The sequence below is a fragment of the Pipistrellus hanaki genome (genome assembly GCF_964339955.1).
Source record: "Pipistrellus hanaki genome assembly, chromosome: 1".
Classification (NCBI taxonomy): domain Eukaryota; kingdom Metazoa; phylum Chordata; class Mammalia; order Chiroptera; family Vespertilionidae; genus Pipistrellus; species Pipistrellus hanaki.
The window spans coordinates 170,554,472-170,626,560 of record NC_140503.1 but is presented as its reverse complement, the minus strand read 5'-3'; the positions used below and the strand labels follow the sequence as shown (position 1 = coordinate 170,626,560).

The following is a 72,089-nucleotide window of genomic DNA, read 5'->3' as shown; positions in this document are numbered from 1 at the left end:
TGATATAGCTTAGCATTTTAAATAAACCATAACATTGAAACTTGTGTTTTTGTTTTTTATATAGAAGATGGAGCACAGCTCATCCAGTGAGGTAAGATACTTTAAACCTATATAATGAGAGGATATGCTAATTATCCATTATATCCTGAGGCTTAATGATCCACTGAATAACAACTGGATCATGGATCAGCAGAAGGTGGGGCAGCTAACTACAAGCAGGGGCAGAGAGCTAAGGAGGGGGCAGGGCAGCAAGCTATGAGGAGTGGAAGGAGGAAAGGGAAAGGGGTGACAGGAGTGTTGCAGCAACCTACAGATTAGTGCTCAGGGCTAAGAGTATAAACATAAAATCCTTTCACTAGTAAAAACATAATGTGCCTGAACTATTAAGTCCTTATAATAGGGTTGTTTTTTTTTAGAGTTTTTCTTCGTATTTTTATCAAGATGTCTAGAGCTACTCAGTCTGAGAAAATTGATGTGCAGCCATTAAACCTTACCTATGGACTAGTAAAAAGAAAAAATGTACACATTGAAATTACCAAGCTTAGATTTATACAATGTGTTATCTAAAGGTCTCTTGATAGTAATGATATAATCGCAGAAGTTATTGTGAACATTCTATATTTTGTGAGTACAGTGACAGGAATCCATTGTATGTTTCTGAGATAAGGAATCACGCTTTTCTGGATTTGTATTAAATGCTAATTTCCAAATGACTTCTTGACCATGGATGTATAACAGATGCCTAAAGACATTTTCAATGTCACCTAAGGATTTTATTGTTTTCCTGTGATGTATTTCATCTCTTTAAACAGTTCAAAAGAAAAAGTAGTAACTAAAAAAAAGAAGGAAATTAGAAATTGTACGGATGAGATAGAAAATTCTTTGTTCTCTGCAGATAATATTTGAGAAAGCTTCTTATTTGGGAAAGCTTTTTATTTATAACCCACAGCACAGTGTGGAATGAGTTTATTATCTGGAATATAATACATTAATTACACATAAACTTTTGGTTTATGTATAATTATACATACTAAACTTTTGGTTAATTTTGTTCTGAAATTTAGTCAAAGACTAAATATGTTTATCTACCCAATGGATAATGGTTGTGGGTTGATAAGTTTATTGCTAGTATGAATGCAATTTATGTAAATAAGTTACTTTGTTTTTCTTTTTCTAAGGAATCTGTCAACATCTCACAGGAAGTAAGTCCTAACTTCTTAAAATGCATATATTTTAACTTATTTTTTAACTAATCGAGGTTAGAAAATTATTTTATTTGTTTTGTAGAAATTTAAGCATGAAAAGAATGTGATCATTCATCCCATTAAGGTAATGTTTAATTATTTTAATCTATTAACCTTTGATGAGATATCTTTTCTCTTGAAACATGGTTCATTTTTCTCTTTCACCTAAAATTAGCATTATTGTTAACTATGATTGTGAACATGGTAACGTTTTCATTGTTTTACCAAAATGCTATAGACTAACATAAAAGGGATCCTAGTGAAGAACTTGTGAGTCATTTGCAAGCCACGTTGTTAAAGCAGATCTTTAAAAGAATTTCTTGTCAATGATCTTTCGCCTTTATTTTTCCTCTCCAACATTATACTGTTTTGCTCAGAAATTTGCATTTTCTTGCTATGACTTTATGATCAACGATATTCTACAGCATTTCAGTACATGTTATATACTTCTTAGTTTTGTGTGTTTTCTTTTAAAGAGCATTTATTCCCCATCCTGTGAGGAATATATTGACTTCACATCTATAGTAAAATATGAAGTAAAAATATTATAGTACTTCAAACTAAATATAGTCCAACTCCATCAAATTTGAAAATCAAGATTATTTTTAAAGAATGAGATTGAAATTATATCCTCTCACTTAATTAGATTGAAGAAAGTAGATTTTTGCATGAATCAGTAAACTTAATTCTTAGATTCCAGGAGGAATGGAGAACTTGTCTTTCAGTGTTTTTTATTTGTAAAAGCTCCAAAGTTAATATTTTCTTCTTTTTAAAAATTACTTTCCTATTTTAATTAATTTTCTTGAAATTGACTAGCAACTTTTAAAAGTAGCTTTAAAGTACTTGATCTGTTTATCATAGAAACAGTGTATATTTCCTTTAAAAACAAGTTTATTGTGTTTTATAATACAAAAGTAAATGATGACTAATAAAACGGAGAAGTTTATCCATACAATGCCTCGATTAATCTTTCATATACATCTATTCATTTGACAAACATTTATTGAATAAGAACTCTGTTCTGAACATCACCTTAGTTTCTAGGGATACAATAATAAATATAATAAATGGTGTAAATACCAGTGGTTATATGTTTATTGCCAAATGAGAAGGTTTAATATTACTTATACAAAACTCATACAATAAATATAAATTCATTCTACTATTTCACTTCATAGTAGAAGGCTTTTCCCTTTTTCCTTTTCCCTTTAAATTTAGGAAAGAATGTTTTATTTAAAATACTGTGGAGATAATAGATCTAATTTTTTTTTTCTTTCTCTTTAAGGAATCTGCAAAGAACACCAAAGAAATGGTGAGAATTTTTTGTTTATTTGAACAATTTTTATTTGTATTACCATTATATAATATAGTATAGTGGCATATGGGAGTATTTGTAAATTTCCTCTTTTAAGAAACTGAATAAAGATTTATAAGTTGCTTTAAAGTGACAGTTTTTCCCCGTTCACTCTGGTAGTATCCACCTAAATTGGCCCATATTCTCTTGAAACACTTTCATTTAATTATAAGGTCATTTTTACCTCTTCCACTTGTTTTCCAAAGGTAATAATAAATTAATTATTTTAATTTATTCTACATTTATTTTAGTCAGTTTATTTATCATACTAATGATCATGTAGGCAATATAAGATATCCCAAATGACCACTAACATCCAAACAGTAAGCCTGGGGATTTCTTCTGATTCCTAGATTTTGATTAAATTTTTTTTTCTTCAAGGATTATTCTAGCATCTCATCAAGTGAGGTAAGTCAGCTTTTCTTTTAACATCAAATAGAAAGTTCATGGAGTACTAGCAGATTTCCAGCAAAGTGTAAATTAATTAGTTGTTAACTTCATAAATAGGGCAAGCAGTGAAGAAATCATTTACTCAAAGTTAATGTAGTTTTGGGAAAATGAAAAGTGACCATCTCCACCAGTTGCTCTTTGACCGAGATATCAGATCTCTGATTCCAGAAGAAAGTGCATTTTAAATCATGCCAGTGCCAAATCAAGAGCCTACCATTTGCCTTCAACATAGTTTTATCCTGAAAAATCTCTCAATATTGTTCAGTTCAGTAGTTCTCAAATTGTTACTCTTCAGCTAGTAGATTCAGCATTTTCTGGGCATTCTGATACAGTTTTAAATGTGAGAACCTCTTGGTTAAAAGAAATGAATGTGGGAATGGGTTAAGATGTGTAGGTCACTGGTACCAGAAACACCTGCTGTAGTAGAAATATCCAAGCAGCAGGCACAATGGAAAAAGCTGTTTGGGGAAGGAGTAAGCATATCTGTGGCTCAGGCACAGCCCGAAGCCTTCCCACTTAGAGTCTAGGAAACAAGCTTTATTGTTTCTCTAGGCTGCAAGTCCATCTCACAAGGAGAGCCAATGGCCACTTCTAAATAAGAATTGTGTCTTCTAGAAAGAGTATGCAGGAATCAGTTTTTTATCTACTTAGTAATATTTTTGGTCACCTGCCTACATTCTGTAGGCATTGGATATTGTGTGAATAATGTAGAATTGATTAAAAAACAAAACAAAATTAAAAAAAAAACTTTCAAATGAAAAACATTTTCAGCCACATGTTATTACTCAGACATGGGTAATGATAAATATTTCCATTAATTGAATTCCTCCTAACTGATATAATTTCTCAGTAGTACCTGCTGGAGCCCTGAGTACTCAATTAATTGGCCCTTTTACTCTCATACAACTGTAAGGCTAAATCATGCAGGTTAAATTAATTCTTTTTTTTCTTTCCCTAAGGAATCTGCTGAAGTCTCCACAGAGGTAATTTTCATTCAAATGAAATAATTAGTACATAAAATCTATTTTCTTCGGGGGTATTTTTTTAATAGCAAGTGCTTTTGTTTTATTAATGGAGAGTTAAGTTCACACTACCCAAAGCAACTGGTACATTTCTAATATAAACTATAATTTCTAGTAAATAATCATATTATGGCTCTTTTCTTCTCTCAAATGGTCAGATAGCTCATTTCATCCCAATGAGATAATTACCCCAACATTTATAGCGATATGTATTTTTCCATTTGTGTTACTTCAATTTCCAGCTATTATCTTGTCCGATATGTGGATTTATACATTAGGAAAAATGATCAGTGAGATAATTGCTCAAGGAGTCGCAAACCTCAGAAAAATTAGTTTCAAGTTTAAATGATGCGGATTAGGTACCAGTGTAGTGGAAGTGTCCCATCACTCCCCACTCAGCTTCTTCCTGTCAATGGCATCATACATGGCTGTTTTGAAAGTAAATGTCCCAAGTCACATAGGCCGTCATGTAGCCTACTCTTTGCAGACTGCGAAGTTTACTGACTGTGCAAGGAAAGAACAGATGCTTTGGAGTCAGCAACCGGCATATCAACCACAAATCCATGAGTTATTATGTAATGTCCCTAAGCTACCGTTTCTCCAACTCAAAGTAGTCAAATTAATTGCCCCTTTTACTCTCATACAACTCTAAGGCTAAATCATGCAAGTTAATTCTTTTTTTCTTTCCTTAAGGAATCTGCTGAAGTCTCCAACGAGGTAATTTCCATTCATAGCTATACTGACCCTGAAGAATTACATTAGATAATATGCATGTAAAGCATGTTTTGTATAAAAATTTGGGCACAGTAGGTAGACGCATCTTAAAAAGTTAATACATTATTATCATACTAGAGGCCTGTCATGCAAAATTCTTGCACTTGGAAGGGAGGTCCCTCAGCCTGGCCTGCGCCCTCTCGCAGTCCAGGAGCCCATGGGGCATGTTCAACTGACAGCTAAGCCGGCAGTCAGACATCCTTAGCACTGTCACGGAGGCAGGAGAGGCTCCTGCCATCACCACTGCACTCGCCAGGCGTGAGCCTAGCTTCTGGCTGAGCAGCACTCCTCCTGTGGGAGCTCACTGACCGCCAGAGGCAGCTCCTGCATTGAGCATTCGCCCCCTGGTGGTCAGTGCATGTCATGGCGACCAGTCGTTCCACCGTTCGGTAGATTTGCATATTAGCCTTTTATTATATAGGATTACTACATGGAGTAGACATTACTTTTAAAATGTTTATAACAAAAACAATCTTTCTTTAATCCTGAAAAATGGGGCTCTCCTAATAAAACCTTTCTCTTTAGGAAATTTTAATTACTATAAAGACCATTCTTATACTTTGTCAAAATGCTTCCAGTAGCATTCTGCCTTTGTGCCACTATTAACCTAACTATGGATTCATTCAACAATTACTCCCAGAAATTCTATAGAGCAATTGACATTTATTACACCCATTTCATTTGTATGAAATAAAAATTATCGTGAGAATGATACTATGTGGTTTCATATTTAATCTCTTTAAAAATGTTTAGAATCAGATCATAGGCTTTGTCATTTACTAGACTATTTATTGAGCCTGGTAGATGATAGCTAAATGACTGAAGTTTATAGATAGAGGATAGATAGATTATAGATAGATAGACATGTTAAATCAGACACTATGCAAATTTATATATATTACAACATACATAATTTTATATAGTACTTATAATGCTTAGAGAGATTAAACAATCTGATCAGGGTCTGCTAAGATTTGCTTTTACCCTTGAAAGAAATTCAATTTGGAGTAAATTTGATAATTTTCTGTCTCTGTAGAACAAAATCAACCAGTTTTATCAGAAGTTGAACTATCTCCAGTACCTCCAGGCTATTCCTCAGCCTCAGATTGTGATGAACCCATGGGATCAGGTTAAAACGAGAGCCTTCTTTTTCCCCACTGTGGTGAGTGCTGAATTTTGTTTTGTTGTTTTGTCTATTGGTCTAAGGGCTTTTTTATTTTATTTTGTAAGAGATGAACTCGGGATAAAGATATGTGAAATAGCTAAAAACAAATGCCCAAATAATTTCTAACTTAGAAAGTACAGTAAAGCAATTGTAAATAAAATCTTGTGATTCAGAAATTAAATTGCAAATAACAGAGTAATAAATAGCAACAATAATAGTGACAAGTGAACAATTTTATTTAAATTTAATAAACGTGTCCTAAGTGTTTGCTCATATAACTTTAGTTTGGGAAAAGATAAAAATCATTATGTTTATGTAACAAGATAGTAATGTAAGAAAATGCAAGGAAGTGAAATAACTTGCAAGTCCAAGTACTTCCTTCCATTTTGCTTCATAACACATAAGTTTTGTGTTTTCTTATATGAGGAATAAATAACAAAATTTCTCTTGGCCTTTTTTGGGGATTACAGAACAGAGAGCAGCTCTCCACCAATGAGGTAAGGCACTTTAATACAAAGACAATATCCCAGTAGCTAGAAAGATTATAATATATATACACATACATATATTTTAGACACTTATCTAGAGATTTTTAAATGTTAAATTAATAAAACTCTGGGGAGGGAGAGTATGTATGGGGGGAGGGGCAATGTTAAAATATGTACACAGATAATAATTTAATAATAAATAAATAAATAAATAAATAAAATTTAAATTACATAATATTAAGAATTTCAGACTTCCAAGAAAAATTTAGGGAGGATAAAACAAAAAATGTACACATCTAAGGATTTGTACCAGTAGAGTTTACAATAAATTTTAATACTACTTTTTAAAAATGTCACCTCTTAATATTGCTGTCACACTAGGAGATATGGTGTACATCTTAAATTTTGTGAGCAGAGTGGGAAGAATGCAGTGTATCATTCTGGAATAACAATTCTAATTCATGCAGATCCATTCAAAGTGCTATTGGCCAAATGTATCCCTGCATTTCACAGACAACTAAAGAAACTTTCACTTCTCCCAAAAAATAGCTTAGTTTTATTCCTACCTATTTAATCTCTGAGAATAAGTAAATGTCCAAAAAAATAAATAAGAAAATAATAATTTCATAAATAATGCTAAATATATAATTTCTTTTTCATTTTTTATTTTTTTAGGAATCTGCCAGCTTCTCTAAGGAAGTAAGTGAACACCATTTATATTAATTATATTTAAGAAGTTACCTTTTATTTTGTTATGGCTATACAATAAATATTATTTTTATTTAGTATAAATATGAGCAAAAAAAAGGATATGGTATGTATACTATCCAGATAAAAGGTGTTTATCAATTGATTGACTGATTAATTCATTAAAAAGATATGTCATTCATTTAAGAAATATATATTTTGAAAGCACTACATGATCTTAGATTTTGAGAACACAAAAAGCAATAAAATAAATTTAATATACTTTATAAAAAAGGGTTTTTATATATAGGGTATCCCCAAAAAATGTATATCTACACTTTGAATAATTATAAAGGCAGTGTTTATTAAAATACATTTCCTTTTCAAAATTGAGCTATAGCTATTAAAGTGTGTATACATTTTTGGGGAACATTCTGCATAGTCAAGAAGAAATTATGCATATCCAATACAGTGAGAATGAAGTCTCTAATTCTTCTTTTACTTCTTTAAGGAAACCCCAAAGACTGTTGAAAAGGTAAGGTATTGTTTCTTTATGATGTTATATTTAATTTATATTTTCAAAAATGAATTTTTAAATATTATTAATTAGGCTACCTGAAATGCTCTTCTTTTAATAAGATAGAGAGTGTGTGTGTGTTTTTGTTACTTAAAAATACAACTTCTTCTTACCTCTTAACTTTGGTTCCTAAATGGTCTTCAATTCTTTTAATTAAATCTTTCCATGTAAGCAAGACCCTTCCACATAACCTTAGTTTTGTATAGTTTCCACTGCTTTTTTTAAAAAATCAGATTTTTACTATTTTTGAACTGGAAAATTTACTAACATTTTTTTCATCTGTCATACTAATATCTTTGAAATGTGAGAAAGATCTTTAATTCCACAAATAATAATGTATTGCTAAGAATTCAATTATTTGGGCCACCAAATTTTTATTATTATTTTTTTTTATTCCTCAAGAGATCTTTTAGCACTTCATCTAGTGAGAAATTATACTTTTAAAATTAAACAACCAACTATTTTATGGATAAATGCTGGCTGATCAGCTCAGTTAGTTAGGGCATCATCTCCGATAAGCCAAGGTTGCAAGTTTTATCCCAGTCAGAACACATATAGGAAACTACCAATCTATATAATGAAACCCTAAGTGGCCTTTATGGCGGAAGGAACAGAAAGACAGGTCACTATGATGTACATTCACCCTGAGAGAGCAGACGCTCAAACAGGCACTGCCCTCTGGTGGTAAGCTGGGCTCATGATTGGCAAGAACAGCCATGGTGACAGGAGCCTCTCCCACCTCCATAGTATAATAGTAGTAAGGAACAGTGAGCAGGCAGGCAGTAAGGAGCTAAGGGTCCTGGACTGCAAGAGAGATGTCTGATAAGCCATTAGGGGGACATCCTCCAAGGGGTACCGTACTGTGAGGGGGCGCAGGCCCAGCTGAGGGACCACCCCTCACCCACCCCTAACCCCTCTCTCCTCCCTCCAGTGCCTGAATTTTGTGCACAGGGCCTCTAATGAATACATAACTAAGTGGAACAACAAATCGATGTTTCTCTTTCGCTCTCTATTTTCTCACCTCTCTCTCTAAATTCAATAAATAAACAAAAAATGAATACTGTGCTTTCCGACTGTTGGTTAACTCTTGGGTATTGTTAATTTTTTAAAATATATTTTGTTACAGAAAGGAAGGGAGAGGGAGAAGGATAAAGAGTTAGAAACATCAATGAGAGGGAAACATCAAGTCAGCTGCCTCTTGCACATTCCCTACTAGGGATGTGCCTGCAACCAAGGTACATGCCCTTGACCAGAATCGAACCGGGGACCCTTCAGTCTGCAGGCCAATGCTCTTTCCATTGAGCCAAACTCCTTAGGGCAGTATTGTTAAGTTTTAAATAGAGCCACTTCAAAGTGTCCAGTGGAAATACAGAAAAATCATTGTAAAAATATACACAGATCAAAGTCATTTTAGAGGTCTGAAATAAGCTATCTACATGGGCAAGAGTGTCTCTCTATCCCATGCTTTTTGATAATGTATAGTTTGACTCTGATTTATTGGAAAAATGCACTTTTTTAAATAAACCAATGTCAAATCAGGATGCTGTCAATTGCCTTAACCAGTTTTACCCTGGATTTACTGACATTGTTTAGAGTAGGGGTGTCGAACTCAATCAGAGAAGGGGCCAAAATCTAAAATCCAGCCTAAATCGCAGGCCGAATGGTTTACTGAACAGTCATAAACTGACAATGTCATAAACTGACAGCGGAGTGCAGTGATGACAGCGCGGTGCGGGCCACATTGCAAGGCCTGGCGGGCTGGATTTGGCCCGCGGGCCTTGTGTTTGACACATGTGGTTTAGAGGCTTGAGTACTAGATTGGGTTATGAGTGTGTAAATACCAGGTGAAAGAACACCTGCTGAGTTAGAAAAAGCCAGGTGGATGAGCACAATAGGAAAAGGCCTCAGGAGAGGATGCAGCATGGATTGCAGCCCAAAGTCTTCTTCAGTGGTGCCTAGGGAATCCTGCTTTTTTAAATCCTTTCTCTCAAACTGAGAGTCAAAGCCCAAAATTAGAACAATGGTCTTCCCAGAAAGGACATGCAGCTTTGCCACATACCTCTCGGGCCTGATTAGTTTCTTATTCTTTTCTCTCTCTCTTTTCTCACTCTTTTTCTATTTTTGGCATCTGTCTATATATACACTCCATCAGACTTTGACATTATATAAGTAACGTAGCTAAAAGGAAATTTTGAAATAAAACAGCTTTGCAGTTAATTACCATTATTTTGACACAGAGAATATTTTATAATGGCTATTTAAATTCATTTTTAAAAATATGTTTTATTGATTTTAGAGAGGAGGGGAGAGGGGATATTTAAATTCATATAAATTAATACTTTATAGCAGTGGCTTATCCCTACATCATTAAAATAATTAGCCTTAGTTCTTCACTCTAATGATATATTATACATAAAAATTACTGGTGTGCCATCCAAATAAAATTGATTATCATTTTCTTTCCCTAAGGAATCAACTGAAATCTTCACTCATGTAAGTCACTATTGTTCAAACAAAATTAATTAAATATTTTCCCATAATATTTTCTTCTATGTTTATCAGTTTATTTTCTTATTAACAGAAAATTAAGCTGGCTAAAGAAAATAAGAATAACCAAAAAGTTCTGGTAAGTTTTCTATTCAAACATTTATAGCATACCTAGACTATGCTTAGATATTGCTAAATTGCAATCCTAATACAGCTGGGATGGCTCAATGGTTGAGCATAGATCTATGACACAGGAGATCACAGTTCGATTCTGTCAAGGCACATGCTCAGGTTGTGGGTTAGCTCCCTAGCGTAGGGTGTGCAGGAAGCTAACGATCAATGATTCTCTCTCATCATTGTTTCTATCTCTTCTTCTCCCTTCTTCCCTGAAATCAATAAAAATATATTTAAACTACAATCCTCTAAAATACAAAACTTTTTATAAAATTATAATTTGTCAAAATTATTACAAAATCATTCTCCTATTGTGCCAGTTATGTATCTACTCAACAATTATTCCTGGCTATTCTAAAAACACATTGATTTTGCATTTTGTAAAATTAGGAAATTATCCTGAAGGCAAATACCAATGTGTGAAATTTCAGTTTTAATTCCTTAATAATAGATAGCCACATGTGTAAATACATCTCAAAATGGAGCATGGAGGAGGAAAAGATATATTAATCATAAAATAGATGACAGGCACTATGCAAAATGCTCTTTCTATACTAATTCATATACTTCTAACAAGGTAAGTGCCATTCTCAGAGATTAACAGCTGGCTCGGTGTTATATTAGATTCTACTAGTCAAAGCAAACCTTCCATGACCCCTAAGAACCAGAAATTTAAAAGAAATTTATCCCGATCAGAACACACATAGGAAACCACCAATCTATATAATAAATACCTAATCGACCTTTATGGTGGAAGGACATGGAAAAGAAAACATAATCTGAGACATTTATTTTAATAAATTAAAATTTTATCTTCTCGCCTCTGACAAACTTTTCTATTTATTTTTCTTACGTATTCTTTGTTTTTTTTTTTTTTGTTTTTTTTTTTGTGTGTGTGTGTGTTTTTGGCTTTTTTTACTTAAGCATTTTGGCCTTGGAATCTGAGTTAATCAACAAATATTCTTAATTCTACAGTCCAATCTATGAATATAAATACAGAATTAATTTTGTATGATAAACATTCCTTTGTTTAGGTATGTTTGATATCCTTTAGAATTGACCCTAATAATTAAAGATTTCATTTATTTTGTTATGTTCAGTTGTACTCTGACACAAGGTATTAATAGTTGATAAACAAATTATATTAATTGATTTATAAATTATTTATAAATTAGAAACAAAAAAAATTAGAAACAAATTACAAGTTGTTTACAATTTTATTTCTAGAACAAAATGGCCCAACATAATCAAAAAGCCCCATTGCCTCAATATTTCAAGACTGTTCAGTACCAGCCAGCTATGAAGCCAGGGACTAATGTTTACCAAACTATCCCCAATGTGGTGAGTTCTCTCTTTTCATTTTTTATTTTTAAAAATAGTTATCTTTTGTAGTAAAAGTTAGCTAAGAAATGAAATAGAAAAATAAAGTCTCAACAAATTCTCACATAGAAGCAGAATCAAATTGAATAAATATGTCTAGGCTGGAAATTAAAATATGTCATATAGTATAAATACAGCTATGATAAATACAATAATTATAATGATAAATTACATTTACATTGGATTTAAATTTCTTAAGTGTTAGCTTATATTGTAATATTTCAGTTAATTCTTATAGCAATTCTTTTAAGTAGGGTCACAATATAGAATACTATTTTCATCTTACAAAAGTATCTGAAATTATTTTTTTTAAAAAATAGCCCAGCGCTGGGTAACATTTCTTCTTTACTTAATTTTTTAAAATGTTATTTTGGAAATGTTTTTTAACATAAATAATAAGTGGAAGAACAGGAAATTGAACCGGACAAATTGACAATTTAATATAAATAACATAGGATTTGAACTCAGAATACGTGACATAAATAAGCCTTTAATTCTGTGCAAGTCACTTCATTTTATAGGATTTCTTAAAATATGACTTAGTTTTCTAGATATACATGTAGTATTTAAAATATCTTCCCCATTTAAGAGATAATAAAGAATTTAGTATCTGGAGTTTTGAATATAAAATGCTTAAAGAAAGTTTTAAATATTTATGTGGATATATTTATTTATTTAAAATATATTTGTTTATTATAAACATTTCGCTAATATATGTCATTTGTTTCTCTTTTAAAGAGGTACTTTTAAGATTCCTGAATTAACTGCTTCTACTTGAATTGGTAAGTGCCTTCATGTTTAGAGTTTAAACAATAACTTAAATAGGATATTTATGTGAAAAATGTGACCTTAATATTGTTAAGTAATATAGTTTCAACTTTAGTTAAATAATATTTTGGCTTATGAAATATTTTAGATTATGTTTATACCTTCTTGATTCCTGAATGTAATGTGTCTGTGTAATTTGTACACATGTGTTTTATAAAAATTTTGAAAAAAAATAGTATAACTTTTCTATATAACTGAGGATACACTCAACCCTCATGAAGATACATTTGGTGGAAATTCTCACAAGCATAATGTCCACAGAAATGTTTACCTGTCACCTTTGAATTGAGACAAAAACTTCAAACTAAACAGTTTAGACTGGGTGAAGATATCTAATGTAATATCAAGAGAATTTCCTATACAAGTCAAGCTATTTCAAGACAAATCCCTACGCATTCTCTCTGAAAAAAATATCATTTTTTAAAAATACCACAAGTCCTCCTCTTCCAGTTTTCCTAGTTTCTCTCTTTGACACTTTAATAATTACTATAAAGCATGATAGAGTTCCAAAGAAAATAACACACATCAGTGTTGCTTTTTGTTACCTTTTATTTTTTATATTGTATATAGGTTACCTCCTATCTTAAAATTTATCTCATTCAGTCTATCTTCTTGTTCTTTATATATGTCTTGCAACAGACAAAGTAGTTTCTAAGAAACGAGTAATAATAATAATTACAATAATTTATTGAGGTCTTCCAGTGTGCTAGTAACAATTCCAAGCCCTTTGCCTAAGATGATTAATGTTAAGCTCTCCAAAACACTTATGAGGTAGTTAATATGATAAGCCAATTTGAGATTTAGAAACAAGTCCATGGAGTTTAAATAAATTGTTTGTGATCATCCTGCAAAAGTGAAAGAGCCAATAATATAATTCAGATTTTTTTAGCTCTAGGGCTCAAACACTACTGGAGCCAAGCAACATCCAAATTCCAGCTATGATTTTTTAGAGGATTAAAAAAAATTAGGTACATTGTCTCAAACTTGATTTGCTTTGTTTGTCCTGTCATTTCCACCCTCCTGATGATGAAAAATTCAGACAACTTTGAAAAATGGTCTTATGTGAGAAAAATAATGGTGTAACTACATAAGACATGAAAATACAGTTGATCTTTACAAATAGAAATATTCCCTTTGCTATCATTATTTACATACTTGGAAATCTTTTTATAAAGCTGATCATGTGTCCCATAATGTAAGAGACACAAGAGAAACATAAATAAGGCACTTATTTTCATTAAGCTCTGTTCTAGACAAAAACACAAAAATGGCAATATAATATGCTACATACTAAGCTAGAGGCATGAGAAGAAAATGGTAGAACCAAAAAAGGTCATTCAGAATTCAGTCCTAAACTGTGTCCTTACAGATAACTAGAAATAGACTAAGCAAAGCAATGCCGGGGCTGGGGGCGTGGGGGGGGGCAGGGGGGGTGATAGAGGGAGGTTGGGGATGAGAAAGAATTGTCAAAAAGTATCCAATTTACAGAAAACTTATAAAAGAAATAGAGAAACCACAAAATATAAAAGATATTTTGAAGAAATTATTATTTTTAATCCTCACCCAAGAATGTTTTCCCATTGATTTTTAGACAGTGAGGAAGAGAGAGAGAAAAACAAAGAAATATCAATGTGAGAGCAACACATTGATTGGTTGCCTCATGCATGTCTCAACCAGGGCCCAGGCTGGGGAGAAACCTGCAACCGAGGTATATACCCTTGACCAAATCCAGAATCAAACCTGGCACCTTTCAGTCTGCAGGCCAATGATCTATCCATTAAGCCAAACCAGCTAGGGCAAGAATTTAATAACTTTTAAGTGATTTCTCAAAATATCAGTCCAAAGTCATTTTGTATAATAAAGTTATTTTACTAAAATCTAAATTTGATTAGAGCAAAAGATTCACCATATACAAAGCAGTAATATTTTATGTCAAATAAACTATTTGGAAAATAAGAATAATTACATGTCTCTGGAAAATTGATTGAAAGAGCAAATGTTTACCATTTACTAAATAAATAATATTACTTTTTTATGCTAGATTAAAGAACCTTATTAACTTTCACTTATTCATTAATTGTTCAACAGAGAGTTATTAAAATCTGACTATGTGCTAGGTATCATGTTGCACACTAGAAAATATTAACTATTAAGAGTTGTAACAAATAGCATTGTGCCAGACTAGGATGGATGAGTGTATGTGTGTTCTGTATACAAACATACATTATTTCTGGAATACAATAGCTCTCCATGTCTGCGGGGGGACATGATCCAAGACCCCAGTGGGTGCCTGAAACTGCAGATTGTACCAAATCTGTATTTACTATGTTTTTCCAATACATACATGCCTATAATAAAGTTTAACTTATAAATTAAGCACAGTAAGAGATTAATAACAAAACCAGATAATAAAATAGAACAAGTATAATAGTATACTGTAATAAATGTTACTTGAATGTAGCCTCTCTCAAATACTTTATTGTACTTACTGTATCCACCCTTCTTCTGATGATCTGAGGTGATACAGTGCCTATATGATGAGATAAAATGAGGCGAATGATGTACTAATAGGCATTATAGTGTTAGGCTACTATAAGAATTACTTGAACACAGTACTGTGACCATAAAAATTGATCTGATAACCCATAGGGCTGCTAAGTGAGTAATGAGTGGGTAGTGCATGTAACATGGACATGCTGGACCAAGAAATGATTGATTCCCAGTTGGGAACAAGAAGGACACTGTGAGATTTCATCACTCAGAATAGCACACAGTTGAAAACTTTGAATTGTTTATTTTTGAAATTTTCCATATTTTTGGGCTGCTATTGACTGCAGGTAACTGGAACTGCAGAAAGCAAATTTATGAATAGGATTTTATCTGTAAATCTAAGAGATAATACAGCATTGCCTTTTTCTTTTTAGGTTTGACTGGAAAATCTATCTTCTGCAGTTTCCTATCTACCACATTACTTCATACCACCAGCATGTTTGGACAGACTTATTAATAAGTCAATAGAAGACTGAGAAGAATATTTCCAGTACTGTTTATATTCTTCCTGTTAGTTCATGCTGAATATGCTGGGTCTGTATTGTGACTTTATATAAACTGGGGTGATGATAATTTAAGATGTTTTCACCACTCTTTCTATTATAAAATCTCATTTCTTTTCCTCAAAAAATAAAATTTTAAATGCATTTTTTTTGTGTAATCATCATTTCCATTGTTCATACTGGCCTACTGGGCTGTTGATGATAATATAAATAGTCCTTTAACAGGTAAATTTAAACCAGCATGGCTACCACAAAATAATTGTACACTTCCTAGGTGCTTAAAAATTACTACTCATGATGGATAACCTTGAACACTACAAATATATTCTCCAGCCAATACTGGGTTCACAGAACCATCAGCCATAATTCTACAATCTCTCTAATTTAATCATGTTCATGATTTGCCACAAACCTTCAACCCATACCTTCAGCAGAGCCCTCAAGAAGCCTCTAACAGTTTACATTTTTAAGTTACAGTAGAGAGTCAGGCATTGACAATATAGGAAGGATGAAACTTTGCTCAAAGTTCTCTTGGCTGGTCTAATAATCAAATATATATGAGACAGATTAGCAAAAGAAAATGACCAAATTTAACTAAATACGTATATATGGGAACCCCATAGACATGAGAGTCAGAAACCCCACATAGATGAGAGGTTGAGATTGAAAGGGAAAATATAGTGTATATGGCATTCAAAGCTAGGGATGAGATAAGGCAATTTGGGGCTTCAGAAGGTAATTGCAGGGAGAGCACATGTTCAGTATTTATTAGTTTATCCTACCATCTATACTAATAAAAGGGTAATATGCAAATTGGTCATGACACCCTCACAGTAACAACTGAACAGTAGGCTGCATGGAACAATAAGGCTGGCAGGGGGTTTAGCGAGGGATGACTAAATGACTGACCAGCAGGCTATATGGGGCAACCAGGCCAGCAGGGTGGTTAGTGAGGGGATGACCAAACAACTGATCAGCAGGCTGAGAGGGGTGACCAGGCCAGCAGGAGGGTTAGCAAGGGACAACCAAATGACTGAACAGCAGACTGCATGGAGTGACCAGGCCTCAGGAGCGGGAGTGAGGGACAACCAGGACAACAGTGGGGCAGTTAGGGATGACCAGGCCAGCAGTGGGGGGAGTTAGGAGCGATCAGGCTGACAGGCAGAGATGGTTAGGGTTGATCAGGCTGGCAGAGGCGGGGCAGATGGGGGGGGATCAGGCAGGCAGGTGAGCAGTTAGGAGCCAGTGGTCCCAGATTGTGAGAGGGATGTCCAACTGCCGGTCATCTCCCTAGAAAACAATTTCCCATTCTATTTTATTGACAACATTGACTCCATTAAGCCTAAATTTGATCCATCTTCCTATTGTGACACTTCAATAACTTGACAAATCTGAACATAACTTGAACTGTTTTCTCTTCAAATCTCAAAGAATGTAGTGACCCTTCTCTAGTTCAAAGCTATTTGCTCTTTTGGTGCTTTTTAAATTTTCCTCTTTAATCTATCTTTAAGCAATTATATTTCCTGGTAAGCCATCCAAGACAAACTAATTGCAAAAGTATATTCCTAGGTAACTAAATGAGTTTTATTTTCACTTTAAATTTTTTAATTAGAAGCCAGTTAATTGTTGAAAGGCATCTGGCAAAAAAAAAAAAAAAAAAGGGGGGGGGGGTGGAAATCCAAGATTTATCAACTTTAAAAAATCTTTTCTCAGTGTCTTACTGTATTTGTCTACCCATGTATCACTTGTCATTTAGAACTTTAGAATGCTCTAGAAAGAACAAAACATTCATGTCCCATTCAAACAATATTTTTCCTTCCTTTTCTCACTTCTTTTCTTTAAATAGTTTTTAAGTGACAGGGGTTTAGTTGACCCCTTTACTTAGTTCTTCAGAAGAACACGAGAATTCCTAAACAAAGCAAACCCATCCTTCTAGAATTTGACTTCAAGAATACTGTGTGAACTTAGAAAAAAAAAATTTCCTTTAGTAAGTTTTCTCTCATAGATTGGTGAGAATTCAGGTGTGTGTGTTGGGTTAGATTTACACAACATTCTGTGTTTCCAACTTATCCAACCCAGATTTTAATTTGGGAAGTCAGCAAAGACATATAGATATTAGGTATATCTGTCTAAATTTTTAGGGCAATAATTTAGAACTAAATCTAGAGAATAAGAATCTGGTTTTAATCAGCTGATTATATATGGCAATTAAGATGGTTAAAGTGGATGAGATCATATAGGAAAAACGTGAAGAGTTAGAAAAGAAGTGGGGGAAGCCAGAGCCCTAGAGAACATCAGTGTTTGCACAGGAGAAGAAAGAGAAGTCCATTCCAAATGTTTAGAAGAAAGAATTATAAGAATTACCAGGTAGTAAGTCTTAATAGGTTCCAATAAAATGGTGCCCCTGTAGTTTTTACTACAATTTATCATCTTCAAGGTATGATATTAATACATATTAGTAATATAACAATACTATTAATAGTTGAAGATAAATATCAGAGACAGATATATAAATTACCCTGTATATACTTGCTCAGTCAATTTTAGATATTATTATAATTATTATGATTTTGCCACATAATTAAAAATGTAGTGTCATTCTGGTAGGTCATCTGACAGTAGTTAACTAGTAAGAGCAGATTTTCTGTTAAGGGTCTTACTAGTTGGACTAATAAAGCCATGGGTTCTCTTGTCTCTCTCTGGGAGAAGAGAATTAATTAAGAAATATATTGCATATTTTAATGTTCATAGGGTCAATCAAAATGAAGCGTCTACTTTGGACCTTCATTATGTGTGTAGCTTTTGCAAAGAAGGTAAGTAAAAGAAGGTAAGTAACTGCAGCAATTATAGCACAACCATCAAATAATTATAGAGTGGATTTTGTGTTAAAAACATGTTATTAAAATGTTGATGATGATAAAACAGAGATGTCAATAAGCATGAGGGTTGTTGTATAAAACTTTTCAGAATAAATTTTATTAAAAACAAAAATAATAAAGTTGTGTTATTTGAAAATAGATAAATAGCAAGAAAAAGAGGTGAGTTCATAAATGTAGTGAGCTGGAGGAGGATAAAATTAGAGGGACCAGAACATGTAGATAATTTTAACAATTTATTTCTTCAGATTATAGAATGCTGGGTTGGGCTTCCTCTGGCAGTGAAGTCCCATTGCTGGGGTACTTATGTAGAGACACAAGAAAAATTTGATGGAGTAAAAGCAGAAAATCAAATGCTACTTGATATTATTCTATTATATTATTATTTCCCCTTATGTAAATTTCAATATAATATTTTACCTCCTAACATCACCTGAATTAAACTCTAATTTTTAACAACAGTAAATATTGATTTTCCACACCATTTTCATTCTTCCCATGTGCATAATCCATGGTGAATTATTAAAACATATTGAAGCTTAATTGGAGAACAACTGGATATATGATCCTTTGCATCTGTAAAGAGGTAGCGACAGACCAGTTACATACACACACAGAATGCAATCAAAACCTCAGAGGTGAAAGAGGATGCTGTTGCATCCTTGGATAGATAAGCGATGAATGTTCTTTTAGGTGGTAAAATTTATATATGTGTAGAATATTACAAACCAACCAACATAAAACTTCCTGAGGCAATTGTCTAGATCAAAAATATATCATGGTAATAATAATGGTAACAATAATAATAATAAATAATTAATATGGGACCACATTTAAAAAACTATACCGACAAGGCTGTACAAATTCTTCAGTAATGTGGAATACCGAGTACGGACATTTTTACATAAATAGCCATTATAAAATATTTTTTTCTTTGTTTTAGAAGCATTTCTACTTCCTTGATGAGGTAAAAAAAAAAAAAAAAGTTTTCATTTACATATAAGTTTATTTGTTTTTACCTTAAAGTGTGTTTTACATTTTAAAACTCTGATTTCTTTACAATGCAATTTTGTGACTACTATTGCTGTTAAAATATCAGTGCTTTTAATCTGTTCTTATTTGATATAAAAATGTGTATCAACTACATATTTATGTTTAACATATTTACCATAAGGTCTTTTTAAAAAAATATATATTTTTTATTGATTTTTTTACAGAGAGGAAAGGAGAGGGATAGAGAGTCAGAAACATTGATGAGAGAGAATCATCGATCAGCTGCCTCTTGCACACCTCCCACTGGGGATATGCCCGCAACCCAGGTACATGCCCTTGACCGGAATCGAACCCGAGACCCTTCAGTCCGTAGGCCGACGCTCTATCCACTGAGCCAAACGGGTTTCGACTACCATAAGGTCTTAATTTCTTTTCAATGAATAGGAGCATTAAATAAATGCATTCCTTTTGCAGTGTGATACAATTTTTGCTATGCCCAGTTTTCCTCCTCAAGCCTCTATGAAATTTTATTGCAATGCACCAAGTTTGCTTAAACAAACCAAGTGATGAGACCAGGAAAGCTTCACCGTATGAAATATTAGAGCAGATGAAAGTATGATCCAGGAACTGCTAGCAGGAGGAGTATGTCCCACAGAGTTAGATGATTTCTATGTAGAAAATACTCATAAAGTATCCCTATGTAGGAGACCAAAGCATCTATTAATTGATTGAGGTTAGGTTTCTTAAAATTGTTACTTTTGCCTCAAATCATAATGATAGCAGAGTGCTAAGAAAACTATACTTGTACTTATTTACAAATGTGCAGTACATAAACATGACATTCTAAAAGAGAAAGGCCAAGAGATATAGTCTGGATATGCACAATTGTCACCTAATACCATTAGGCATATAGCAAAGGGGCAGGAAGGTCTTAAAATAATATTAAAAATTAAAACTGTACAAGGTGTTGTTTTGAATTCTTATAAGAATTAATATTTTAGCTGAAACCGGTTTGGCTCAGTGGTAGAGTGTTGGTCTGCGGACTGAAAGTTCCCAGGATCGATTCAGGTCAAGGGCATGTACATTGGTTGAGGGCACATCCCCAATAGGGGGTGTGCAAGAGGCAGCTGGTCTGTGTTTCTCTCTCATCGACGTTTCTAGCTCTCTATCTCTCTCCCTTCCTCTCTATAAAAAATCAATAAAATATTTTTAAAAAGAATTAATATTTTAATCATAAGAATCTAGACATCCAAGGTCACAATAAAAACCACTGTCATCTGTCCCTGTGAACACTCAGAGCATATACCACTTGTGTTTTATGCATCAGACCTTAGGATGACATGACATATGAGCACACATTTTAACTGAGTAATTCAGGAAACCAACCTAAAATTGGAAAGTTCATATATAATATTGAATTTTAATAAGGAAGCTTGACTGCCTAGTAAAGAAACCTTGTCTGTTCTTTTTAATACATAGCACATAGACAAGTAGATAATGGGTTCTGATTTATACTTTTCAAAATCAGTAATTAAAGACCCATTAAGAAAAGCTTAAAATATCCTAAAACTACTGGAAAACAATCTATATTTTCTGAGAAGTTATATTGCGATGCTTAAAGAGTTGCCAGGGATTTTGTAATTAATACAAATTATGATCTAATGTAAATGTCTGGTATAAATAAGCAACTAGCCTCAGAACTGAATCAAAACACTTAATCCCCTATACATAAAACTTCATAAAGTAGATATGAATAAGAAATTTAATGATAGTGAAGAAATATTTCAACTAATAGGACATTAAAATCAGTCATTGCAGTCATCAGAAATGTCTGAGATTTTACTGCCTATCTTTTCTTCTAACATTTTCATGGTTTCAATCCAGTAAGTCTTTAATCCATTTTGAGTTTATGGTTGTGTATGGTATAAAAAGTAGTCTAGTTTCATTTTTTGCAAGTATCTGTCCAATTTTCCCATCAATTGAACTGAGTGCCTTTACTCCATTATTTGTTCTTGCCTCCTTTGTCAAATACTAATTGACAATAAAGGCATCTGTTTATGTCTGGGCTTCCTATTAAATTCCATTGATCTAGATGCATACTTTTATGCCAGTAGCATGCTGTTTTGATTACTACAACCTCATAGTATAATTTGATATCAGGTAGCATGATTCCATCGACTTTATTCTTTGTGGTTCCATATAACTTTTTGGAATATTTGTTCTAGTTCTAGGAAATGCACCATTGGTATCTTGATAGGGATTGTGTAGAATCTGTAGATTGCTTTCAGTAGTATGGACATTTTGATGATGTTAATTCTTCTTATCCATAAACACAGTATATGCTTCCACCTATTTGTAATTCTTCATTTTCTTCCTTCAGTGTCCATAATTTTATGAGTACAAGTCTTTTACATCCTTGGTTTAATTTATTCCTAGTTTGTTTGTTGTTGTTTTTCAATGTAATTGCAAATGGGATAGTTTTCTAGTTTCCCTTTCTGACAGTTCATTATGGTGTATAAAAAAGCAACTGATTTCTGAATATTTATTTTATATCCTGCTACTTTACTATATTTATATATTAGTTCTAGTAGTTTTAGGGTGTATTCTTAAAGGTTGCCTCAATAAAGTATCATGTCATCTGCAAATAGTAACAGTTTTACTTCTTCCTTTCCAATTTGGATGCCTTTTGTTTCTTCTTCTTGTCTGATTGCTATAGATAGAACTTCCAATATCATCCTATATAATAAAAGCTTAATGTGCTAAGTGTCCAGTCAGCCATTCAACCAATCAAAGCATAATATGCTAATGATATGCTAAGGCTGCTCAACCACTCGCTATGATGTGTACTGACCACCAGAGGACAGACACTCCTACAGGAAGGTTAGCTTGCTGCTAGGGTATGGCCAATCAGGACTGTGTGATATAGGCTGGACACACTCTGGAGCCCTGCTGTGGTCCCTCAGGGGATGTCAGAGAACCAGTTTCAGCCCGAGGGCGGAACAACCAGTCACTATGATGTGCACAGACCACCTGGGGGCAGATGCTCAACACAGGAGCTGCCCCCTGGTGGATATTGCGCTCCCATAGAGGGAGTGCCACTCAGCCAGAAGCCGGACTCATGGCTGGTGAGCTCAGAGGCAGTGGTGGGAGCCTCTCCCACCGCTGCATCAGTGCTAAAGATGCTGAGGGACGCCCCCTCCCCCCCTCCGCCAAGTGCATGAATTTTGTGCACCAAGCCTCTAGTGTTGAATAAAAGTAATGAAGCTGATATCCCTGTACTGTTCCCCAACTTAAGGGAAATGTTTATAGTTTTTGCTCAGTGAATATGATATTGGCATTGGTTTTGTCACATATATGCTTTATTACACTGTGAGATATGTTTCCTCTCTTCCCACTTTGCTGACAGTTTTTATTATAAATAGGTGCTGGGTTTTATCAAATGCTTTTTCTGCATCCATGGACATGATCATTTGATTTTTATTCTTCATTTTGTTTATGTTATGTATCAAATTTATTAGTTTTCAGATATTGTACTAACCTTGCATCCCAAAAATAAATCCCACTTGATCATGGTTTATAATTTTTTAAAATGTATTTCTGGATCCAATTGGTTAATATCTTGTTCATTAGGGATGCTGGCCTATAATTTTCTTTCATTGTAGTATCTTTATTTGGTTTTTGGAATTAGGATAATGCTGGCCTCTTAATATGTATTTCAGAGTCTTCACTACTCTTGAATTTTTTGGAATAGTTACAGGATGGGTGTTAATTCTTCTTTGAACCTTTAGTGAAAATTTCCTATAAAGCTATATGCTTCAGAACATTTCTCATAGCAATATCTTTTTCTGCTAACGCTCCTCAGTCAAGAGAAACAAAAGAAAAAATAGATAAATGAAATGACATTGAACTAAAATGTTCTTGTACAGCAAAGGGAACCATCAACAAAACAAAAAGACAACCCACTGAATGTGACAACATATTTGCCAATGATATATCTGATAAGAGGTTAATATCCAAAATTTATAAAGAACTCATATGACTCAACACCGAAATAAGAAACAATCCAATTAAAAATGGGCAGAGGACCTGAAGAGGCACTTCTCCAAAGAGAACATATAGATTTCCAAAATGCATATGAAAAAATGCTCAACATCACTAACAAATAAATACATACAATTTAAAACCACAATGATATATCACCTCACACCTGTCAGAACGACCAACATCAATAAATCAACATACAAGTATGGAAAGGATGTTAAGAGAAGGGAACCCTTGTGCACTGTTGGTGGAAATGAGCATTGGTACAGCTAACATGGAAAGCAATATGAAACTGCATCAAAAATTAAAAATCAAATTGCCTTATGACCCAGGGATTCCACTTCTGGGATATATCCAAAGAAATCTGAAACACTAATTCGGAAACATTATATCCACCCTTATATTCACTGCAGCATTATTTACAATAGCCAAGACTTAGAAGCAGCCAAAGGGCCCATCAGTAGATGAGTCAATAAAAAAGCCATGGTACATTTACACAATGGGGTAAGAAAGAAGGAAATCTTACCTTTTTTGATGGACAGAAAGAGAACTATGCTAAGTGAAATAAGCCAGTCAGAGAAAACCAAGTACCATGTTATTTCACTTATATTTGGAATCTGATGAAAAAAATAAACTAGCAAGCAAAATAGAAACAAACACAAAGATAAATAGAGCAGGATGACAGCTTCAGAGAAGAGGACTGTTGTAGGGCTGGGTAAAAAAAAAAGTGAAAGGATAGAAAATCTCATAGACACAGACAAAAAAATGGTGATTAGCAGATGAACTAGGGGTTAGGTAGAAGAGAGGAATAGGACATAAATGGTGATGGAAGGACATTTGACTTGGGTGGTAAGCACATATTACAACATATAGCTGATGTATTATAGACTTATACACCTGAAACCTATATAATTTTATTAACCAATGTCACCCCAATTAATTTAAATTTTAAAAATTGGTCATTGGATATCTGCTTTGTAAAAATGTATTTAGAATACAAGACTGTGCCCACATAGTCACAAGAAAACTATATAGCTTAAGAAAAAAAAATTCAATGTTATTCAAAGAGATTTGTTAGCTATTTTCTCTGCGAATGTAAGTAGAGTTATAAAGAAATGGGTTTTTAGTGGCATAAAATTTAAAACCAATATTGTTTTCTTTGTTGTTTTAGAAATTACTCTCATCCACAGAAGAGGTGAAATATATCATATTTGTTTATACTTTAAGATATTGATATGTATTTTCACATTATTAATTTTATTTTTAAAACAGCATTTTCTATCTAATAATATTAAATAACTTAATATTATTGTTTTTTTTTCTTGTAAAGCTACAAACACAATTTAGGAACATGTTCTTTTTCTTGCTCTGATAAGCTCATTTAAAAATGCGTATATAAGTATAAGCATATTTATATATCCTATAATTTTTATTCCTACTGATACTCCATTTGCATTGTCTACTCATTAGGTTAAATTATTTAAAATAAAATTTAACTATATCATAGAAAAGTATTGTTTATAAAGAATCACATATTTTCCAATAAATAGGAAAACTGGGTCTTTTGTTCATAAATAGTGTCTGTTATTGACATCATCATCCTTAAGATAGAGACTTAGGGATTCTTAAAACAAATAGGAGTCACTCATTGTATATCATCACTGTCATACATAAGCAATATATAGATAGAACAAACACAAAAACCTTTAATTGATTTCTTTGCTTTTCCTTTAGAATTACCCAGTTAATCCATCTATAGATACTCCTTATCCCGCACCAGAGAATAGTCTCCCTACTCCTGGCTCTCCTTCAGAGAATAATTTACCCAAGAACACTGGGGATCCTTATCTTGAACCAAGGATACCTGCATATTCCTATATTCCCTATTCTCCTAGAGCCCCTCTCCAATACTTTCCTCTTTTCCCCACACCTATTTGGTTGAATCCTCATTTTCAGAAGGCTTCCTCCCTTATCAATGCCTTAAACAGACCTGAAGTTGACCCCATAATTTACACAGCTAAACCACCTGCTACACCCCAATTTCCTGCCCCAAAGTTTTCGATTCATTCTACTATGAACCAGCCTGATGAAGCTAAGCCTGCTCCAGCCACACCTGCTCCAGCCACAACTACTGCCCCACAGCCTTATTCTTCTGCTGCTTTTGATCCGGTGGGTTGCCTAAATCTTACTCCCATAATACGTGAGATTTTTAGGAGAGGAAAAGAAACACCATCTCTCCATAAGCAAACATATTATCTTAAACATTTTGAATAGCTTTATAGAGATAACAACTAACATAAATACAGTAAACGAAATGAATTAAAAGTGTACCCTTTGGTAAATTTTTGGCATATGGATACACCCATAAAAAAATCACAGATAATGACTATGTCCACCAGAGTCAAAAGTTTCTTCCTGTTCCTTCATAATGCCACCTGCCTTTTTTCTATCTCTAATCTATTTTCTGTCACTATTGATTGGTTTGAGTTTTCTAGAATTTTATATATAAGTGGAATCATACTGTAAAACGGTATGCTATTTGTGTCTGCCCTTTTTTTTATTCAACATATTTTTTTTAGATTTGTTGAGGTAGTTACAGTCCATGTATTTTTATTTTTGCAGGCTAGCATTTCGTTAAATGGGTATTTAATTTTTTACCTATTCACCTGTTGATGAACATTTTAAATTCCAAACTGAATGTCATTTATGTGTTTCCATGTAATTATGTATTTGTTGCATACTGTACTGGCTTTAAATTTCAGTTCAATGTTAAATAAAAGTGACTAGATGGACATTAACTGGTTTGGCTCAGTGGATAGAGTGTTGGCCTGTGGACTGAAAGGTCCCAGGTTTGATTCCTGTCAAGGGCATGTACATTGGTTGCGGGCACATCCCCAGTAGGAGGTGTGCAGGAGGCAGCTAGTCAATGTTTCTCTCTCATCGATGTTTCTAGCTCTCTATCCTTCTCCCTTCCTCTCTGTAAAAAATTCAATTATATATATAAATACAAATATATATCATTATATATATATATATATATATATATATGTGTGTGTGTGTGTGTGTGTGTGTGTGTGTGTGTGTGTGTGTGTATGTATATTTCTAGCTCTCTATCCTTCTCCCTTCCTCTCTGTATATATAATTACTTTTTTTTAAGTGACTAGATGGGCACCCATGGCTGTCTTATTTCTTTCCAGGCAATAAGCTAGGACAATCCTAGGGTTCATCTCATTTGCTTCCTATCTCTTAAGAATCACTGTCCTTTAAAGCCTAATTCAGATCTTGAGAAACAATGCTTTTTGTAATTTCAGTACATTTTAAAATTTTATTCCAGGCAATAGGTTAAATTCAGTTTCTGTTACTCATCTTGAAGCAGTGGGGGGACAACTCATAAAATACTTGATTTTCTAATCACTATGTTGTACATCTGAAACTAATACAGAATAATAATAAATGTAAACTATAATTGAAAAATACTTTTAATTTAAAAAAAGGAAAGAAATGGGAGTATAAATCCACCAGTGAATGCATTGTGCAGTACATTGCCACTAATGGGGCACTCCTAGAAGTTGTTTCCTGGGAGGTATGAATTTTATTCTTCTTCCTTTGTTCCTGGTAGGAATCAGGATCAAGTTAAATGGTTTAGAACTGTTCAGAGAAGTATAAAGACCTAGGCTTATTCCACAATGACTCATACATTAACGTGTTCATTCAAAGCACTTGGAAACAAAGCACTTTCCATTTTTCAGTATATACCTGTAATTTATGGCTCACATAGGGGTAGAAGAGAAATGTTAAAAAATATATATATATGGATAAAAAGAAATATTACTTGATAAGAAGAGGGTCTTTAAAGCCCTGCTAAAGACTCTGGACTTTATGTTATAGCCAAAGGAATCGATTAGGGACCTTTAATGAGAGAAGTAATTTGACCAGTAGTCTGTCTCAAAAGCTAAATCTGGTGGCCACATAGAGCTTTCTAAATATGAATTATGAAGAGATCAACATGATACAAGTTCTTAAAGAATAAAGATTATTCAGAAAACTATAAAATTAAGTATATTTCATGTATGAAAAAAAAATCTTTCTTTTTTATAGGTAAAAAATGAAATCCTCTAGAGAAGTGAACACCATGCATTTGCTTCTATAAGTCCTAAAGGTAATGAGATTTTAAAATAACACATTAAGTAGATTAAATCTTATCATCTGAAACTACCTTTGAATATGTTTTTACTACATGAATTGAAAACCAAAATGCATGATGACAGTATTGTTAGTGATGTCTCTTAATAAAAACTATTACCAAAATAAATAAAAGTTTCATTTTTTACTTAAAGCCCTGAATATTGCTATATTCTTTTGGTTTGTATTTAGTTTATATTATATAAAAGGATATAGGTTAGTAAATTAGTCCAAGATATTAGATAAATTTAATAATTTCATATTTTCAGTAAATATTTTTATTAGTTTCTTACTATATTAATTAATTCACAAATTAATTCTTACTATGTTAATTAGTTAATTAAGCAATTAATTCTTTATTTTACAAAAAGTAAAGGAAAGTGTTAAATTTTTAGAAATATCTCTTAAGCTGAAACCGGTTTGGCCAGTGGATTGTGCATTGGTCTGCAGACTGAAAGGTCCCAGGTTCAATTATGGTCAAGGGCATATACATTGGTTGCGGGCATATGTAGGGGGTGTGCAGAAGGCAGCTGGTCAGTGTTTCTATCTCATAGATGTTTCTAGCTCTCTATCCCTCTCCCTTCCTCTCTGTAAAAAATCAATAAAATATATATTTAAAAAAAAGAAATATCTCTTAAGGCAGAAAAGGAATTCTACTTCAAATTATTCAGTGTCAGGAGTCCGTGTTTACCTGCATCTAATACTCCCACACACAAAAATGCAACAGAAAAGCAGAGTGAAGCACATGAAGAAAAGATTCAAGTATAATATCTGCAAATCTCTTCCTCTCCTCAGGTTAAGTGTTTATAGGTACAGAGAAAATTTCTCATTAAAAATATAAAAAATACTTCTAATTGAAATTGTTGTCTAATTTCAATCCGTACAGTTAGCTCCCTGTAAAATCTATTTCTATTACAAATTCCTCTTAAAGAAAGAAAACCAAGCCTACAATGGCAGATTTAGAAAATTCTCAAAAGCAGCTTTCACACTTTAAGCCTTGGAAGAAAGGGGAGATGAAGAAGAGGAATAAGCCACCATTTTAACTTTGTACCACATAATTCCAAACAATTATGGTACTTAGTAGTCCTATTTAGAAGGACCAAACAATCTCAGTTCTATGCTCTATATGCCAAAATCAATTTCACATTTAATTATTTCCATGAGACTCCCCATAAATGATCTTATAACCTAAAATTGCAAATCTAGACACAGTAATTACTTACTTCCTAATTTAGAATGAGATTTTGCTTATCTCAGGAGAGTTGTGCTTTAACAAACTTGAAAGGTCAAGGAAATAGCAATACACAAAGGACAAGTTTTAATAATCCTGTTACAGGACAAGAGAGGGGCTTGTCTCCCTCAGTTGCTTGTGGGATTGGGGTTCTTGGGGTATCACAGGAATAAGTATTTCCAGAGGCCTCCACAGGAGAATGAGATGTAGTAGAAAGCTTTATTTCCATGGAATCATATCCCTGGGTCTCCAACATCTCATTCCCCTTAGTCCAGTCATAGAAGTGTAGATGGGCTTTCAGTAGAGCTAAAATCAGAGTCAGTGTCCAGAGTTTCCCTTCCATGTGGGAGCCGGTCCTGTTCGGTGTCAGGCTGTTTTAGTTTGCATTTCCCCACTGCAGTCCATTAATTCATTGTGTGTGGGGTCTGCATGGCTGTGGGCCATAAGGGCAAATGCAATCGAGTTGGAGTAAAAGAGCCCACAAGCCAAGAGTCCAACACAACCAAAGAGGGGATTCCTTTGCTTAGGGAATTATTTAATCCCAAAATTTCAAGTCCTTGCAGTGGTCATGCCCATTATGGCCCCAGGTGTGATTGACAGGCAAGTACCTTCTCTAGTCATCCCAGCTTTACTGAGCAGGCATCTATCTTTCCTTGGTTGGATCCCTACCCTGCTGTTTTGTAGGAAACATGCCTATAATGTCTGTCCTTCTCTTTACTTGTTTCCTGTTATTAATAACTAGTAAATTACAGTGCTATCAATACCACCTCCAGGAATAATTAAAAAATGAGCAAATACAAGCCCCAGGCTTATAAACCCGATCCCTTCTACAGCAGTCTATGCTCACTCCTTTTCTGTTCTATTCCTATCTAAACTTGACCTCTCAAAGATAGCTTAACAATATGTGACCTTTTCCAACTACTTCTCCTTTATGAGGGGGAACTGGGGAGATTTTAAGACCTTAGTACTTGCTCATTTAGGCAAATGATTAAGCATTGTTTATGAAACGTGAAAATTAAACTGGAATATGTGGTGTTTCCCTGGACAGGATGCAAAGGTGGCTTCCTGGGTTCTTATCCAGGTGGATTCAAAGAATGAAGCCACAGACAAAAGGTGGTATAGGAAAAGGTGAATATTTATTGGGAAACAAGCACAGACTCCCACGTGGGGAGGGGGAGAGACCCAACAAGTCCCTCTTTCTTAAAGTTTAAAGGCTGCAGTTCTTTATGTCCTGATATTCCCTCTGACTGGTCACATCGGCAGCTTCAGAGCTCAAACCTCATGTGGGTTCCTCTCTTTTTCTCCTTTTTTTTTTTTTTTTTTTAATATTCCCTGTGACCTTCTTCTTTAGTCTGTGAATGGGTGGCTCCCTTTTCTTTATTCTGTGAATGTATACCTTCTGCAGCTCCCAGCCCCCTTAATCTATAAATGTTTACCTTTTGCAGCTTCCTTATTCTGTGAATGTATGCCTTCTGACAGCTCCCTTATTCTGTGAATGTATGCCTTCTGCAGTTCCCAGCTTTGCAGCCCTAATTCCTAAAATATCCTAAACCTGCCTATTTTACCCCTAAAAATTCCCTTCACTTACAAGAGAAACCATTTAAACAGAGCTCAAATCTTAAAAAGATGTCATTTGAACTGAGGGAAACAAAAGTTTTGCCACTCTGAAGCTGCCTTTGTGGGGTATTGATTTTAAGCTGTATAAGAAATTAAAGAATCAGAAAGAACCTATTACCCTCCCTCCCTCATGCCCAAAATATTCAAATAGAGAAGCCTGCTTGGGAAGAGAGTCTTGGCTTTATCACTTAAGGATCTTCACCCTAGCAGGAAGACTTCAAGCTGTTAGCTACATACCCCTGTTCCTGAGTTGCCTACCAAGAATTTCCCTCCACATATGTTCTTCTCTCCCTCAATTACCTGTATATCGCTTATCCCCACTTCTGAAATCTAATATTCCATCCTCCCCTTTTCTCTTTGTCCAAAAATGTCTTATAAATCCAAGGTTGCATTATTTTGGGAATTTTTCACATGCATGTATTAATTCTTTATTTTCCCCTGTTAATTTGTCTCTGATAATATTAGCCCAGCTAGAAGAGCTCAGAAAGTGGAAGGAAAAGTATTATTATTTTTTTTTAGCCTCCACTGAATGGAGTTCACAAGCTCTAATTAAAATTGCATCACAGATCGGTGTGTGAAGAGAATCCAAGATGGCTGCTCGGGTAGGCAACTAGCCGCAGCCGCACACAACAATTTTAATAAAATACAACTAAAATATAAAATGGACATTACCCAGAACTACAGGAAAGTTGACTGACTGGAAATCCTACAACAAGAAGCAAGGAGAAAACCAGAAGGAAGCACGGAGGAGCTGTAAAAGCCTAAGGTACGGAGACACGCGGCGCACGCGAAGAGGACGGAGCCGGAGAGGAGGGAGGCTGAGTGCCTGGCTGGCGTTCCCAAGCGGAAAGGAGATAAAACTCCGACTGTGCTGGGCCCCTGACTGCTCTGAACCCCAGATCTGGGCCAGACCGCGGGGACTCAGGCTCAGCCATAGGGAGCTGGGCTGTAAGTCGGAACCCCGGGGTAGCGGAGAAAGGAGGTCCCGGAGGCGCGCACACTGCCCCCAGAGAAGGGACGGCCGGCTGTGCCGCGGGATTGCCCTGACGGGAAGGAGACTGGGGCTCCAGACTGCTGTGAACGCCACCTCCAACTCCACTTCCAACTGAACTGAACCCCAATACCAGGCTCATTGTGGGAGAGCATAGACTGTTTGGCAGCAGGCGAAAATCGAGGGCACCTTTCTCTCAGAGGCGCCGGCAACGAGCACTGAAGGACCCGCATAGGGCGGGGCTGACGGAAGCCAAAGCTGCAGACTCCACCCTGAAACCCCGTCCCATCTGTAACTGCGAAATGCGACAACAAAATAAATCACAAACGAAAGAAATGGAGGACAAAAAGCGTCTGGATATAGAGTTCAAATCTACGCTTATAAGGTTTTTCAAGAATTTCCTAGAAAAGATGGATAAGACCTATGAGGATATGAAAAGAGATCATCAAGAAATGATAAGGGAACAACAAGAAATAAAGAATACATTGTCTGAAATAAAACATATTTTACAGAGTCCTAAAAACAAAAGGGAAGATCGCAAGAATCAAGTCAAAGATTTGGAACATAAAGAGCCACAAGACACTCCTCCACAGAAGCTAGAAGGCAAGAGAATCCAGAAAATTGAAGATAATGTAAGAAACCTCTGGGACAACTTCAAGCGAACCAACATCAGAATTATGGGGGTTCCAGAAGATGAGAGAGAGCAAGATATCGAAAACATACTGAAAGAAATAGTGACAGAAAACTTCCCCCACCTGGTGAAAGAATTTGACTTACAAGTCCAGGAAGCGCACAGAACTCCAAACAAAAGGAATCCAAAGAGGACCACACCGAGACACATCATTATTAAAATTCCAAGAGCAAAAGATAAAGAGAGAATACTAAAAGAAGCAAGAGCAAAGAAGGTAGTAACTTATAAAGGAGCACCTATACGATTGTCAGCTGACTTCTCAACAGAAACCATGCAGGCCAGAAGGGAATGGCAAGAAATATTCAAGGTGATGAATAGCAAGAACCTACAGCCAAAAATAAGCTACCCAGCAAAGCTATCACTCAGAATCGAAGGCCAGATAAAGAGCTTCACTAATAAAAAAAAGCTAAAGGAGTTCATCACCACCAAACCAGAATTATATGAATTGCTGAAGGGGGTTCTTTCAGAAGAGAAAGTAAACAAAGATAACAATTATGAACAACAAATACGTAATTATCAACAAGTGAATCTAAAAACCGAGGAAATTAAAAAAATCTGATGAACAATATTAACTGTTGAATATAATAGAATCAGAGGTATGGAAGGGGAGTGAACTGATGATTCTTGGGGAAAAGGGGAGAGGGGGGCGTGGGAAGAGACTGAACATAAACTGTGCACCTATGGATGAGGACAATGGGGAGAGGGGAAAGGGCAGAGGGTGGGGTGGGAACCTGGTGGAGGAGAGCAATGGTGGGGGGGGGGGGGAAGGGAACATTTGTAATAATATGAAAAATAAAAACTTATTAAAAAAAAAAAAAAAAACAAAAAAAAAAAACATAAAATTGCATCACAGAAAAATCTGATGTCAGTAACTGGTGATAAGCAGAACTTATGGATAACAAAAATAAATAAACCTGTCCTTTGAAATGGTCAAGCGACATAAACAGCTGACAAAAAGTACTGTTTATTCATGTTTTTTTGGGGCATTCAAACTGTTGACTGGCCTTTGGTTTTCCTATTTACACTTTAGTATACCAAATATCAGCATTGTCCACCAGACGCTTTGAATAAGCCCCTGGCTTTATTTGTGATGAATTCAGTTCTGTTGATTGTTCCTCATGCCTTTGTTTCCTTTAGATTCTCTCTGGTTGGCAAACAACATGCTTCCGTTCTTGTTTGTGAATGTCTTTATTGACTTCTGTCTTCACTTTATTTTCCTTGTACCAAACTTTAATTCCTGGTATACACTTTAGGTGAAATTGCCCTTTGTTGTCATAAGTGACCTTAGTTTGTGACCTTCTAAGTAGAATTTTTGCAAGAAGCTGGTTGTCACAGGGCTTAAGGGATTATTTCGTAAGCTTCTGAGTTGGCACTGAATTTCTTCTGGCACTGAACATTCTGAAAGCCTGTCACAGCAAAAAGATCATCTCTAGATTTTAATTGATTCTCCCTGCAAGGGATTTCACTATATTTTCTTGCTTTCAAACAATCCTATACAGGAATAGGCAAAAGTAGGTTTACAGTTGTGAGTATGCTAAACAGTTTATTCTTATGCTAAACAGTTTATTCAATATATATATATATATATATATATATATATATATATATATATATTATTGATTTTTTTACAGAGAGTAAGAGAGAGGGATAGAGAGAAACATTGATGAGAGAAAATCATCGATCAGCTGCCTCTTGCACACCCCCTACTGGGGATGTGCCCGCAACCATGATACATGCCCTTGACCGGGATCAAACCTGGAACCTTTCAGTCTGCAGGCAGACACTCTATCCATTGAGCCAAACCAGTTTTGGCTAAACAGCTTATTCTTATACTAGATGCCCGGTGCATGAAATTTGTGTGGTGGGGGGGCGAGGGGGCACGTGTCCCTCAGCTCAGCCTGCACCCTCTCCAACCTGAGAACTTTTGAGGGATGTCTGACTACAGGACTGCTGGCTCCCAACTGCTCATCTGCCTGTCTTTCTGATTGCCTCTAATCGCTTCTGCCTGCCAGTCTGATCACCCCCTAACCTCTCCCCTGCCAGCCTGATTGATGCCTAACTGCTCCCCTGCCAACCTGATTTCCCCTAACTGCCCTCCCCTGCAGGCTTTATTGCCCCCAAATGCCCTCCCTTGCAGGCCTGGTCCTTCCCAACTGCCCACCCCTGCTGGCCATCTTGTGGTGGCCGTCTTGTATCCACATGGGGCCAGCCATCTTGTGTGTTGTAGTGATGGTCAATTTGCATGTTTCTCTTTTATTAGTGTAGATTGTTACTTATTGCATTATTTTTTATATGAACAACTGTGACCTACTTTTGCCCACTCCTGTATATTGGCATTACTTATGTGGACAAAATAAAAAAAGCCACATACTAAACCTGATATGCTGAAAGGAGGGTTATGTAGTGGCCTTACAAACTGGGAGACTTAAAGCAATCACATAGGGTGATCTGAAATTAAAACTTTCTAACTAAAAGCCAGTCACATCCTAGGTTGGTATATTCCCTGACAAAGGTCAATCTTTACCTTAACTGAGCCTGTCTATTGTCTTTTTGTATCTATGATAGCATACCTTTGGAATATCAGGGTAAATTTATTGTCCCACCCCCACCTTCACCATCATCCTCACTACACCAGAGCAGAGATCACAAATCCCTTCAATCTTTACTGGTATTGCTATCATGCTAATTGTTAACTGTTAACTATCCTGAACTTACAAATGTAAAATAAGTATGTGTCTATTTATTTTACTTTTTATCTAATCCCAGAGATTTCCCCATTTTGCTTACTCCTGCATCCCTAATCTATCACCAATGGATTTTTAAAAAAATATATGTATTTTTATTGATTTCAGAGAAGAAGGAGGAGAGAAAGAGCTAGAAACATCATTGATGAGAGAGAATCATTGATTAACTACCTCCTGCATGCCCCCTACTAGTGATAAGCCCACAACTCTAGGCATTTGTCCTGGCTGGGAATCAAACCATGACCTCCTGGGTCATAGGTCAATGCTCAAGCACTGAGCCACACTGGCCAACCACCAGTGGATTTCATGTAACCCGAATGCCTCCTTCTTTGATTGTAATATATAAAATAAGGTGTAAACTGCCATTCTCTGAGCTTTTATCAATCCATTGAGATTTTACTGATTGACATCAGTTTGGCTCAAATAAACTTATAAAAAATCTCTACAGAAGAATATAAAATGGCAGCTGAATAGGCAGCAGTATCATGCACCTCCTCCTAGGGCCAGGCCAGAAAAGCCACTAAATTGGAGAACATCCACCCTGCGTTAACAAATTAGACACAGCTGGGGAGAAAATTTTCAATAAGGAAGGGCAGAGGATGCCTGGAGAACACTGCTTGCCAACCATAATCTACATAAAACCCCCAATGTGCCCTGGCAATGAGGCACAGAACCTCCTGACAGGCTCCCAGATGTCTACAAGGAGTGTGCACACCACACTAGGCTTCCTCATCATCCCACCAGGACCCAGTGTCCTAGGATACAGCTCCAGACCCACAGTAGGTGCAAGGCAGGAGAAGCCCTGTGCCACCCCTTTCCTGGACCCCAGAACTGTGCTGCTAGCCTGACTCAAAGCCACTTGGCACCTGCTCCACCCAAGCCCTGAGACTTGCTCAAGGCCATCCAGGGCAACCCAATGCATACCTCACTTCAGGAGACAGGAAAGCATGGACTAAGCAACCCAGAGCAATCTACCCCTGAATTAACAAAGAAAAGGAGGAAGCACCAGAAAACGAACTAAATGAAATGAAGGCATGCAATATGTCAGAAAAAGAATTCAGAGTAAGTTAATTCAGGGCAAACTGGAACAACCTAGCATGTGTGTCACTCCAGACTACAAGAAAATGAAGACTGTGAGACCCAGAGCAACCTGCGCCACTCCACTCCAAGCCCATGGGCTTGTTGGTGGAGCAACCTGGAGTAACCCACCACGAGTCTCACTCAGGCCACAGGGGGCACTCTGACTAGGAAACCGAGGGAAACCTGCACCTGTTTCTCCCCAGCCCCTGTTATAGTCCTACAGGTGCTGCCTGGAGCAACGCAGCACAAAATTCACTCTGGGCCAAAAAAGAGCACTGCCAGGACAACATGGAGCAAGCCATTGTGCCCAGCCAGGGGCCACAGGACTGCTCTGCCAGAGGGACCTTAGTGTGCCACCCTGCCACGGGTGCCAGAGCTACACAATGAATTTCATGCCAGAGGAATCTGGATTCTCACAGAGAGTCACACACCAGAGGAACAGTGCACATGATCCCACTACCCCGAGCATCTGAAGCAGACAACTGAGGGATCAGACTCATCAGAGAAGGGGATAAAACTTAGAGACAATGAAGGCATGAGACTCAAAGCAGACCCAGCCTCTGGGCTAACTATTTCTGAATGAGTGCCCTGATAAGGGTTGTCAACCTGTCAAACACCAAGCAGGGTGCCCAGGGCCAGAGAGAGACAGCAAAAAATGAAGAGGCAAAGAAACAACCCCACAAAGAAAGAAAAGGAGGAAGCACCAGAAAATGAACTAAATGAAATGAAGGCATGCAATATGTCAGAAAAAGAATTCAGAGTAAGGGTCACACAGTAAATAAACTGGATGGAAGAGAAATATCAACAACTTATGTGTCTCTATTCATCAGGCCCTTATTGAAAATTTTCTCCTCAGCTGTATCTAATTTGTTAATTCAGGGTGGATGTTCTCCAATTTAGTGTCATTCTAAAATCTATGGAACACAGTGAAAGCAGTCCTGAGAGGGAAGTTCATAGCATTACAGGCCTACCTCAAAAAAATAAACAAAACTAGTAATAAATTTCCCAACTCTACAACTTAAAGAATTTGAAACAGAGCCACAAGAAAAGCCCAAAGTGAGCAGCAGGAAGGAAATAATAAAGATCAGAATGAAAATAAATGACATAGAGAGAAAAAAAAAATACAAAAGATCAATAAAACCAAGAGCTGGTTCCTTAAAAGGATAAATAAGATTGATGAACCTCTATCCAGGCTCATCAAGAAGCAACGAAAGAGGAGCCAAATAAACAAAATCAGAAATGAAAGGCAAAATACGAACAAACTGCAAAGAAATACAAAGGATTGTAAAATATACTATGAACAACTCTATTCCAACAAAGTGGTCAAACTAAAAGAAAAGGACATATTTCTAGAAACATATGACCTTTCAAAACTCAATCAGGAAGAATTGGGGGGAAAAATAAGTAAAACTTTCATTCACAGATGACTCCATCAAAACACTACTAGATTTAATAAGTGAATTCAGTGATGTAGCAGGATACAAAATTAACACCCAGAAATCTATGGCTTTTTTTTTTTATTACACCAATAATGAACTCACAGAAAGAGAAACAAACAAACAAACAAAAAACAATCCCATTTACTATTGCACTAAAAAAAAAAAAAAAATTAAGATACCTGGGAAAAAACTTAACTAGGGAGGTAAAAGACCTGTACTCCAAAAACTACAGGACATTGAAAAAAGAGATAGAAGAAGACATAAACAAATGGAAGAATATACTGTGTTCATGGATTGGTTTAATCAACATCATTAAAATGTCCATTCTACCCAAAACAATCTATAGATTCAATGAAATGCCCATTTAAATACCAATGGCATATTACACAGACCTAGAACAAACTCTCCAAAAATTCATATGGAATAAAAAGAAAAGACCCCAAATAGCCGCAGCAATCCTGAGAAAAAAGAACAAAGCTGGAGGAATCAAAATATCAGATATCTGCCGAAACTGGTTTGGCTCAGTGATAGAGCATCGGTCTGCAGACTGAAAGGTCCCAGGTTCGATTCCGGTCAAGGGCATGTACATTGGTTGCGGGCACATCCCCAGAAGTGGGTGTTCAAGAGGCAGCTGGTCGATGTTTCTCTCTCATCGACATTTCTATCTCTCTATCTCTCTCCCTTCCTCCTCTCTGTAAAATATCAATAAAATATATTTTTAAAAATATATCAGATATCAAGCTAAATTACAAAGCCACTGTTATCAAATCTGCTTGGTAGTGGCACAAGAACAGAACAGAGAACCCAGAAATCGACCCAAGCCATTATGCTCAATAAATATTTGAGAAAGGAGACAAGAGCATACAATGGAGAAGACAGTTTCTTTAATAAATGGTATTGAGAAAATTGGACAGATACATGCAAAACAAAAATGAAACTAGACCACAAACTTACACCATACACAAAAAATAAACTCAAAATGGATAAAGGACTTAAAAGTAAGATGGGAAACCATAAAAATCTTAGAAGTATCCATAGCCAGCACAATATCAGACATATGTTGTAGCAATATTTTTACCGATACAGCTCCTAGGGCAATGGAAACTAAGGAGAAAATAAACAAATGAGACTACATCAAAATAAAAAGCTTCTGCACAGCAAAAGAAACCATCAACAAAACAACCAGAAATCCCACTGTATGGGAGAACATATTTACCAATGTTATATCTGATAAGGACCTAATCTCCAAAATTTATAGGGAAAACATATATCTTAACAAAAGGAAGATAAACAATCTAATCAGAAATTGGGCAAAAGACTTAAGCAGACACCTTTTGAAAGTGGACATACAGAACAAGAGACATATGAAAACATGCTAAAAGTCACTAATCATCTGAGAGGTGCGAATCAAAACAACAATAGGGTATCATTTCACACCTGTCAGAATGACTGTCAACAAATCAACAAACAACAAGTGATGGAGAGGATGTAGAGATAAAGAACCCTCATGCACTGCTGGTGGGAATGCAGACTGGTGCAGCCACTGTGGAGAACAGTATGGAGTTTCTTCAAAAAATTAAAAATGGAAATCCCCTTTTACCCAGTAATCCCACTTCTAGGAATATATCCCAAGAAATCAGAAACACCAATCAGACAGGACATATGCACCCCTATGTTCATAGCAGTACAATATACAACAACTAAGATTTGGAAACAGTCTAAGTGTCCATCACCAGAGTGGTACATGTACACAATGGAATACTGCACTGCTGTTAAAGACAAAGAACTCATACCATTTGCATCAGCATGGATGGACACGGAGAGCATTACGCTAAGTGAAATAAGCCAGTCAGAGAAAGATAAATATTCCATGTTCTCACCCATTTGTGGAATATAATGAACAACATGAACTGATGACAAAAATAAATCAAACTTCAGAGGGAAGGCGGAGGGAGGCGGGGCGGGGGGGAGTAAGATGTCAACCAAAGGACTTGTATGCATTCATATAAGCATAACCAATGGACACAGACACTAGGGGGGTGAGGGCTTGTGTTGGGATATGGGATGGCTGGGGAGAGGTCAATGGGGGGAAAAACAGACAGATGTAATACTTTAAATAATAAAAAAATTTAATATCTCTACAGGTTTAAATGTTTCTTATGTTGACAATAAATAGAATTAAACAAATGGCACTATTTATCATATATTGGATTTCATACTTAGATTTCCAACAGTTATAGAGCTTCTGATAGAGGAAATTTGAATATTTCTATTATTATTTTTACCCCTCCATATTTTACTTACCAAAAAAGCACCAGGTATGTATCCACATTTAGGATTACCAATACCACAAATCCATCCAGTATAATTTGTCCTTTATCCCTACTTTGTATCTGTAGCTTTTAAAATTCTTCAACATATCCAGTGGCTGAAATTAAGTTTGAGTTACCTATGGAATACATTTTATATATCATGGATTCAATATGTCTAGGGAAGAGAAGTGAGTGGGAAGATTAACCAAAGAACTTATAAGCATATTTGCATAAGCCATGGACACAGAAAATAGTGTGGTGAAGGCCTGGGTTGGGGTGAGGGTGGTTAATGGGGAAAAAGGAGGATATCTATAATCTTTCAACAATAGAGATAAAATTAAAAATAAGTAAATAATTTAGAAAACAGCATGATAAACTGAAATTTATATTTCTATTAGGGGAAAAATGATTACATTGAAAACAAAATACTAAATATGTGTATATCTAATGAAGAGATCGCCCCCATGTGGTGAAGTCAAGGAGATCCTGCGTATACGTATTAGATAACTACCTAACCTGCTTTATGGCTGACATTTTTATAATGTCATGGGACTCATCCTGTGCCCATTGAAGCCATTACTAACTGATTTAACTTTAAAAGCTATTTCAGAACAACAGTGTAAGAAACTACATACAACCAGTTGTGTCTGGAATCTAAGATAAAATTTTAGTTCCTTTAGTTAGCCACAGATTTATTTAGGTAAAACACCTAAAGGTAATGAGAATCATATTCACCAGAAACTAGTAAAACTCATGTGTTCAACGTCAAGTCTCTAATTTCATATTACATTGATTTTCTTTACATTTTACTATTTCTGTATTAACAATTTGTCCAAAAACAAGCAGGCTAGGAAGAAAAACTTAATCCTGCAACAATATCCCATCACCAACTTTATTCTCTCTCTATTTCTGTCTGCCTGTCTGATACACACACACACACACACACACACACACACACACATCGTGCTTGAACATCATTTCATTTAGGGAATTCTTGGCTTGTACCTGTAGCTTATACTTATCAAGACAATTCAATGATATTTATTTTAGCATTACTCCATCTTCATACAAATAAAGTAATACAATTTGTAGCATTGACTGGCAATATGCATAGTACATGGATACTGAAGATTTTGCAGCCCAAAGTAAAACTGAAAAAATATGTATGAGTATATATTTGTCAATGTAAATCATTAAGTAGCTGGCAGTGTTTTGAGGGTGAATTTGTAATTAGAAATCATAAATGAATGACAGTATCAATACTATCATTAGGTCAGTGGAGCTCAAAACAGTGCTGAGACATCAAAAAGCAAAGTAATAGGACTGAAATTCAAAGGAAAGCTGTGTTTGGTCCCTGAATTGACTACCTGTTATGGAAATTAAGCACCAAGAGTTGAGAGATTGAGATAAATAACATGAATATTAATAGGGAGTATTAGCAACATTAATAATAATGATGGTGCCTGGCCACGGTGACTCAGTGGTTGAGCATTCACCTATGAACTAGATCACAATTAGATTCCTGGTAAGGGCATATGCCCAGATTGGGTGCTCTATCCCTGATCGTGGATTTTCTCTCATCATCGATGTTTCTATCTCTCTCTCTCTCTTTTTTCCTCTTTGAAATCAAACATATTAGTCATATATATATATATATATATATATATATATATATACACACCCACACCCACATACTAGTGGCTCAGTGCATGAAATTCATGCACATTAAAAGGGAATTAATTCGAGGAAATATTTTAATATTGCTATTTACCCTTTATAATAGAAATGTCAGAGATGAAAGAAAATTAGAAACATTTATATGAAAATCTTTCTCCTGTCAGAGTCTGGGGCATGCTGCAGGACTTAAAGTCAAGTCCCCGCCCACCTGCGTGCACCACAAAATCGCATGAGACCCAGATCTGGTTAGCCCAACCCCATTGGGCGAGATCCAGACTCATCTGGCCCCACCTCCGTCAAGCCCTGCCAGGTGGGGAGCACGGCCTTAGGTCCCCCAGCCTGGGGCCAGGCAGGGGTCACAGCTCAGATCCCCTGGTGTACCCTCAGGTTCCCCGGCTCAGTGCCAGGGCAGGGAGCATGGCCTGAGGTACTCCTTTAAGCAGGGGGCATTTCCTGGGTTCCCCCATCAAGCCCCACTAGGTAGGGGGCACAGCCTCAGGTTCCCCCACATGGCCCTGTGCCATGCAGCCTCAGGTCCCTGCTGATCACTCATTACAGCTCATTATGGGAACCCCTCTATGATGGTATGATGAAGTGAGGGTCAATTTGCATATTACCTCTTTCATATAATATGCAAATTGAACCTCATTCCTCTAGTATCCATTACATGTCAAATAATGATAAAGTACTGCCAAGAATGCATTTCAATTCTCATAATAGTCTCACAAAGCAGATATTATTTGTCTTATTTTATAGAGCAGAAAACTAGGGCATAAAGTTTACATAGTTCACTTGGAGTCACATAGCTAGAATGATCTGATGCCAATGTAACTTATTGCTCTCACTGGACAATAAAATGGATAGAAAAATCCTAGGAAAAAAACTTAGTAAGATTATGGGAAAAATACACTTCAGTCATCTACATTTTAATAAGAAAGTGTTTTTGGCAAGGTACACGACAGGGTAATAATAAGGACAAGCTAAATTATTCTGCAATAACTAACAATCTCCAAACCTCAGTACTTGAAACTATAAGATTTCTCCTTATACTACGTATTCACTGTGGGTCAACTTGAAGTTCTGTTCCATATTGTTCTCACTGAGGGATCCAAGTTGAAGGAACTCATGTTGATGGAAAAGGTAACCTTTGGAACAATGCCAGTGGTCACAATAGAAAGATAGAGTGGTGAGGTGAATTATCTGAAGCTTCCAACCAGAGGTGACACATGCTATATCTTACTCATATGTCATTGGCCAAAGCAAGTCACTAAATTCAAGGGCTGGAAAGCAGAACTTTACATGGGACCAGGAGGAGGAATGGAAACATATGCTAGACATTACTGATGACTAACACATGTATTCCTTGCTTAATTGATAGATGCCAGCTGCCAACAGGATAAAATCCAAGCACATTTATTTGTCTTCGAAAAACTCCTATGCTGTGACCTCTGAGTACCTGCCATACCTCATCTCCCATCATCTCCCACAGGAACCGATAATTATACCCCAAAAAGTATCAAGCTATGTCATGCCCAGGTATTTGTACATGGTGTACACTTTGCTTGGAATTTTTATCCCACCTGTGCCTGCCTGGTGAATTCCTACTCTTCTTTCAGGGTCCAGCACAGGGTTTCTCTGACCTATAAAGTTTTATCAACCTACTCCATGCCTGATCCACACACACCATGATAGCCCTGCTTCTAGTCTATCTTCATCAAGCAGCATCATTATATTTATAAGGAAACCAAGACTCAAAGGTGTTAAGTAATTTGCCCCAGGTGGCATAGTTCTTTAGTGCTAGAGTTCACATTTGAACACAGATCTTTTTCAAAGTAAATACTTATTTCAACATCATTCTCTATGCTTTACACAGGAACAAATATTAGATAAAAATTTTTCCACATACTTTTGAGATACATTGAATAAATGTAATAACTTTCCTGATTAAAATTTTTTCTCCTGACATATGAGTCACAGGTGTCTTAAATTATATAACTTCTGGCATATATTCTGTAAATATCTTCCTAATTCTGAATTTTGAGAGGTTTGCCTTAGATTGGGAGTTTCCTAAGATGTTAAGCCAGACAATTTGTTTCTGCTTCTTTAATGGCTTTAAAAAACTCATTCTTAGATAAGGGAATACTAGTATACTCAGCGTTATTGTTCCAGTCGACAGTTTAAGTGCTCTCAGCTGAGATTACTAACCATGAAGGTCACCCAATAACAGTGCTTATTGTTCTGGTCACATTTCAGTGAAGGAAGTTTGATTTTCTCTTATTCCTTTTCCAAGAAGGTCTTCCTCCTGCAAAAACAATCACAGTATTGGTCGCCAAGAACTAATAAACCAGTGTCACAGACAACTTTCTTCCTTAGGGCTGCTTTCAGAAACGTAGAAAATATGGAAAGACCAATATTGTGTCTTTATAAAGTATTTGCTAAATTGGATAGGTTCAGTAGCCAAAAACATTTACAAATTAACAGTCAATTTCTGTTTTGCCAAATGGTAATACTACTTATAAAGGGTTTATATTTTCTTCTGAAATTAAATTTATGACTACATTAGATGCCTCATCAAATTTTTAAATGTATGTGTTATTATCTTCTAAAATATATTTTTACACTTGCATTCTCTCTTTTTCCATGTATGAATGTGCATAACAAACATACATTTATTTTCTAACATCTGTCAAACATTCAACACCTATTTCTGATATTATTAAGGAGAATCCACTTGATTCCACAAAAATATTAATTAGAATCCTGTTGTGGTCTGTTCTGTGTATGTGTGTGTGTGTGTATGTGTGTGTGTGTGTGAGTGTGTGTGTATCTTCCAACTTGATCAAAAAATGCTATGAAATGATTTGGTAGAGGGTCAAGTTTCTAAACCATTCTGTAAAGTGAATAGCCAGTAAAAATCTCCTACCATGTACTCTATCTATAGGGCCTTAGGGATTTCCTGTCTAAGTATTTTATGCCAAATGGATCTTATTCAATATATGTCTAATTAGTAGAATATATAATAAACAAAATGAGAATCACCATGGGATGGAGGGGAAGGAAGCAGGAATAGGAAAAGGAAGAAGTCCAACTGCTGTGTAGTCAACAAAGGCTGCAGTCAATTCCAAGGAAAATCCTGGAGCTGGGATGGTGAGAGGCTCGGTTTTTGGCGAATTAGTTAGATAGAGGGTGTTTCTGGCCTGCAAAGGGAGCATGTCCTTAGGAGAGGTAGGGAGGCAAATCCTGAGGAGGCTGAGCTGCCTGCTGTACCAGCAAGTTGGGTGTTAAGTCCTTAATTCCTGAATGGAGCTTTGGTTGGAGAATCAGTTTCACTACAAGGACGGATACAGAATTTGAAAAAGGAGAGTTAGAAACTGAAGATGACTTTTTTCCATCACTAACTCTAGAGTTTAGGGTGATAGGAATATGAGTGACTGATTGACTAACACTGGGAATTTAGACAATTATTCCCAAAGTAGAGCAGGATGACAGAGTAACATTTAGCAGCCCTTTCATCTATATTTGTGTCTATAATCTGACCTGATTACATTGAATAACCTTCAGCATACAGTTCCTCTTTATAGTATCATTTTTCATAAACTTCAGACTTTTTCCTAATTCTGATCTTTCTGTCTGCCAGTTTAGCTTCCATTTCTGTGCTTGACACAAAGACTGGATTTGACATTCAGCCTATTTTCCAAGTAACAAATATCAGTTCCCCTTCCACCATTAAAACAGCATCAGGAAAAAAAAAGTAGACATTTCTAAAACTGCTAAGGTATAGATTAAGACGTTACAAATATAGAACCACATAATTACAAATGACCACTCCTTCTTACCACATTCGTCATGTAATTTCACCAAAAGTGAGGTAACAGATTCTATCATAGAGAAGTATTTAAACCAAGCTAGTTGTTTAATATTTTTAATATAAAAGACATTTCATTAATAATGTGTCTACATGACTGGGTGAATTTCTAGAAAGAAGAGTAATTATATTAAACAATATAAAATCTGATATCATACACTCCAATGACTTTCAATATTTGTCAGTGCTGTAAGTAACACTTAATCTCATTATGTAAATGTGTCTGGATTTTACAAGTAAGAACAGGTATCATATAAATAGTTGAATGCAAATATGGGCCAGGAACTGGAGATAAAAAGTGGACAAAATAAAGAGTCTACACTAATGAAGTGATATTTTATATTCTAGTGATAGAAAGTAAAAAAAAATAAAAATAAAAACAAATGATTATAAATAATGCTAATCAAATAAATATACAATTATATTAATTGTGAGACCTTAACACAAGCTTTGCAGAACATCTAAACAACATTTTATGTACAATGAACAGAGAGAGCTTTCTGGACGTAGAGCTTAATGAACAAGGGCCTGAGTGAAAAGCCATCAAGTAGGAGCAAGAGCTAGCTCATTAAGGGCTTTGTAAACCAGGTTAGGTAGAAGAAAGGGAAGAGAAATAGAGTAGCAGATAAAAGAGAAAAAATAGTAAATCAACAGATGGAAGAAGGGAAGGAGAAAGAAAGACGGGAAGGAGGAAGGAAAACAAGATAGAAATATTTTGTGAGCAATAAAAGGCCATTGCTATTAGAAAACAAAAAATCTTGTTGTGGAAATAAACTGTTAATGTAACAAGATAAAGGAAAACAAAAAGACAACCAACAGAATTCTGAGGGAGAACTAGGGCAGACTGGCCTGGGGTACTATTGCTCCCCTTGACTGGGACAGAAGAAAAAAGCCAGAAATCAACCAAGATTTCTAAAATCAAGTTACTAGAAATATAAGATTTTGATTAAAATGGAGATGTTTCTGGGAGGTTATAGTACAAAAACCTGGTTGGGGCCAAACTCTGATTACAGGCTCAAGAAAAAAGAGATATAAGGATCATAAAGTAGTAGATTTGAAATTCACAAAGAACAAAGGTTACAAGCAAGTACTATAAAGTTTCAGTAAGAAAAAAAGAAAGAAAGAAAGAAAGAAAGAAAGAAAGAAAGAAAGAAAGAAAGAAAGAGAAGGAAGGAAGGAAGGAAGGAAGGAAGGAAGGAAGGAAGGAAGGAAGGAAGGAAGGAAGGAAGGAAGAAAGAAAGAAACATTTCAGGTCAGGGGACAAAAGAAGTGATAGGCCCAGAGTAGGATGGGTTGCACTTGAGAGGATGCATTTGTGTCTCTCATTGAATGCTCTGGAGGCCCAGCTTCAGGGAATCACAGGCAGTTGATAGTCTGTAGCCCAAGCCTAGTTTTGTGGGCTGGCCTCTCTCAATTTCCCTGAAACTTATGGGTCCTTTTGTGAAAGAGAGGTATGTATTACCTCCATTTGCTTAATACTCTCTATTCCTGAACAAATTACTCCTGGATATTATACTTTATAGTCACAACTCACGTTCACATGCAAATCTTAAACATAATAAAGTTAGATTCATATAATCAAGCTAGATCCATTAAGCTAGGACATATTGTCATTGTGGACATGTAATGATTAATTTCCAGTAATGTATATTATTTAACAGTAGGGGGCACTTTAGCAGAGTTTCATGGAAATTAAAAAGTAAACACTTTATGTGCCAAAATATATTTTATGAAGAATTTGTTTATTCTGTTTATTTACTGCACAAATCATGAATAAAGTAATTGTTAAAGTCAGAAAATCTATTACTTTCATTGAGTTAATATTCAACTCTGGCAACTTATAAAAACCCTCATTTTTATCATTTATAATTTTTATTTGTTAACTCTCTTTGAAGTTGTTCTGTGTCTCCTCTCTGGTTAGGCAGCCTAGTGCTTTTGAAAAACTACTTGATTAACAATAAAAAGACCTGAATACTAGCCATAATTCTGCATATTTTTTAATTGTGTGTGTGCGGGAGGGGGGGGGGCGGGGAGAATGACACAGTAATTTTCATGAATTCAAAGACTATGCCTGTTTAATTGACACTAAGTTCTCAATGCTTAGCAAAGATGTGGACTGTTGAAGCTGCATAATAACTACTAGTTGTATGGATAAATGTGTGAATGAATGAAGTCACTGAGCCTTCTGTAGCTCAGCTTTCTCAGAAATATATGATCACAGAAATGTGATCATAGATAGATCATATATATATATATATGATATATATGATCTCAGATATATATATATATCTTACATTAATATGTAATTATATAAGTTCCTGAAAAAATAAAACACATATGTAAGAAAATTATTTTTATTATAAGCAATGCTAAAATTCAATTTGACTTTCCTGATTCCCAGAATATTGTCTACTTCACAATAGTTCTCTGTGAGCCTCTTAATTTTTCAGGTTAGTTGAAAGGGGAAAAAAGTGCAGCGATAACATTTGAAAGGACTGACTTTCTTCGTCATTTATGTTATTGGAACAAAGATCCGGATCATTTCAATAGCACTTAATCCAACAGTAATATGTACTTGGCATTGGTATGTGTTTTTGTATGTTTAGGTGAATGAAGGGTGTCTGATGTTCTAGTAACTGAACTAAAACAAAATAATGACGGTACAGTGACAATACCTAGTTCAGGATTTCCTCATCTTAAGGTTTCCGCACCTTAATCCATACTGACTGACATTGCTCTGAATTGGTATCACCTTTTTCGTCCCCTGAATGACGGGATTCATTTATTTAATTTCCAAGTGGGTATACCAATTGGGTGACTGACATGGGATAGGAAAATAAGTTCAACATAGCTGAATGGGAGAATACATAGACAATATCCGCACTGCAATGTAATATTGCTACTTCCTCTCCCACCCAAAACACTTACCACAGAGAGTTAGAAGCTTCAGATAGGAAAGCATAGCCTGTTCTTTACCATGTTAACTTGGAAAAAAAAAGAAGAGTTTCAACTGCTTTTCTTTAGAATATTCAAATAATAGGGGGAAATGAAATTTTCTTCCAACTATCTTCAGATTTAAGGAATATATCTAGGTGAAATTATCCATCATCAGGATAATTTTTACATTGACTATTTTGGCTCTGTAATATAATTCTTAAAGTTTTCTGTGCTTAGCCCTGACAACTTTCTGGCTCAAAGTGAAGTTAGCTGTCTAAGACTCTGCACAATGCCATAAAAATCTCAGGAGACTGAGTTTATAGCATACTATTTTTTTTATTTTGTCATGTATTTTATTTATACATATGTTATCAACCCCATGGGTATATTGTCTTTAATTTGATGATATTCAGAATAGACTATGGTCATTAATTATAAATATGTATAATTAGGCAATATAGCAACATGTACCATGTCTACCACTCAACTAATCTGGATTTTCCAGGCAACAATTTTTGCATTAATCACCCAGCTATAGCTAATCAGCCATCAACATCTAGAGGGGTCTTCTTAGCTAATCTAAAAATATAATATTCATAAATCTTGAGGAAGTTCCTTTCTAACAGATATATGATCATAGTAGTAGCTTTACTTCTTTAGAAAAGAAAAAGTTTTTTATCATTTTAACTAATTTTCTTTTGTCCTTTTTTTTTTTTTAAGCTATATAACAAATGCTATCATCATTTTAGTACTAAAGAGCCCTTGTAAGTTCTAAGAAGTGTATTATCCTACTGAGGAAAAAAAACAAATTTATTTAAAGGCAATAACTTTGTTTTCCTACATGATAATAAGGCCACCATTAGTTGTTTCTAGATGAAATTAGCCAAAGAAATCTTCCACAAGAGAAATTAATTGATAATACATTATCATAATACTTATGATCCTAGACTATCAGAATGGGGTCAATAATAACAACAAAGAAAATTTTGACTCAAAAATATTGACAAATAAACACAAACCTCACTTTATAAAGAAAATTTTAAAAGCAATGATGAACAGATAATAACAGTTATATTTTGAATATTTAAATAATATTTAGAAAAAAGTATTTTAAAGTACAAAACACTCAAATAGTGATTTTTTAAAAATATAAACCATCATGCTTTCTATTTATGAAATTATTTAAACCAAGCATCCAATCAGCTAGGGATATAAATGTCATAGACACAGAGATTTGGCAATTTTTTTTTAGCATTTCATCCCATTAGTAGAAAGAGATTACTAATGTTTTTTAACATTGAACCTAAGTGAAATTAGCTCGGTTCAGCATTGCAGAACCAAAGAATCTTTACGGTCCCTAAGTAAGTTTTGAATTTTTGTCTTTTAGACCTCTCTCTGCCTTATGTCTAATAATCTATATTTTACTATTAAAATAAATATCAGCCATTAATCTTTGACCTTCATTAAGGCTTTTGAAGTTATTCTGTTACGGTATCCATTTTAAATATGATTTTTTTTAAGGGAGCAGAATGAAATTGTTCTAGAAGATTTAATCATAACTCCCTAGCAGAAACCAGGAATGACCAGAAGAAAACATTTCTCAGAGGATAATTTAATGGCATTACTAAAAGTGTGGGAATCCATTTACCACTTAGATGATTAGGAAAGGGGTTATTAGCTAAGCCATTGTCTAAAACCCACTGAATCACTGGCCCTTTTGAAAAATGATTGGTCCCTTTTTTATAAAGATGGGTTTTAAAATAGATGTTCTAAGCAGCAGAGCTGAAAGATAAAGGGAGCACAGACCTTGCATGAATCTAGTATCTCTTCATAGGCAAAGGAGCAAGGTAAGTTATCAAATCTTTACTTTTATAATATTAAAACCAAACTCAGGATAAATCCTACAGGATAGACTACCAAGGTCACCCTAACTATAATATTTGTGTAGATCAGTGATTTGAAGTAGAGCAGGGTTTTCACATTTGGAGGATAAAGCATATTATACTACCATGGGTAGCACTATATATCAATATTTTAACTTAATTTTAGAAGCTTTTTTTCCTGAGTTAAAAAACTATTGACTCAGGGTGTGTGTGTGTGTGTGTGTGTGTGTGTGTGTTTTGTTGTTGGTTTGTTTGTTTTTAGTTTTCATATATAGTTAATGTTATTAGACTTTTCAATGTAAATTATTTGGTATTAAACTGTTACTGTCAGATCTTTATTGTAGTATTTTTACTACTACGTTAAACGGGCATTGAAATTGTTTTCATAATAAGGATCCAGTCATAGGCTCTCCCATGGTCAAAGGGACTCACTCCTCTTGTAGAACAGCTCAAGCATCAGGCCATCTTGTCTGTAACTCATTCAACTACATCATAAGCCACTAAATGAGTCATTTGGTCAAGCTAAAAGGATGAGCTAATGATTTTGGTTTGTCTCTGTGAGAGAAAACAATAATATATATATTTATATTTTATATTAAATTTTAATATATAGGAAAATACTGTAAAATTCAACCAATTGCTCTTCTATTTGAAAAATACCAACTAATTATTACCATGATTTTTATGTAGTTTTTTAAAGCAAAATTTTTTTCCCCTAGGTATTTCATCTGAAAATGAAAACCATAATTCTTTTTGGGCTGCTGGGAGCGACACTATCAGCCCCGGTAAGTGATTTCATGGTAGAGCTGAAATCACTGTGTAAAATCTTTAATAAATCCTAAATCCTTCTTTTACTTTTTTTTTTTTTTTAGATTATCCCACAGCGCCTTTTGTCTGCAAGCCACAGCAATGAGGTTAGTTTTGATACTTAAAATACCTCCTCCTTTTTGTTTGTTTTTTTGTAAGTCCAGTGGGGGAAGAGATAAAAGCCAAAATTCAAAATCTAGTTAGAGGCATTAAAGATTCTTTGGTTCGTCAGTGCTCTTATATCCACATGCATTTTCAATGTTCAGGCATGTTTTATATACCAGGTTCTTTCCAAAATATTATTTCACCGTTATTTATGAAAATATTTTGTGTATCTTTTTAATAGCACATAATACATATGTGTGTAGGTGTTTAAGGCAATCAAATGACTAATGAAACCATTTGGAATGGGCTAAAGTTGTACAATCCCACACACAGCAGGAGAGAGGTAGTTAAATCCCAACCTCTAATCACTGTAATTTAGTATAAGCTTAGTGAGAAAACATCTCACCTCTAACAGGAACCTAAGATCAGTCAGCTCTGACTTGTGCTATATTTGTAGTATACATTGATCTTAATAATTTTTCTGGATGGTAATGTTATTTTCATATCCTTTCCTTTTCTAGCTACTGCTGAGTCTTAATAATGCTCAACTTCAGCCACTACAGCTTCAGGTATCTCTACCTCAATAATTATTTTAAGAATATTTTTCTACTTTTCATTTCTTATTATGACACTTTTTATGAGAACAAGATGTTTTCTGATGTAATTTCTAAAATTTCCATTTTTAAAATTATCAATTTGCCCCATATATTCTAATTGCCATTTGTTGGAACACTAAAGTTAAAACTATAACCTGACTAATACTTATTTTTTGAGAACTTGGTACATGCCAGTCACAGATTCTCACAGCTATGAGATTGTTAAATTCACTATTTTACAAAAAGTCATACTCAGCTAACTGGCTTTAAAAAAGAAAAAAGATTCAAATCCAGTCTGGCAACTCAGAAACTATACTCTTTATCGACCTCATTCTGCTCCATATTTCTCTTGATCCTTGGGAATTTAGCATTGTTCATGCTTTTTGCATGGCTCATAATGTGCTAAGATGCTGTGTTTTTCTAATAATGCAGCAATGAAAATATAGAAATTGTTTATTTACTCAGGTCTGATTTTCAATTGTTTCTGAAATGAAAAAGAAAACCTTCCTCTTTTTCTTTTATATCATTCCAGAACCCCTTTAATGCATGGATTCCTTCTTTCTCTGGGATTCTACCGCAGCAGCAAGCTCAAGTTCCGGGACTCTCCCCATTCTCCTTAGCAACTTTAGACCAGGTTGCTAGACTGTTCCCAAATCAGAGACCTTCCCCAGGACAGCTCAGCTTTGCCCAAGGAAACCAGGTGGGACAACTGGACCCCTCACAGCCTCAAGCACCAGTGCAGACCCAACAGGGCCCTAATAATGTAAGCAGACCTCTTCCATCTTGCGATAATGTGGGTATGTTGAATGTAAGCACAAACATGAGTCAGCTTTACAATAAGACAACAGTTACTGAGCAAGAATTCTTCCCCACAATATGTTTCTACCATCACAGGAAGTTTCTTATCTTTTCTGATTTCTAACAAGGAAAATATCACTTAAATCAACTATTATATGATAATAGCCACAAATAAAAGGAGTTAAAACATGTTTTAGAAAATATAATTGGGGAGAGGCAATTTGCCTTAATGATAATGCACATAATAGTTGACCTTTTATTGTCATAGAAATCTGCTAATATACAAATTTGTATGGAGGGACTGAGAAAAAAAAGAAAGAGTACTCATGGACATGGACAACAGTGTGATGACTTCAGGGGTGGAGGGGGATGGGTGGATGTGGTACAGGGCATAGAGGGAATAAAAGTTGATGAAAAATCAAATTTAATCACATTTTTTTAAATGTCAAGTAAAACCTTTATATGATTCCTTTTTTGGCAGGCGATGCCCTATGTGTTCTTTAAAGTGCCTCAAGAGCAAACCCAGGTAAATAAATAAGATATCATCACTCCTATGGCTTCTACCACTTGCCATTGAATGAATGCTTTCTTTTATATTTGTAGCTCTGACTCCTGTAACAGGGCTATAAAAACCCATCCAAGGATATCACTCTTTGGGTGCCACTATTGCTGGGTTGGCATCAGTCTGTTAATGTCTGGCTCACTCAATAACTCCTGAAGAAAGACCAGCTAAGGAGAGTCCTCAGGACTCCTGAGCTCCCAGGGCATTACCATGTTAGGAATAAAGGAGCTCACTAAACCCTAGCTTATGTCCTTTCTGCATCTGAAGCTCTGGTAAACGGGAAAAAAATCAAGAGAACTAGCATGGGTGGACTTTGCCCAACCCTAAATTTTGTTTCAGAGGAAAATGTATTAAATTGATAAACTATGATATAATAATATAACGTAAAGACAAGAAACACTTGCCCACATTATTTGAAAATTATGAAGTTCTGGTCAAAACATTTCCAGGTTCTTGCATATTGTTAATCAAATTCCATATTACAATCAAATGGTGGCGATTTTCATGAAATAGGAGAATCTTAAAAATATGAAGGTGAACTAGTAGAATCATTAGATTAATATGGAAAATCCTCTCAAGAGTAGGCTAATTCTATAATATCCTGGGTTCAAAGAAATAGGGATATTGGTAAATCATATTATTCACCACCAGAGTACTGAGCATTTATAAAAATTTACACCACTTGACTACACTGTAATCATAATTATGTAATTTTGTACCACCCATAACAAACCAAAAAATTACTTCTAGACATTATCTCACTGTATGCCATAGCATTTAGAGAGTTAGATACATGGTGCAGAATTACTTCATTTTAAAGATCAGGAAAATAAGTCTTAATGAGATTAAATTCCCAATCTTAATAAAACTAAATAGCAGAGTTGAAATCGAATTCTTCACCTTTTCGTTAACTACTAAAATAGTGTTTCTCTGCCCTGGCTTGGTATTAGAATCTCTGGTAGTAATTCTGAAAATTTACCTTCCCATACCTAATGAATCAAAACCTCATGAGTAGATCCCAAATATGATTAACTATTAAAATGCTCAATAGGTGATTATGATTTTTATACAGGATTAAGAATCACTGAACAAAATAAAATTTTCAAACCACAGTTGTTGTTTTTTTACTTCTTATATCATTACAAAAGGAAACAAAATATATAAAGCTTTATGCATTTACTATGATTCCCATTTTTAACAAACATATGCAAGTATAGACACACAGGCATCAGTGGAAGCCAAAACTTGATTATGTGGATGGTGAAGTTACAAGTAATTTTATTTGTTCCTTATCTCTGGATTCTCAAAATATACAAAAATGCATATGGATTGGTTTAATTAAACTATCAATTATGAAGGGCAATACATTCCTGACATTATATTCATTATGGTAGAACTGCCTGTACCATGTTCTGCAGAATGATGATTCTCCCAAAAAATAAGGGAAATGCTATATAGGTTATTCTCCTCTTAGATATTTGTAAAGTAATTAGTGCATAAAATGTAAAATTTGTACATTAAGTCCAAAGTGTGCTTTTACAAAAACCTATTATTTAGTTGAACACAATCCTTCCTAAATGTGTTTGACCAAACAACCTTGAAACAAAGTCCAATCCAGTATCACGTGCAACGCAAGTTGTTTCTAAAGGTTAGGACGGAAGGCTTTTGACTCTTTTTTTTTCTATAAAATTGCTAAATATGAATCTGTTTTAAAATAATATTGACATTAGAAGAATTTTTTTAGAAGGACTATGCTGATTCATTTCTGTTTACAAATAGATGCTTCAATACTATCCGGTTTACATGCTCCTTCCCTGGGAACAACCTCAGCAAACAGCCCCAGAGTCACCTCCGCAAGCAGGACAGCAGCAATTTGAGGAGCAGGTACTGCAAGTGTTTGATTTTAGTTTAACTACTTCTAGTTCCATCTGAGAAAGGAGAATTTTAAGAGGAAAGAATAGCTAAGTACATTTAGTGAAAAAAACAAACAACTCAATAGTGGTGGTCATAAAAGAATTTGGTGTTTTTTCTTAATGTACCACTAATTTGGAAATGTTCTAAGACTGGATTTCATTATTTTTTTTAATATATATATTTTATTTTTTTTATTTATTTATTTTTTACAGAGAGGAATGGAGAGGAATAGAGAGTTAGAAACATCAATGAGAGAGAAGTATAGATCAGCTGCCTCCTGCACACTCCTTACTGGGGATGTGCCTGCAACCATGGTACATGCCCTTGAGTGGAATCGAACCTGAAACCCTTGAGTCCACAGGCCCACACTCTAGCCACTGAGCCAAACCGGTAGGTAAGACTGGATTTTAAAATAATGAGATCAGTGAGTGGATTTAATAAAATCAGAGGCCAAAAACTAAACCATCTTGGAAAATGAAGTTTTCTAACTTAAAAAAATCTGCCAGCATCACTCTGGTCATATATACATATAGTTATTATTAAAAATAAAAACAAACCCTGGCCGGTTAGAGCATGGGCCATACACCAAAGGGTCATGGATTCCGTTCCCAGTCTAGGGCATATAACTGGATTGCAGGTTCCATTCCTGGCCAAGGCTCAGGATATATGGGGAAGGCAACCAATCCATGTGTCTCTCTCACATCAATGTTTCTCTCTCTACCTATCTATCTATCTATCTCTCGCCCTCCCTCTTTTCTTCATTCTCTCTCCTTTCCTCTCTATAAAAATCAATGGGAAAAGAATATTCTCTGTTGAGGATGAACAAAAATTAAAAATTTTAAATGAAAATAGCTACCATAATAAAAGCTACATATGATCACCAGATCTTGAGATACAATTAGATAACATTACACTAAGTTTTGTGGAGCTGCAATACATTTTTAGAATTCTAATATAAATCCAGGAGGCTCATAATAACTAAATTTCTTTTCATTAGAATGGGGAAAATAATATTTTACACTACTCTAAAACTTGCCAAACCAAATTAGAGAAAACTGAAAATTTATGCTTTAAGCGATTGATAGTAATAATTCTAATTGCCATGCTAAATTAGAGAAAGGAAAAGTTTTAACCTAGAAATCATATGCTATTGAAAGGATGTTTAGCTATTTAACATTTTTTGCCACCAAGAACTTATGAACATTCAAAAAAGCATTTCGTATAATATAAATGTATACATATTTCAGCCCTGGCCAGTGTGGCTCAGTTGGTTGAGCATCGTTCCCTGCACCAAAGGTCACTGGTTTGATTCCCAATTAGGGCACATATTCATGTTATGGACTAAATACCTAGTTGGGTGCAAATGAGAGGCAGCCAATTGATGTTTCTCTATCACATTGATGTTTGTCCCTTTCTCTCTCTCTCTCTCTCTCTCTCTCTCTCTCTCTCTCTCTCTCTCTCTCTCTCTCTCTCTCTGTCTCTCTTTCTCTCTCAAAAAAAATCAATGAAAAAAAATATATATATAATTTTATGTTATCATTTAACACAAAATTATGACAAAAACATCAGAATCTAATGCATTTTTTCAAAAATCTAACAGATGCCATTCTATACTCAATTTGGATATATCCCACAACAAGTCGAACCTGTAAGTAAATGAATGCCTTTTCAAGTTTAAAAAAAAACACAAAAAAAAACTACCTTTTAAAACTATTTGCTTCAGGATTTATTAAATCTATAAATACCCTAGCTGAACAAAGTTGGATTTATCTATTCATTGCAATAAAGAAGGACACACACAATGGGGAACAGGAAGATACTGAAATAACTTCACATAGGACCTGGGTTTGTCAGGTGATTTGGGGCAAGTTCAAAGAGTGCTGGTTCACTCTGGTTCTATGATTGGGTAACAAAGATTCTTATTTTAAAGGAGGGAGACCGGCCTATGATAGTAAAGAAGCAAGAGTTGCTCAGATTAGCCAGAATATGAGGATTTTCATATCTTACGCTGTGATCTTGTTTTGGACAAGATGATAAAGCAGTTTTGTTTTTGTCACTTCATTGTATTCAGAGGCAAATTTGTCCCATGTTGGTGATCTGTAGGGATTGCTAATATTCAACAGAACACCACGGCTGGCCCAGCAGAGAATGGCGGGGAAGAAGCCCCTGAGAACGTAGGCAGGGTTGTACTGTCAGACCAGTTTCCCTGTGTTGGAGCTGCTTCTCTCTTTCTCAAATCAAAATGATTATTTTTGTGTATATGAAAGTAACTTAAGAAGTTGGGATGTGTTTAACTGCATTCAATGCAAAACAATGTATTTTAGAAATTAAGAATTTAGACTTCTAACAACTTTCCAATTTTCCAGGTTATACCAGGAGGACAGCAGCAGCTAGCCTTTGATGCTGTCATAGGCACAGCTCCTGAAACGGCTGCAGTGGTAAGATTCCTTACCACACTTCGCTAGATGCATGCATTCAGCAATTTACAACTTACAGGTTCCTGCACTATTGTTCATTTTCATGAAAAACTTTTATTATTAATATTCCACCAACAATTAGATCTTTGGCCAGTCAAAATTCAATTTAATCAGTTCATCAAATATTTATTGAGAGGCCATTATAGGTCAGATACTCTCCTATTATATTCTTAAACAGGTATCAACAGACACAGTCTTTCTAAGGATAGATTATAATCTAGAAAATAATATAAAGCATTTTCTTCTTAAATTAATTCCTTGCCTTGCATCTCAATTCTGTTGCTTTATATTCTTCCCAATTTGACTTTGCACTTGAACCTGAAAACACTTTGTTTTCTTTCCCATTCTCTGTAGCCAGCAGGAGGAGTGGTGCCATATTTACAAAAAAAATTGATAAACTTTAAGCATGCCAGTGGAGGAATTACCATTCCTTCAACTTCACAAAAACCCAGCACAACAAATGCTTTTGCTTCTGCCATAGACCCAACTATTACCCCAGAGCTCATGGAAGAGAAGGTAGAGTAATCAAAGATTCATTTTATGTAAGAAATTCTTGCCTAATAGAAAATATAAGTTAGTGTTTAATTTATAGGAAACTTATGAAAATAATTAGTTAATGGTATATAGTAGGATATGTGATCTTGGCCCTGAATGAGGAGATCTATAATTGCTTACTGATAATTAATCAGAATATAATTTAATTTTGATCTATAAGACATTTTCATAAATGTCTTTTTTTTTTCAATAGGCCAAGACTGGTAGCCTAAAGGAACCATAAGATGTTGTCCTAATAATGTAAAAATTTTGGTAGGTATTTGCTAAGAGACCTGCATAAGTACCATGATATATCCTAAATTCAAAGAGGAAAAAAAACTGTCAGAGGCACAATTAGAGGTCTTATAAACAAACAAGTTAGTGCTATAAAGCTAATAATCATTACGGGACTTTAGCAATTTTTTAAACCAAAATAAATTTTGAGAATCATGTCTATCTATACCATAAACTTGGTATAACTCTGGAAACACAAATAATAAATATACTAGGTCTATATAAAAGTCATTCTACAGACACTATTTGCAAAGTCAATTCTCCTAAATCAGCATTTCACTTTGCAAACTACAAATTGTAATAATATCAACTAACCTTAGATTGTTAGATTGGTTGGAATGAAATAAAGTCTTTTTTTATATATATATATGTATATATTTTATTGATTTTGTACAGAGAGGAAGGGAGAGAGATAGAGAGTTAGAAACATCGATGAGAGAGAGTCATCGATCAGCTGCCTCTTGCACACCCCCTACTGGGGACATGCCCGCAACCAAGGTACATGCCCTTGACCAGAATCGAAACCGGGACCCTTCAGTCCCCAAGCCGACGCTCTATCCATTGAGCCAAACCGGTCTCGGCTGAAATAAAGTCTTAAAGTGATACAAAAAAAAATGCATAATCACCTGGAAATTTAAACCACTATGGATTTTATATCAAACATAAATTAATTACCTATCCTAATGGGCTTGTTTGACTATGAGGATACCAGGTATGAGATAAAACGACAAGCTGGCACGACACCAAAATTTTAAAAATGCACACTAAAAAATTTGGCCTAAAGGGAAAACCAAAAGGCAAGATTTTTAAAAATCTCCTCCCTGCTGCCTATAAGTAAGTCTCTTCTGATTTCTTCTTCTATGAAAATGAATACTCAGCATTCTTCAGATGAAAAAATAAAGTCTACAAAAGTACAACCAGAAATAAATAGTATTAGCACTGTTTTTAGAAAATTCTCTTTTGCAATGTAAACTTTTGTACAATGCAAGTTAATTTATTTAATCAGAAATATTAGAAGTATTTCAGTATAGTGTAACCTTCAATCTATTATACATGGCAGAAAAAGTAAAGTTTTTCCATTTATTTATTAAGAAATTGAGAAAATATATAGGAAATTTTACACAGAACGGTTTAATGGTCCTAAAATGTTCTTCCATTTTATTTTTCAGAGAAAAGGACATGGCAATGCCTGGGATATCATTTTAGGCTATTTGCTTCCTCACTGCTAATATCAGTTCTTTGAAATATACAGAATATCTTTGCTCTTCTTCTGAATTTCTTTTTACTTATAATTTTGCACTCTTTAAATATGTCGTAGAAAAAGTAATACAATTATTTAATAACGCCTATCTCTAAAAAATTGTATTTCTTTTCAAATACCCTGTCATTACATCACTGATACTACTAAATCAACTGAATAATTGCATTAATAAAAGATGGCTCTGAAAAATAGTGTAATTGATGAGAATAAAGATATACTGTCATTGGATTTCTGAGTGTGATGATTGGGACTGAGTTACTAAAGTATGTACTTAATTTTGGCATATCTCATTATTCCCCCCAGCCCCATTCTGCTAGTTTCCTTTTGAGTATTCTCCTCCATTAAAATCAAAATTATTTGGTAGCAGATATCATGAAGTACATGCTCCCAGTATGTCACAGCTACAGAGAGAGAGATGGATGCCCTCATCCAAACAGATAGCTCCCCAGGAGGATGTATGCTTGTTTGGGGAAGCAGTATCCTATATAATAAAAGCATAGTATGCAAATTCCCCCCTTGGCCCCGAGGTCTTCTGGGAGTTCTACCAGGGGTGGACTGGTCAGGGGAAGGGAGGGAGGCCCCAGCCTGCGACAGTAGCAGCAGAAGATCCTGATAGTGACAATGGCAGGTAGCTGGGGGAAGAAAGGGTTACCCTGGCTGACAGCCGCTAGGGACCGTACAAGTACATGAATTTCATGCACTGGATCTCTAGTCCTATATAATGAAAGGCTAATATGCAAATCAACCAAACAGCAGAATGGCCAGTAACTGTGACACACACTGACCACCAGAGGCAGACACTCAATGCAGTAGCTGTCCCCTGGTGGTCAGTGCACTCCCACAGGGGGAGCGCCACTCAGCCAGAAGCTGGGCTCATGGCTGGCAAGTGCAGCAGTGGTGACGGGAGCCTCTCCCCCCTCTGTGGCAGCACTAAAGATGTCTGACTGATGTCCTCCAGAGGGGAGGGAGCAGGCCTAAGCTGTCAGTTGGACATGCCCCAAGGGCTCCCAGACTGCAAGAGGGTACAGGTTGGGCTGAGGACCCCCCTCAAGTGCACAAATTTTGTGCACTGGGCCTCTAGTCCTATAGAATAAAAGCCCAGAGACCAAAATGGTGGAATGAATAGAACAACCAGAGACCAGAAAATTGTGGTCCCTTGCCCCAGCTGGCCCTGCCCCCCAGGAAGCTGTTAGGGATGATCAGACAGGCAAGCAGAGTGGTTAGGACAATCAGGCAGGCAGGTGAGTGGTTAGGGGTGATCAGGCAGGCAGGAAGAGGCAGTTGGGAGTGATGAAGCAAGCAAGCAAAGTGATTAGAAGTGATCAGGTAGGCAGGTACAGGCAGTTAGGGGCAATCGGGCAGGCAGGTGAGCAGTTAGAAGCCAGCAGTTCCAGATTGTGAGAGGGATGTCTGACTGTCAGTTCAGGCCTGATCCCGTGGGGGGAAAAAAAACAAAACACTAAATTAGCAGTCAGATATCCCCCAAAAGGTCCCGGATTGCAAGAGGGTACAGGCTGGGCTGAGGGACCCCACTCCAACCACCCATGCACAAATTTCATGCACCAGGCCTCTAGTCTTGTATATAATATAGCATAGATTTTTATACTCACTAAATCTGGCTTTAAATCTGGTTTTAAATCTTCAACAAGTTACTTGTCCTCTCTGAATCTTAATTTTTTCAGATGCAAGACAGAGATAGCCATACTTACCATTTAGAATTTCTAGAAGGACCACATGAAAGAACACCTGTAAGAAACCTGACTCATACAAAATATACAGAAAATGTTAAACATTGATCTTGTGTGGGCTTTTGTTTTTACTTATATTTATTTCACTTCTGTCCTTGATGCTAGGGCAAAGCTAAGTTCTATCAACATGGTCTTTACCTGTGAGGTTCCCTTCTGGCCTGTGGTGTTTATCAAGCTCCTCTAAATTGGTGGGACTCTAGTTCCTATTTAGTCTCCACAGCAATAGGAAATTGCTGAAATCTCTACTCTGTTATTTCACCTTCCTATATATTGTTTGTTTTCCCTGGGATCCTTGATATTTTTCTTTGCATATGCATATTTCAGGGGTTAGCCAAGAATTGGGGAAGAGTTTATACACAGATTTTGAGACTCCCACCTCAGTGGTCCCCTACATATGGGACTTTCCTTTTTGGGCATCCCTAAACTCCCTCCTCTGATGTCTCAGAAACTGTTACTCTCTTATTGAGGTCTAGTATTGCCCCTCCACCCTGCAGATGGAGAGTGCCTATAAAAAAAAAAGTGATATGTAGATTTCACTTTTATTGCAAGAGTCTAATTTCCTGAAGTTTCTACCTGCTGTTGGTCGCTTTCTAATGCCTTTCAACAGTGTATGTTTTTCCCAAACATCATGCCCAGAACTTAAAATTGTTAGTAGCAGGAGATTTAGTTCCATATAAACTTTTTTAAACCTAATAAAGGCTGGAAGTCTGTGTTATGAAGATTTTCTCTCCTAAGTATCTTCTGAATCTTTTTATCATTATCTTCACTATCTCCCCTAGGGACCATGTTCAGTTTTCATGAGGATTGATAGATAATCACCTCCCTCTTTGTTCTACTTGAAAAAGTCTTAACACCCTACTTAAAACCACATGCAACACCTTCCCATTGGTTTCTGCTTAAACTCCAAGCTCCTTTAATTGGCTGAAAAGTTTCATATTCCTTATTCCTGACATAAACCCCTTGATCATTTTCCATAAACCCTTTGATCATTACATTCCAGCCAAAGTAAATACCCTTACATTTCATAGAATATGCTGTGAGCTCATGATACTTTAAATTTTATAGTGTTTCCTCTGTCTGGAATATTATTCCTTCTGCTTTTCATTTGACTAGTATCATATCATTTCTTGGGCTTTTACTTTTTCTGTTATACTTTTTCATAGACCATTTATACTAGGCTGGGGTATCTGTTCTGTATTTCTACAGTACCCATACTCCATCATTTCACTTACAAATGCTATTGAAAATTTGCTTATTTTGTCTAATAATCTATAAACTCTAGGAAATCATGGAAAATATCTTTTCTCATCAGTACTATACAGTGTTAGCATAGTACTTGATCTCTAATTAAAGCACAATAATGGCTAATATAATAATCTATACTAATAAAAGAGAAACATGAAAATTAATCATCACTCTGCTATGCCAACAGGCCATGCCCACCAGCCAATCAGGAGCAAGTATGCAAATTAACCCAACTAAGATGATGGCTGACCATGGAGCTGGAGCAAGCAGGAGGCTTGGATTTCCCTGGCAATGAAGGATTCCAAGCTTCCTTCCCTCCCTGGCCAGCCCTAGCCTCCACTCAAAGTTTCAACTATAAAAGATAAATAAATCCCAACAAAAATTTCAGCAGCCATGGAGCTGAAGAGAGCAGGAGGCTTGGGTTTCCCCTGGTGATGGAGGAAGCCAAACTTCCCACCTGCCCTGGCTGTCCCTGGCTTCCACTCAAGGCTACAAAGTTTCAATTATAGGAGATAAATAAATCCTAGTTATTCGCTTCCAGCCAGCACTGATCTCCACTCAAGGAGGTGCTAAAAAAATAAGAAATAGAAAAAAATGGAGGGGCTGAGACTTTGGGTCGCCAAAGGGTGATCAGGCCAGGATATGACAGCAGGGGCTGTTGGGGCAAGCAGAACAACAGGAGGGCCAGTTGGGGGTGAGCAGGTCATCAGTAGAAGTCAGTTGGTGATGATCAGGACAGTGTGGGGGGAGGCAGTTTGGAGTGAGCATGCCAGCAGGGGAGCAGTTGGGGGCAAGCAGGCCAGTGTGGAGGGGAGGTGGGGATGAACAGGCCAGCAGAGGGGGCAGTTGGGGTGGTCAGGCTGGCTTGGGGACAGTTGGGGGCAAGCAGGCCAGCAGGCAGAATGGTTAAGGGCAATCAGGCAGGCAGGTGAGTGGCTGGAGCCAGCAGTCCTGGATTGTGAGGGGATGTCCGACAGCCAGTTTAAGCCTGATCCCTGTAAACCAGTGTTTCCCAAACTTCTCTCATGATGAGAATCACCTGGTGGAGTTGTTAAAACACAGATTCCTGAATCCCAACTAAGAAGTGCTAAACTAGAATTTTTGGGAACATATAGGTAAAATTGTATACTTGACTAGTGCTCTAAGACAGATGTTATATACAGAGCACTAAGTTAGGTATGCAATTTTATTAAATAGGACTACAGGTCTGGTGCATGAAATTCATGCACAGAAAGGTGAAGGGGGCAGGGTGTTCCTCAGCCCAGCCTGCACCCTCTCCAATCTGGAACATCACTCTCACAATCTAGGAATGCTGGCTCCCAACTGCTCACCTGCCTGCCTGCCTGATTGCCCCTAAATGCTTTTATATGCCAGCATGATCACTCATAACCACTCCCCTGCCAGCCTGATTGACACCTAACTGCTCCCCTGCCAACCAGATTGCCCCTAACTGCCCGCTCCTGCTGGCCTGGTTCCCCACAACTGCCCTCCCCTGGTCATGCCTAACTGCCCTCCCCTGCTGTCCTGGCCTCTCCCAACTGCCCTCCCTTGTAGACATTGTCCTTCTCAACTGCCCTTCTTTTGTGGCCTAGTTGCCCCTAACTGCCCTCCCTGTAGGCCTTGTCCATCCTAACTGCCCTCCCCTGCAGGCCTGTTTGCTCCAACTGCCCTCCCTGCAGGCCTGGTTCACCCCAATTGCCCTCCCCTGCCAGCCCTGTCACCCCTAACTGCCCTCTCTGCAGGCATGGTTCCTCCCAACTGCCCTCCCCTGCTGGCCTGATCACCACAACTGGCCTCTCCTGATGGCAATATTGTGGGGCCATCTGGTGTGTTGGAGTGATGGTCAATTTGCATATTACCTCTTCATTATATATGATTATTTCAAATATATAACATTAAAGGACTAATTTTCTTTTTTTTCTTTTTTTTTTTTTTAAATATATTTTATTGATTTTATACAGAGAGGAAGGGGGAGAGAGAGAGTTAGAAACATCGATGAGAGAGAGTCATCGATCAGCTGCCTCTTGCACACCCCCAACCGGGGATATGCCCGCAACCAAGGTACATGCCCTTGACCGGAATCGAACCCGGGACCTTTCAGTCCCCAAGCCGACGCTCTATCCACTGAGCCAAACCGGTCCCGGCAGGACTAATTTTCTTATACAGTATAGCCTTTTGTCCAAACGGTTTAGAATATAATCTTTTTTATAGAAAAAAATTTAAATAACAGATTATATAACTATTTAAAATCTCTACAGCCTTTTATGATTTACTAAGTGTATTTTTCCCTAATTCACTTCATGTTACTGTACAATCTGTGATTAGGAACTAATTTTGCATTCCAATTACACAGTTTACTAGATTTGTGATCTTAGAAAATTAACTTTCTAGGCCAAATTTTCCTCATCTGTAAAATAAGGATAACCACCTAGCTTATCTCATAGGGCTACTATGAATACATATACATAATGTACTTCAGGTAAAGCATTTGTCATCTTCTAGCACATAAGCATTTTGGCAATGTTACCTTAAAAAAATGTAAAGCTTTTAGGACATTTTCTAATTGTGTGATCCTTTAGGATTTAGTGTAATTAGAATATTTACTAAATACAGAAAGCTTCTTATATTTTGATAATTCAAAGTGGACCATGAATATGGAGATCAAGTGCGTACATAAAGGAAGTCCACAGTTCAAGTCCAAGAACTTTGATTTTCACACACTGCCATATAGAAAACATAATTTCTATTTAAATTGTTAACACTATGAGGCAAACAAGGAAAAATGTTATTGTTAACTTAATGCTCAGTTGGGCAGTTTTAAAAGGTTTAGAGACTTAATCCAAATGAAGTAAGTGGAGGGGTGTGATTCAGATCCTGGATGACTATGCAGGCCACTGTCTTAGCCTCGGCCCAAGGACCATACCTCAGGGAAAACCAGCTCCTCAGGAGAGACCACGGGGGGTGTTGAAAAAGCTCTGGGTAACAGTCTGGGTAGCAGTTCTGCAAACCATGCTTTATATCAAAATCATAGGTCCTATTCAAACATTTTAGAAAAAAATGTAAAGTGTACAGCATAGGAGGAGGTCATCAATACTTTATGGTTTTGTATTTACCATTTTTAATTAAAATTTGAGAAACAAACTTTTTTTTGCAGAGGTAAAGGGGATTTTTTTGAAATGGCTACATACAATATGGCGATTACCATCAGGTGAGCCATATGAAACATATAAAATTATTAATAGAACTTGGTATAAAATTTAAATTATGCTGAAAAAACATGTCTTATAAGTGTGGAAACAGTTAATAAACAGGGCTGCTCAGCTATTAGCTTTTGGGCTTTAAGATATGGTATAGCAGATAACACCAGGAAATAGCCAAAGAAATTTTGAAGAGTACAATATTTTTAAACTGAATAGGTATTTATTACACACACACATGGTGCCCGTGTAAGCCAGGCCCATTCCAGAGAACATTACAGTGGGCATGGGCTACCTACCTGCCCATGACTCTGGCACTTGCTGGTGCTGACTCCGGACATAACAATTCTATGACCACTTTCCTTTTTAGCAGCTGGGAGTCAAGTGTGCCATAGAGATTGAGAAATTGACAACCACTCTGATTCTACAACATGGCCACATAGGATTCCAATTCTTTTGCAGGAATCCAGTCACTATGGTCAATTCTGTTTTAAATATATAACATTTACACAGGCTTCAAAGTGAATTCAAAATTTGTATCCACTGTATTAGAGGGAAGACATCATGAACTCTTAAAAATAAAAATTTCTCTTTAGTATTGACAGGCATGCAAATCTATTACAGTTTAAATTATATTTCAGGGTTTTCAACACACACACACAATGAGTGTACCCACAGAATGTGCATGCATTGAATTTTTACAAACTTTGTCAGCCACACAATGCAGAACAAGGTATTTCTGCTCTCTTTTTAAATGAAAAGTCAGCTAATCCCATATGTGGCTTAAAATATGAATTCCCCTACCACTAATTATAATTCTTTCCTGAGATTAGGGCTGTGGATTGTGTGTGGGGTACTGTTCCCACTAATTGCTAAGCCTGTTTTGGTAGTCTCTTCCTTGTTTACCATCCAATCTGAGAGTCTTGTTATTGAAAGGGTACAGAGAGGTCATCTAACAAAATCTATTGGCTATACAAAAGTTCCCTTAGCTATACCTTAGCCTGTGGTCATTCAACCACCACTTGAACATCTGCAGAGATATGTGTTTTTAACTTTTAACAAGATTTTCCTAACAGATTATTTTTTAATATCTTGATATACTAATTTTTACATCTGTAATTTGCATCCCCAAATATAAATCCAAGCCCTCTTTGATATGCTAGCCTGTACAGCTTCTGAAGCCCACACACAATCCCTTCCTGGGCCACACGCCCTGATTGCTCTTACTTGGCTTACCCTTGTGTTCTGAAGGACAACCATCTTCCCAGACTTTGCAGAGGGTGTTTATTAGCTGCTAGCCACATTAATTAGGATTAACACAAAAAAGTAACAGCTGGATTCAGCCAGAATTACAGCTTGTGAGACAGTGGTAGTGGGCTGTGTGGAGGGTGAAGTTGAAACACCAACCAGAAAGAATGGTTCTTCTTTCCTGATACTGCTTGTTGTAAATTCCCGTGTATATTCAGATTTATCTAACATATTAAACAAACTCCTACACAGTTCCAATTACTATGTAAGGTGCTTTCATATACCTTTATATCATTGTGGAACCTAGTTATCTGAGGAACCCTGAGCATATGTGGCAAGAAGAGGTCTGATTTATTTAATGCTTCAGCATGGATGCTGATAAAACCATCATTTATTGTCAGACACATTTCATTTCACTTAATTCCCAATTCCAGAGATAATTATCTTTATCTTCAGGTTAAAGATAAGAAAACTGAGAGTCTGACTTGCCATGCTTACAGCTAACAAAGGAGATATAAAAACCTAAATACAGATCTGTGGACCTAATGTAGAGCACTGTGATTATAGTTAATAGTATGGTATTGTATACTTGAAAATTGCTGAGTTAGATCTTAAGTGGATGTGCTAACCTTATTGTGCTAATCATTTCACAATATACACTGTGTGGCCAGATTATTATGATCTCTGAACACATAATAATCTGGCCACTCAGTGTGTGTGTGTGTGTGTGTGTGTGTGTGTGTGTGTGTGTGTGTGTATTAGAGGCCCTGTGCATGAATTCGTTAATGGGTGGAGTCCAGCCAGCCTGGCCAGAGAGAGGGTACATGGGCCATTGGCCAGCCTGCCTGCTGGTCAAACTCCTGGTGGAGGGGACAATTTGCATATTAGCCTTAGTCAACAGAGCCAAATATCAATAGTACAACGATTGAAATTTCTTTTGAGAGTCAAATTTTTTAAACTTAAACTTTTTCTAATGCCATTTCAAAATAGACTCACCCAGACCCTGGTATTTTGTGGAAGAGCCACACTCAAGGGGCCACAGAGCTGCATGTGGCTTGCAAGCCACAGTTTGCCAACCACAGATATAGGATATATACTGAGTGGCCAGATTATTATGTGTTCAGAGATCATAATAATCTGGCCATTCAGTGTATATAGCTACACTAATAAAAGAGAAATATGGAAATTGACCATACCTTCACGATGCCCACCAGCCAATCAGGAGAGTATGCAAATTAACCCAACAAAGATGGCAGGTTAATTTGCATACACAGGCACCAATTGGCCGGGACAGGACAGGATGCTTGTGTTGTCTCTATAGTGACAACACAGGCATTCCTCCCTGCCCCAGCTGCTCCAGGCCTCTAAGCAGCATGGGAAAGTGGAAAGGCAGCTCGGGACTAGAGTGAAAAGGTGGCTCCGGCCTGAGTGAAAGCAGTGCCTGCATCCAAGGGAGGGAAGGCCCATTCTTGTACAAATCTCCATGCATCAGGCCTCTAGTATATAATATATATAACAAACTATTGCATTGTACACTTAAACTTATCCAATGTTGTATGTCAAATAAATCTCAATAAATCTGGAAAAATATTATATAGTTTAAAGGTTTAATATATGAAACTATATTATTATTTAAACCCTATTTGTTGTATGTACTCAGTTATGAGATATAAAGTATTTCTAAACTGTGAACTGAACTTTAAAAGGTTTGAAAGTCTTTAGAAGAATATGAGGAAGATGAATTGAAGAGGAAAAATATTAGAGACAAGGAATCTATTTGAGGCTATTTATATAGTACAGAAAAGAATGAGGAACTAAATGAAGGAAATAGCAAAAAGGGTGGAAGAAACTGATTCCAGGAATATGCAGGAAGGGAAAACTTAATTACCGTTAGATGCCAATAGGAACAGACAAAGAAAGTACAGGTGAGCTTCAGATTTCTGACTTGGGTGAAAAAGCAATTGGTGACCATCTGCTGTAGGATTAAATACAAGCCAGCAGCAGAGTTGGAGTAAAAAATAATAAGCTCAATTTTCAATTATACCTATCAGACATCTAAATGGAATGTGCAGTTGAATAAAGACTTCCAGCTGAAGACAGGTTAGGAAGCCAGAGCAGACATTATTATTCAGACCAAGTATACACTAAAAAGATGAGGGTATGTACAATGAATTAAGAAGAAAGAATCATCAAAGACTTAAGATAGCTATGGGGAAGGTTAAAAAGGAGCAAGAGAAGAGTGATTTTAAGAAGGCAAGAATAAGAAAATTAAGCTTCCAGATGGTAGCAGTTGCTACTATAAAATGTCAAAAAATACCAATACCATGAAGACAGAAAAGCATTTGTTAGAACAACTTCAGATAAGCAGAAGAAATTGAAACAGAGGTTGAAAGATAAGGGAGTGAATAGTATATTATGCACATACACTCGAACATACATACACATATTCACACACACACACACACACACACACACACACACACACACACACACTTTTAGGCCTGATTCCTGGGAAATCTACTCTAACCCTAGATTGGTCAAAATTAAAACTGATTCAACATAATACTAGGTTTAATAAGCGAGGTTTCCAATTGAAGCTGTTTTCTTTAAAACAGTAAGATAAGACTGAATTTTCAGCTACCGGTAAAGAAAGTTTGCGTCTCTGGGTTTTCACTGATTTTTCTCACCTCCTATAATGATAATATAAAGGACTAACGAATAATGTGAGTTTTAGGACAAAATTGCAGGTGTTTCATTCTTACCATAGCTGCAGAAGCAATAATTACAACATCTTAGACATGTTACTAGAATTTCTAGAATTCTCTACTTAGTTTCTTCTCTGTAAAATGGGGTGATGTTGATAATAGCACTTTGCTCTAAGTGTTGTTGGTTTGTTTGTTTTTTAAATAATAGTTTACTGATTTTTTGAGGCAGAGGAAAGGAGAAGAGAGAAATAGATGGGAGAGTGTAACATTGATCAACTCCCTCTTGCATGCTTTCCTGTATAAAAGGAAGGCTTGATCCCACCCTCAGGTAAAGAAAGTTTGTGTCTACAACCCAGGCCTGTGCCCTGTCAGGGAATAGAACCAGCAACCTCTTGGTACACAAGATGACACCCAACCAACTAAGCCACACCAGCCAGAGCATGGTTGGCTGTTTTAAGGATGAAATAATGTAATACAGATAAAGTGGTTAGATTTGTGCTTGAGCACTTAACATTCTCAAGAAATTAAATTTTATTACATTATTTTTCATTATTTTTCTGAGATCTCTTGAAAAACAATTCCTCAGAAGGAAAAATGAACACTGATACACAGATCATTTAAACTAGGCTAAAATAGAAATTGACCTCAAGGATCCAAGAGTCTTGAAAGCTCTCAAGTAGGTAGTAAAAAGTCATGTTTTATACAGTTTGGCACACATATTTAAGGTGATTCTTGAATTTTTTGAGGGCTCTGGTTTTTAGTCCTATGGCTGATGGTTATATCCTTTCTCTTAACTAAACCTTTATCTGAAAAATAGGTTGTAGCTTTTCATAAGGTAACCACAATGCTTTGATGATCCCAAATATGGTTCATTGCTCTGAGAAGCTCTAGCCTTACTTGCCAAAACATACGAGCTGAAAGCAGAATAATACAAAAGGTTTTCATCCCATTTATAACATTTTTCAAGATTCTTTGTTTCTTTAAATTATGACACTACCAAAAATTGTTTTCTAATAGATTATAATCACTCCCAATAGGATACTCAGAAAAGAAAGTTTTAACTAGGGAAATTAAAGACAAAGTTTAAGTAAAAGCAGGGGCAACATTATGTGAAGTGATAAGCTTTCAATATGCAGGATACATTCAATTTCCAAAAAAACCCCACAAATAGATGTATTTGGTAGTCACTCAACCAAAGTTTCAATGAAACTGTAAATGCCGGTTATTTCCCAATTTCAACACATTGTGATGGTTGATTACTCAACAGAGTCCACACTGATCCCAGGGATAGGCCTTCAAGCCACAGACTTTATTCCACTTACTTCTGAGTGAATAAAATAGCTGTAGCATTATGAGGCCAGTCACTTCCCATTTCCTACAGCGGCATCATCGAGAAGAAATTGACTGCAAGGTCTGAGGTAAGAAAAGTCTTATTTACCCTTGTAAACTAAGATATATAATTTATATAGAAAAAGATAGAGAGATACACACACATTCTGTAAGCTGCCACAGGTAAGATTTACTGATACTGTCATGTAATGGTTGCTTGGGAATTTGTAATCTATGTAATTGGACAATCATTTGAAGTAAAACTTTTTCTTAAAGTCTTCACCCAGCCATAGTAAGTGTATATTTTATAATGAGCGCAAACAAACAAACAAACAAACAAAACCTCTTTGTGGGGATGGAGGGCTGGCCAGGTGGCACACTGAGATGGTTACAGAGTGAGGCTCATCATTTTGAATTGCATGGGTCTCATGTCAGCAAAGGGGACATGCAATACCAGATAGTCTCTAAAGTAGTGGTCAGCAAACTCATTAGACAATAGAGCCAAATATCAACAGTACAACGATTGAAGTTTTTTTGAAAGCCAAAGTTTTTAAACTTAAACTATACAGGTAGGTGCATTTTTATTAACTTAATTAGGGCACTCGTAAGCTGGCCTTTTGCAAAAACTCAAGGGGCCAAAGAGCCGTAGTTTGCTGACCACTGCTCTAAAGTATAAACAACTGCCGCTTTATTTGGAGCCTCCTGTTCTACCTTTAAAATGTGCTGTCTTTACATTCTACTTTGTGACCTTTCGTGCTGATTTTAATATAAAAATTACTTGAGGGTTTTCTTATAAATTCTTGTATAAAATTAATGCTCCAGGAAGGTGCTTCTAATGTTTTCAGAAACACATCCATATACTGCTCTGGTGCTGCAGCTGGAGAAATAGTTGGTAATTATGCTATGTCCTGACTACAAGACATGATCTAGAAGTCTGAGATGTGGCTTATTTACTCTTTGCTTAATGTGGTTTTCAATAATTATTGAAATCTTGAATATCTTACTGTTGTAAATGCTCAGCTTGAAT

General features: G+C 35.9%; 3 protein-coding genes across 3 annotated transcripts in view; all 3 read left to right on the top strand.

The window, feature by feature from the left end:
• Window positions 1–31,322: 31,322 nt before the first annotated feature.
• Window positions 31,323–45,312, top strand: LOC311621247 (uncharacterized protein; the record flags this gene model as incomplete). The annotated part of the gene is made up of 4 exons (XM_084881125.1): window positions 31,323–31,389; window positions 31,815–32,612; window positions 42,936–43,093; window positions 45,195–45,312. Exons 2-4 carry the CDS (start codon window positions 31,917–31,919, stop codon window positions 45,310–45,312), a joined length of 972 nt encoding a protein of 323 aa, XP_084737251.1. The 5' UTR covers window positions 31,323–31,389; window positions 31,815–31,916.
• Window positions 45,313–50,133: 4,821 nt separating this feature from the next.
• ODAM (odontogenic, ameloblast associated) lies at window positions 50,134–59,664 on the top strand. The gene is made up of 12 exons (XM_084890464.1): window positions 50,134–50,206; window positions 50,962–51,027; window positions 51,115–51,156; window positions 51,676–51,723; window positions 52,283–52,513; window positions 53,030–53,074; window positions 54,890–54,994; window positions 56,625–56,672; window positions 57,391–57,462; window positions 57,856–58,017; window positions 58,250–58,308; window positions 59,499–59,664. Exons 1-11 carry the CDS (start codon window positions 50,171–50,173, stop codon window positions 58,277–58,279), a joined length of 885 nt encoding a protein of 294 aa, XP_084746590.1. The 5' UTR covers window positions 50,134–50,170; the 3' UTR covers window positions 58,280–58,308; window positions 59,499–59,664.
• An 11,443-nt stretch (window positions 59,665–71,107) lies between these two features.
• Window positions 71,108–72,089, top strand: part of FDCSP (follicular dendritic cell secreted protein) — a 6,820-nt gene continuing 5,838 nt past the window's right edge. The window contains exon 1 of the mRNA XM_084899087.1: window positions 71,108–71,151. The gene's annotated coding sequence lies outside the window, so the exon portion shown is untranslated. The remainder of the gene's footprint in view (window positions 71,152–72,089) is intronic.

Bases quoted from the DNA above. Each gene is read 5' to 3' on its own strand.
- ODAM (XM_084890464.1), top strand. From the start codon at position 50,171: ATGAATCTAGTATCTCTTCATAGGCAAAGGAGCAAG. The intron at 52,514-53,029 runs GTAAGCAGACCT...CTTTTTTGGCAG, and splicing joins CCCAACAGGGCCCTAATAAT to GCGATGCCCTATGTGTTCTT. The intron at 58,018-58,249 runs GTAGAGTAATCA...TTTTTTCAATAG, and splicing joins CAGAGCTCATGGAAGAGAAG to GCCAAGACTGGTAGCCTAAA.